This window comes from Piliocolobus tephrosceles, chromosome 7 (assembly GCF_002776525.5).
Source record: "Piliocolobus tephrosceles isolate RC106 chromosome 7, ASM277652v3, whole genome shotgun sequence".
Classification (NCBI taxonomy): domain Eukaryota; kingdom Metazoa; phylum Chordata; class Mammalia; order Primates; family Cercopithecidae; genus Piliocolobus; species Piliocolobus tephrosceles.
This window is the reverse complement of record NC_045440.1, coordinates 17,996,518-18,068,606: the sequence shown is the minus strand read 5'-3', so window position 1 is coordinate 18,068,606 and position 72,089 is coordinate 17,996,518. Positions and strand designations below refer to the sequence as shown.

The 72,089-nt window shown below is 42.2% G+C and overlaps 1 protein-coding gene across 8 annotated transcripts; it reads right to left on the bottom strand.

Annotated features, from left to right (window-relative positions):
- Positions 1 to 30,917: 30,917 nt before the first annotated feature.
- Positions 30,918 to 67,476, bottom strand: INTS10 (integrator complex subunit 10). Of its 8 annotated transcripts, none has more exons than XM_023216639.1 (18): positions 66,959 to 67,476; positions 66,284 to 66,351; positions 64,964 to 65,067; positions 64,121 to 64,260; positions 61,813 to 61,894; positions 60,896 to 61,036; positions 60,289 to 60,460; positions 59,370 to 59,539; positions 57,790 to 57,923; positions 53,636 to 53,792; positions 52,089 to 52,171; positions 50,893 to 51,045; positions 45,888 to 45,996; positions 39,963 to 40,042; positions 38,640 to 38,802; positions 37,162 to 37,255; positions 33,704 to 33,781; positions 30,918 to 31,335 (listed from the first exon to the last, which is right to left on the bottom strand). In XM_023216639.1, the coding sequence occupies exons 1-18, from the start codon at positions 67,085 to 67,087 to the stop codon at positions 31,179 to 31,181; spliced, it is 2,214 nt and encodes a 737-aa protein (XP_023072407.1). In that variant the 5' UTR covers positions 67,088 to 67,476; the 3' UTR covers positions 30,918 to 31,178. The 8 variants fall into 8 exon arrangements, 7 of the variants coding, with proteins under 7 accessions (XP_023072407.1, XP_023072411.1, XP_023072412.1 ...); XM_023216643.1 differs by having other exon boundaries at positions 66,153 to 66,351; positions 66,959 to 67,467; XM_023216644.1 differs by having other exon boundaries at positions 53,636 to 53,789; positions 66,153 to 66,351; positions 66,959 to 67,467.
- Between the last annotated feature and the right edge of the window lie 4,613 nt (positions 67,477 to 72,089).

The following is a 72,089-nucleotide window of genomic DNA, read 5'->3' as shown; positions in this document are numbered from 1 at the left end:
GAAACATCAGTTGTTCCTGGGTCTCAGGCCTGCCACCCTGGGACTAGAATTGCACCGTCAGCTCTCCTGGTTCCCAGGCCTTTGCCCTCAGATTAGAACCAAAGCATCAGTTCTCCTGGGTCTCCAGCCAACTCCCCCTGCCGATCTTGTGATTTATTGGCCTCCATAATTGCATGAACCAAATTCCTCATAATATATTTCTTTCTCTACATATATACATCGTATTGGTTCTGTTTATCTGGAAAACCCTAATGCACTCTAAAATATTTTATCCATAATTTCAAACAGAGTCATAGGAATCATCCTCACTTCTTTGAGGTGATTCCTTGTCTTGTACTTAGAAATCCATGTATCTTCCTTGAGTTGTTTTATCAAACTCATCTCAAGTTTTTGCTAACCCATTTGGATAACAGAAAATGCACATGAGAATCTCTGTAACATTTTTAAGGTGCTGTCAAACTTTATGTAGTCAGAATCCTTAAATTGAACCTCAAAACATTATTTTAACTATTTTCAATGGAAATTTGTCTACATTGTATATATGCTACGGTTATACATTTTTACAGTTTAACTATAATTTATGCTTACCTGTCTTTATCTATTACTGCTGAAGATTTCACATTTTGGGCAAGACTCAATATTATTGTTAAGAATACTGCCAGGCGCAGTGGTTCATGCCTGTAATCCTGGTACTTTGGGAGGCTGAGGCAGGCAGATAGCTTGAGGTCAGGAGTTCGAAACCAGCCTGGCCAACATGGTAAAACCTTGCATCTACTAAAAAAAAATAGCTGGGTGTGGTGGCTCATGCCTGTAATCCTAGCCACTCAGGTGGCTGAGGCACATGAATCACGTGAATCCAGGAGGCAGAGGTTGTAATGAGCCTAGATCGTGCCACCGCACTCCAACCTGGACAATAGACTAAGACTCTGTCTCAAAAATATATATATATTAATTGGAGGCTGGGTGTAGTGTCTCATACCTGTAATCCCAGCACTTTAGGAGACTGAGGTGGGAGGATCACTTGAGGCCAGGAATTTGAGACCAGCCTAGGCAACATAGCAAGACCACATCTCTATTTTTTTAAAAAGTAAAAGAGTATAAATTGAGATACTGAGTGATAACACAATAATGTTCTCAGGGGCAAGTATAGGAATGGATCTTTGTCCCTACATAAAATGCTCCCAAACAACCCTTTGTATGTGTGCACTTGCACATGTAGGATTTCTGCTTTTTTTCCTGTGTCCTCTATCTCAAATAGTGGTCACAGTGCCCTTACCTGTAGTAAGTCTTTCTTTTTTAAAATTTATTACAGCTTCAAAATCACATATCTAAGCTTATTAGAACCAAGTATCAAACAAGAATACGTAAGTTCTGAGTGAGGGACTAAGGTATAAAATTCATCAACCCTCATGCATGGCGCTTATATAATATTTATTTCTGCAGTTCAGAGTAGTTTAAAAATAACTTCTGGTTCTCTCTTGTATTGTGTGAAGAGGAAGTTTGAGGCTGTGAGTGACGAGATTATGTGAAATCTGGAATTATTTCTCCATTAATAACCAAAGTGAGTTTCTCACCTTCACATCCAGGATTAGCAGGGGCGCTGCTTCCACAGCAGCATCTGCCGTCGCTGCGAGGGGACCAGCAGATGCACTGAAAGCAGCATTCTTTTGGTATCAAGAGAGAAGCCGGAGCAGGGTTTGGTTTATACGCCAGATATCTTGGCCACTTTTACTTATTTTTGATAATTATCTCATTCAGTGAATATTATTTCAAAGAAAACTGTTAAAAATGCTAGATTCAAAGAAGTCAGAAAGGAAACTGATGGGAGAATTCACCCCAGCAGTACTCCCTTTTGGAAAGATGAAGTGGAGAAATGGGAGTCCAGAGAAAGAACTGAAGGCTGTTTGTAGGAAGACAAAATCTGCAAGAAGCAGGAAGGATAGGCTTATTTTTTCTTATGCTCATTTGTCACTGGCTTCTCCTTTATCCTGGGAGGTACATTTGGCTCTTTGTTCCTGGTAAAAGATGTTCTTGGATCTTGCATGGTGGCACCATTCCAGTTGTAGCATCAGGAGGAAGCTGTGGGGTCACTGAGGTCAAAAGTAAAAGCTGCAATCAGAAAAAATGGGCTTCCTGGAATCTGTTGGACACCCTCCATCAGTGGCCCCGCAGGTCTTGTTCCCTTGGACTGCCAGGAACTGTGCTCCTGAGCTCTGCGCTCGGTGCCCAAACACCTCTTGAGAAGAGAATTTCTAGATTTCAATGTGCATAGAGATCATTCGGGAGCCCCATTGAAATACAGGTTCTGACTCAGTAGGTCTGGGCTGGGACTGGGATTTCTAACAAGCTTCCCAGTGATGCTCATATGAATTGCAAATGGGCCTCTCTGAGGAGCAATGATTTTGATTATTTCAACTGACTGATTATTTGAATTAGCTAGGAATCTTGAGAGGAAAGGAAATAGTAGTTATAAAATAAACCAAGTGATGAACTCCACAATGTTAGTGCTAAAGGGACAGAGAGAACATCCGAAAAAGGGAGGCCCAGGGAACTGTGTTTCCCCAGCACTCATCCCTAGTGAAGGGTAACAGTGCTGAGAGCCAGAGGCCAGGCCTCTTGATTTCCCATGCAAGACTTTCCAGGTCACTGTGTTGTTCCTTGTAATAAATGGGTCTGGAAAATACGGAAAGAGAGAAGACCCTGGAAGTGAAGAGAGAGGTGGAATAAAAACATGAGGGAGCCTCAAAAGAGGAGAAAAGCATGTAATCCCAGAACTTTGGGAGGCCAAGGTGAGCAGATCACGAGGTCAGGAGATCAAGACTATCCTGGCTAACATGGTGAAACCCTGCCTCTAAAAAAAATACAAAAAATTAGCCAGGCATGCTGGCGGGTGCCTGTAATCCCAGCTACTCGGGAGGCTGAGGCAGGAGAATGGCGTGAACCCCGGAGACAGAGCTTGCAGTGAGCCTCGATTGCGCCACTGCACTCCAGGCTGGGTGATAGAGCAAGACTCCATCTCAAAAAGTGACACGTGGCAGGAGTAAAAAAGTCTGGCTGCATGGATGGGGTCAGTAGGAAGTCCTCCAGTGACTGGAATTAAGGATATTGAAAGATCCTGACCCCAAACTTTCTTGCAGTTGATATTACAAGTCTGTAACCATTAAAACATGGACTTCGTTGAATCTCCTGACACCTTCCCACAGCCTCCATTAATTCCTAACTTCCCATTGGCAATGTCTCTTCCTCGTTATGAATGGCTCTCTTATGGTGAGGTTCTCTTCAACTGAACATTCCTGTGTTAGTACTGCTGCTACAACCCAATAGCACAACTGGATGGCTTACACAGCAAGCATCTATTTCTCACAGTTCTGGAGGCTGGTAAGTCCAAGATCAAGATGCCAGCAGATTCGGTGTCGGGTGAGGGTCCGCTTCCTGGCTTGTAGGTGACCAGCCTCTCTCTGTATTCTCATGTGGCAGAAAGAGGATGAGCAAGCTCTCTGGGAGTTCCTTTTATAAGGGTGCTGATCCATTCATGAGGGCTCCACCCTTATGACCTAAGCACCTTTCAAAGGCCTCGCCTCCTAATATCATGACCTTGAGGGGGTTAGCATTTCAGCATGTAAGTTCTAGGGGAACACAAACATTCAGGCCATCACAACTACTGAGAAATTTAATACCTAAGTCTTTATTATTTTGGCAAATACACGTAAAAGATGCTTATTTGGGAAAGACAGAAGCATCTTTGGCATGTTAGCAAAGGTAGAGGTCGAGGAGGGAAGCTGCAGAGCTGAGATGAGAAACAGGGAAGAATCTTGAAGGCAGCAAGACATTTTCACCAAAGAGGAAAAGGCAATGCATTTGCCTTGGTGCCAGGAACCCCAGAAAAGTAAAGAAGATACTCAAGCAGTGTCGCTCAGCAGAAAAATTAGAGGCAAAGCCGTGTGTTCCCTGTGTTGGTTCCTGCTCTGCTCTTCATGTGAGCATTGCAGCTCCTGAGCCTTGGGGCCCTAGAATATTCACCACAAAACTTACAGTCCAAGCTCAAATGGTGCCAGCACTATAAACACAGCATTCACATTCCCTTCACTGTGAAGACACATGAGGGTAATGAATCAAGGTGTTCTCTTCTCTCAGAATATTTGGCATTTGAGAGCACTTCGCATTTCTATCATTTACTTGTGTGCATAGACACCTACCTCCAAAACAAAAACACAGTTGGCCCTTGAACAATGTGCAGGTTAGGGATACCACTTCCCCACCTAGTCAAAAATCCATGTATAACTTTTGACTCCCCCAAAACTTAAATACTAACAGCCTAGTGTTGACCAGAAGCCTTACCAATAGCACATTCTGTGTGTTATATGTATTATATACTGTATTCTTACAGTAAGTGAGCTAGAGAAAAGAAAATGTTATTAAGAAAATCTTAAGGAAGAGAAAAAGTATTTACTGTTTGTTAAGTGGAAGTGGATCATCATAAAGGCCTTCACCATCGCTGAAGTAGGCTGAGGAGCAGGAGGAAGAGGAGGAGATTGATCTTGCTGTCTCAGGTGTGGCAGAAGTGGAAGAAAATTCAGCTATAGGTGGAACCATACGGTTCAAATCAGTGTGGCTCTAGGGTTAACTGCAATGATGACATATTAAAGCCATCACAAATTTTAAAGTAACTCATCCGTTTTTGTGCTTTATTAGCAAACAAGAATCTCCTCTTTCATTGTCCTTCCCTCTTTCCATCTCTCCTTACTTCTTTTTCTTTCTCCCTTCCTTCTTTTCTTCTTCCTACCTTCTTTTCTTTCATCCCTCCTTCTCCCCTTCCTTCCTTTTGTTCTTTCTTTTTTTGATTTATTTGGAGTTTAGAGAAAATCATACTCCTGTCAAAATTAACCTTGATTCTTGATAGGATAATAAGTCTTCTCTAGAAATTAAACGTTTACTAAGCAGAAACAACTTTGAAAGCAACTACCCATTTTTCAATGGAATCTACTTTCTGTTTTAGAGAAGTTCTTTTTCAGAATTAAGTGTCCTGCTAACTAAGCTCTCAGGCTATTTGTTGAAGTGAATGAAATTTCAAAGATTTTGCTTTGGCTTTTGTGTGGTTTATGCTTTCTAAATTTCCTTCACAAAGAATAGCCTGTAAAATTGTCTAGAAAGAGATCCCTTTGGGGAAATATTTATTCATATGAGTATTTTTATTCTAAAAACAAGAGCTTGATGTTTAATGAACAGTTTTGCTTAAGTGAAACCATAGAAACTCTTACAGAGCTGTGTTTATATTCTCTGAGATTCGTTGAATTTTCTAGAAGAAGGAAGTCTGTTAGAGAAAATCAGGATTATGATATGGGATCAGTGCTATGCCCTATATTTTCTATAAAGCCAGTGTGCATTGAATGCCATTATTTTCTCTAACTTAACCACCTAATGTGTATTTCTGTGTAGGGCCATGCAAACCTGCTTTTTCTCAGGTTACATGCTTAATTTGCTCAATTTTGGAAGCCAGCAAAGTGGAAGGAATAGGCATCTGGCATCAGACAAAACTGGATTTTCATCTGGTGTCTGCCATGACTGGCTATGTGACCTTGAGAAATATTCCGAAACTGACTGAGCCCCAGTTTCTACCTATAAAATCGGGGTAATAAAACCCCTCAGGCTTCTTGGGAAGAGTAAGTGAGATAAATGCAGTAAATATTGAAGAAAAGGAAGAATATAAAATATGAAGTGAGATGTACTATAAAATTAGAAGATCAAAAGAGAAGGAGCTATCATTCTTAGATTCAAATAGCTCAGACATTCTTAAGGAAGCTTGAGAAATTGTTTAATTATTATACTTATTTCTCTTACAAGTTTTCGGAAATGAAAATGACAACAAAATTAGAAAATATCTCTAAAATCTTGAGTTTGAACAGTCAAAAGCTCAACCAGAATTTTAAAGAGCAGTCATTTGTTATTTATGGAATATCTGATTTTGTGTTCCCCTGAATGCAGAGCTTGAGGCAAGGGTTTGAGTACAGGTATGTTAATTTGGAGGTGCAGTGGCAGAATTCTAAAGATGATCCTTCAAAATTTCCCATTCTAATTTCTGGAACTGTGAATGTGGTGAGATATAATGATAGGGATTATATTTACATTATATGGCCAAAGGGACTTTGCAGATGTGATTGAGTTACTAATCAGCTGTCTTTGAGTTAAACAAAAAGGAGATTGTCCAGGTAGGCTTAATCTAAGAAAGGAGTCCTTTAACAGCAGAAAGTTTTCTCCAGTTGATTGCAGAAGGGGAAGATAGTTTCAACACCCAGGATGGAACTGATATGCCATGACAGGTGTTGGAAATGGAGGGAGATGGGCAGAAAGGAGCTGAGAATGACCCCTTGGCTGATAGTCAGGAGATAGGCACCTCAGTCCCACCACTGAAAGGAACTGGATTCTGCTAACAAACTGGACGATCTTGGAAGCAGATTCTTCCCCAAAACCTCCAGAGAAGTGCCCAGCCTGGTGGAAACTTGATTTCAGCCTTGCAATATTCTAAGCTGAGAACCCAGTCAATCCCAATCAGACCTCTGACCTACAGAACAGGTAATGCATCTGATACAGGTAATAAACGGGTGGTAATCTGTAACACAGCAATAAAACTCTGATACGGGAGGTGATCTCAGGAAGCAGGAGTAAGGGAGTGGAAAGTGAAGAGGGAAAGAGGAAAGCTGATACAATATGCCTGATGGGAGGTTGTGGTTAGGAGCAATGACAGCTTGAGGATCCTGTGATCTCCAGGAAGCATGCAGAATGCCATCCAGAATTATCAGTCGAAAGCCATGAGACTACAGCATTTACCTGCTGGCTCCATCCAGCTCAGACCCCCACCCCTACTTAGGTTAGGGGGCCTTAATTACCTGTACTCAAAGGCTATCCTTGCAGCACAGTGTGAAAGTGTCCAGAGTGGACCCAGCAATCCCATTACTGGCTGTATACCCAAAGGAATGTAGATTGTTCTACCATGAACACACATGCATACATGTTTTCATTGCAGCACTATTCACAATGGCAAAGACATGGAATCGACCTAGATGCCCATCAGTGGTAGACTGGATTAAGGCAATGCAGCAACATGCAGTTTTTTTAAACTGAAGGCTGGACATACAAAATCAGTCTGAGTTTGCACAGAATGTTCTAGAAAGCTGCAGTTGAAAATAGAACTAGGTCAAAGTCTTATGAAAAGAGTGGTTAAAATAAAATAGTGATAAAAATAAATAAGAAGTAAAAATTCGAAAGAGTCAGATCTGAGCCTCAGAGAGAAGATGGGTCTCACTGAAAGGAGGCAAGTATGTGGACAGCAGGGTCAGAGTGGGCACTCCAGCCCCGTGATGCCAGTGCAGCATCTCTCCGCTGCCCCTGGAGCTTCAGCCTTGTAGGAAACGTTGTGTTAAACCGATGAACTCAAGGTGGGAACACAAATTAGTTCAGCCACTGGGGAAAGCAATTTGGCAGTTTCTCAAAGAACTTGAAACAGAATTGCCATTTGACCAAGCAATCCCATTACTGGCTATATACCCAAAGGAATGTAGATCGTTCTACTGTAAACACACATGCATACATATGTTCATTGCAGCGCTATTCAGAATGGCAAAGATATGGAATCAACCTAGATGCCCATCAATGGTGGACTGGATTAAGGCAATGTAGTACTTATAAACCATGGAATAATACACAGCCATAAAAAAGAATGAGGTCATGTTCTTTTGCAGCAACATGGATGGAGCTGGAGGCAATTATCCTAAGCAAACTAACACAGGAACAAAAAACAAATACCACATGTTCTCACTTATAAGCAGGAGCTAAGCATTCAGTACATATGGACACGAATAAGGGAACAACAGACACCGGGGCCTACTTGAGGGTGAAAGGTGGGAGATGGTGAGGATTGAAAAGCTACCTATCAGACACTACTCTTTATTACGTGGGTGGCAAAATAACCTGTACACCCAAAATTTTCCACCCACCTTTGGGACCACATTATTCTATGTATTATACCAAAGTGGAATACAAGGCTGTTTCCACCCTCTAAGTTCATTTCACACTTAAACATGTAGTGCTTTCAACTAGAAATAGATTTCAGGGTTACAGTGTATTAGCAAACCAAAATCATACAAAGCTTAGCATTATTCGCAAAGAATTAAATACCAGGATAGCCGGGAAAAGGTGCTATTGAGCTGATTACCTGTATTCTCAAGTTTGCGAGCTCTCCACAATTCATGTTGAGTCATCTAGAAACTTCTCAGCTTCTCCTGCCTTGTGGCATATCTCTCTGACTTGAGGAGTTGGAGGGGAATTGGAAAAGAATGGACAGAACAATCTGATCCCCAAATTTCTTCCCGACAAAGTCTAGCTTCTTGTGCCACATCAGTCATCCTAATCTACACCTATTTTTAAAGCAATAAGTCTGTTACTTCTCTTAATACTAAGCATTTAAACATCTCATCTTGAGCAATTGAACTTACATAGCAACTAAGACTTAATCAAGTTGCTGATAAAGCTTTATCTTTGCACCCTAGGGTGAGGTTGGCAAGCTTTCCTGAGCATCTTATCTTAAATTTGATTTCAATTTCAGTTTCAACAATTTAGACTTGTTTTTTCAGGTGCACCAATTACTCTTAAAATAATCTATTCACCATGCTGGGCCAGCATTCTCATTATATTTGAGCTTCATTCTAAGTACCTGGATTTATAACAAAGGAAAACAAGAAAGCGATAGTTCGCTTCACAAAAGATTGAACAAAGACAGCTTAAAATAGAGTTCCATTAAAATGACTTCAAACATTCTGCAACAAAGAACTTTCTGCAACACACCTAAAGCACTATATTTTATTAATTCAAAGGCAATTCTTTTTAATGTTTTGGCAACTATGAAATTGGGTTGTATCTTACATTGATGTTGGCCAGGGAGCATTTGTAATGTACAGATCTTTGTCTGTATATACACAAACATAAAAAATTCCAGCATCAAAACTTGCAGAGTGATTAAGTCTGACACGGCCACCACTTTCTCCTACTGCCCTCCCCTTTTGAGAGCTCACTCCAGGTACAGGGGCCTGTATGAGGTTCTAGGTTTGGTTGTGCATCTTTGTACTGTCAATTCAGTATGCTTGGAATGCATCTTCCTCCAATATCATTATAATCATCATTCTTATTCCAGTTGTGAACCCTGAAAATTTGAGACAGGTCTCAGTTAATTTAGAAAGTTTATTTTGCCAAGGTTGAGGACACACACCCATTGCAGCCTCAGGAAGGCCTGATAACAGGTGCCCAAGGCGATTGGGGCACAGTTTGGTTTTATACATTTTAAGAAGACATGAGACATCAGTCAATATATGTAAGAAGTACATTGGTTCCATCCAGAAAGGTGGGGACGACTTGAAGCAGGAAGAGGACTTCCAGATCACTGATAGGTTGTGTTGAGTTTCTGATAAGCCTTTCCAGATCAGAATATGCATCTGTCTCAGTGAGCAGAGTGACTCTGAATAGAAATCAGGGATAGACTTGCCTTGAGGAGTTCCCAACTTGAATTTTCCCTTTAGCTTAGTGATTTTGGGGGCCCAGGATATTCTCCTTTCACACAATCTCAGCCTAAAATGTCTACTTAAACACATAACCTAAAGTAGCTGTCCAGTCTAGTCATTACATATCTGCACTCGCTCACCACTATCTGAAATTTTCCTTGCTAGTTACTGATTGATTGACTGACTGACTGATTGATTGACTGATTATCTGCGCTTCCCAGAATACAAGCTCCTGCTGAGTTATTCTGCCTGCCTTCATCACTGCTGTATTCCTAAGACCGAGAGCAATGCCTCGCACATGTTGGTGCTTCACAAACACATGTGGAAAGTAAGAATATATGTCAACTTTATTTTAATTCACATAATACATAATACGGGTGTTACCAAGACCAGTTTTGTTTTAATACTTAATTTTATTGAGCCAAAGGAAAAAAAAGGAGGAAACACAATTGAGCAGACCTGGCTGGTGTGGCAACGGTGTGTTGTGTTAGATGTCAGGGGAGAAACCCCTTGATATGGTTGGCTGTGTCCCCACCCAAATCTCATCTTGAATTGTAATCTAAATTGTAATCCCCACGTGTGGAGGGAGGGACCTGGTAGGAGGTGATTGGATCATGGGGCAGTTTCTTCCATGCTGTTCTCATGATAGTGAGTGAGTTCTCGTGAGATCTGGCTGTTTGATAAGTGTCTGGCACTTCCTCCTTCTCTGTTTCCTGCTGCCATGTAAGACTTGCCTTGCTTTCCTGTCACCTACCACCATGATTGTAAGTTTCCTGAGGCCTCTTCAGCTATGCAGAGTGTGGGTCAATTAAACCTCTTTTGTTTATAAATTACTCCGTCTCGGGTAGCATATAGCAGTGTGAAAATGGACTAATATATCCCTCACCATTTCCAGTTTTTAAGGCTCTTAATGCCAGTTTCTCTGCTCTCTCTGCTTCATGGAAAGCAAATCTGTGTCTCTTTGTTTCATGTCTCAAGAAATAATCAGAAGTGAGCAAAATTCCTGCACACACATTTATTTATGAGTACAAATGGTTTTGAATAAATAAACATACACACATTAAGGGAGCAATTTCCTAATCCCACCCAATGACTGTGGAAGAAATGGAATGATTCCGAACAGTTCTATGGACCAGACCCACTTTTGGAAACAGTTGAGTTCTATGTGCAGATCTGAGTCAATGCCTGGGTCATTGCCTTGGAAAGTACAGAGTTCTATTTCTTATCACCATATCATGGAGCCACATTCCCCCAATTTCCTCTTTTGGGACAAAGGATATCCTTATGTTTATATATAATGATCCATTAATCACTGAATAAATAAGTTTCCTTTTTTTCCAGAAGCTCTTTATTGTATGCCAATTTAAGGGAATTGTAAAAGCCACATGTTAAAATTACAAATCTTAAAAACAGACAGGAAATCAATATTTCCCCTGGTCCAGAGAATGTGGCTTCAGAAATGTACATTACCATGTCTCTTTTGAGTCCTGAGAAGCTGAGGTTAAAGAGCCTTAGGGTCACCCATCTGTGAGGAGTGGAGCTGGCAGCGAGGTCACCTGTCTCATACTTCTCTGTTCTTTCTAATTCTTTCCCAGCTGGTCCATATTTAGCCCAGATCTCATCATTTACACATCTCATTTTTAAAACTGAGGCAAAAGTACCTCTGCCATTAACCAATACCGAGTTATTCAGTATCAGGTTTTTTTTAATTTTGTTTTTTGTTTGTTTGTTTGTTTGTTTTGAGACAGGGTCTCACTCTGTCATGCAGAGTCATGATCATGGCTCACTGCAGCCTCAACCTCCCAAGCTCAGTTGATCCTCCCCACTCAGTCTCTTGAGTAGCTGGGACTTCATGCGCTCACCACCGTGCCCAGCTAACTTTTTTTTTTTTTTGTATTTTTTGTAGAGATGGGATCTTGTTATGTTGCCCAGGCTGGTCTCAAACTTCTGGGCTCAAGCAATCCTCCTGCCTCAGCTTCTCAAAGTGCTGGGATTACAGGCATCAGCCACCCTGCCTGGTCTTCTTTAGTTTCTATACTCACCAAATGCTTATTGTAAGCACCATGGTGATTTTCCTTTGTCTAGCTGGTTTACTGTTTTCACAGTATTGTCAGCTGAAATGTTGTCACTGAATCCTTAAGAATGCCACAGGCGATGAAAGAAAGAATGCAAAGTATGGCTCAGAGGGGTGGTCACCAGAAAGAAATATGGAAGACTCTGACCCTGACTCTGACCCACAGAAAGAGACCAAGACACACAATTACCAAATGCAGAGAAAAAAAAAATGAACTGGAAGAAAAAGCATCAGATAGTTCACAGCAGAAATACACAATGTTGGAAAAAATGCTGTTAGCTAAATGAAGCAAAGAGTAGGTGAGGCAGAGAGAGTGCTGTGAGTGGGTGCATTAGAGGAAAGGAGAGACGGCTGTCAGGGAGTGGGTGACAGGTGAGAGGAACATGAAGCCCAGGTGGCAGAGCAAGTTGGCAGAGGGAGCCAGGTGAGGAAGTGAGCAATTTGCAGGGGTCAGACAGGCCAGGCGTTGATGAGGCAAGTATAGGTGAGAGGCATTCAGAAACCACTGCTCAGTCGATCAGTCTTTTCTGTTGCTTCAGGATCTAGCTTCAGTATCATGTAGAGCTAGTGGGGATGAAATTAGGTAAAACCAATTCAGTCCTCATAATCGTACTCCTTATAATCAGCATCTACTTAGAGTCCAAATTGTATTGTCATAACGAATAGCATTTGTTTTCCAACATTAGTACTTTTTAATGAAGTCAGGTTAAGTCGGTAAGTAAACGGAGAGTTGTCTGTACAAATGTACTGGTTTTCCTTGAAGACAAGTATTTATGAAAGCGGGAAGAGCTTACTGACGTCATCTCTGCTTTACAAAAGCAAAATATCAGTAAAAATGGACTGTAGTGGATAATTTGATTATTTCAGTTTGGTGTAGTCAGTATGGAAATGTTTATAGTTGCCTAAAATCTATAGAAACAAATAATTTTCTCAGTAAAGACTGATCAGTTAAGAGCTTCTCTTTCTTGTGAGGAAATTACAATTCAATGTAATCAGTCAGATGAGTTTGGGAAAAGAAGAGGAAGCATTTTCCCTTTGAGAGTCAGAAAATAGTGCCACCTGCTGGTGTTCATGTAAAACTTCATTTCTTTCCTTAAAAAGAGGGCATAAGGAGTAATTTAAAAATATATCTATATTAAATGTAAACGTTTAAAAAGTAAAGCATAGAGCATATTTTAAAATCAAGTATAACTAAATAACACATGACCAAAAATCGTGGGCTATACCCACACTCTTCTTCCCCCCCTTCCCATATTCTGTTCTCCAGAGATAATCTCTTTTAACGTTTTTAACTGTGTTTTCTTATGTTTAGCTTTATACATCATTTTGGTAATAAACTTAGACTGCTGCTTTTGAACTATAAATTTTAGACATTATCTATGGATTTCTTGTTATTATAAATGACTATATTCCTTTTCCCCTACCCCCATCAAATTAAATATTCACTTTAATTTGTATTTAAAGCCAGCCAGGGTTTATATGACCACATTGTGACATTACAGAATTTATTTATTACCTTTCTTTTACTCCTTGCTTTTCCATAATTGCTTCTTTCTTTTCACTTGTGTAATTTCCTGTTAAGGTCATATTAATTTTTTCCCATTGACTCTATCATAGTCCTGTTAGTAGTTTTTCTCCAAATACATATATTTGGAGAAAAGATATTGTATCGTTGCTAGAAAAAGATATTCCATCAATGATAGAAGATGTTCTGTTATTTCCATTCTTTTCTGGAGACCACTCTTCTTCTGGAACCTTCCCTCTACCTGCTCAAGGCAGGTCCTGTTGCTCTTGTGCCAACTCACTTATCTGTCATCTTGAGATCGCTCTTCACCACCTTCCTGCAGTTCCCTCCTGAACCACGTTTTCCTCTTCTTTGAAGCATGTCCTCCCATAACTTATAAAAAAGTGAGGCATGAGATGTGAGTTTCTTTGAGTCCTTGTAAGAATGAATATGTAATTATTCCACCATTACAATTGATTGACATTTTGCTGGGCGTGCAATCACTAGTTGAAAAAAATCTCCCCAGGATTTTGAAGAAACCCTACCATTTTTTTTTTCTATTCGTGATACTATATTCAATGGCTTTCTGTTTCCTGTTGCTTCAAAAGGGATTTTTTTTTTTCTTCGTTGGATATACTTAGCACCTCTCTTCCCATGTTCTGAAATGTCGGTTTGATTTTCTTTGTGCTGGCTCTTTTCCTATTAATTCTCCTGAGCACTTGATGGGTTCTTTGATCGGAGGACTCATGCTATTCCATCCTAGAAAATGTTCTTGTATTCTTTTATTAATTTTCTCCCTACATTTCCCTTGCACTTTCTTTTCATAATTCCCATGGATGTTGTATTAGACCTCTTATATTGATCTTCTAATGTTCTCTTCTTCTAATTCCTGTTTTCCATGTTTTATCCTTTTGTTTTTTTCTCTGGGAATGTGCTATGTCTTTATCTTTTAATTCTTCTACCTTTTTTAAAACTTTGACTACCATACGTATTTTTAATTTCCAGGAGCTCTATTTATTCTCCTTGAGTTTCTATTTAGTTGCATGCTATTCATAATATGTAGATGCAATATCTTCATATGTTTATTTGAGGGTATCATAGTAGTTTTCTTAAATGTTTTCTTCTGAGTCTTGCATTCGTCAGGCTTATTAACTTTTGGATTTCACTTCAAGGTCGCTAGGCAGTGAGAGTCAGTTTCTTTGGAGAATTCCTAAATGTTTAATGTCTCAATCTTTTCTCTTGGTCATTCAGTTTCTCTAGAGACAAACCTATCAGTTTCTGACATGTCGTAGGCAGCTGTCATTTGTAGATAAGGACAGGAAAAGAGGTTTGTAAAATCTCCTCAGTGCAATATGAAAATTTTCATTTACTTCTATTATTTTGAGATTTTGCCCCACCTTTTTTCCTTACCATATCTGGTTTTTCCTTATTTGAGAGCCTTGCTAGTGACCTGTACAAAGTGTTCCTGCCCCCTGCAAGGTAGAGGTGGGTTTGGAAGGTATCTAGGATGTAACTATTCATAAACAAACTTTCAATCAGTCCTTCATTTTTGGTCAGAACCTCACCGTACCTTCTTGGTACCTGGGTGTCAAATCCTAAGGTTTTCACACGTCTATAAAACACATAAGCTAACTACTCTCTGCATGCTTATTTATAGATAAAGTAATAGCCCTTTTCGTTCATCTAAGAGAATTCCCACCACATTTCCGTCCATACCTATCTTCAATAGATCTATTTAAACCTCATGTCCATTGCTATGCACTCTTGCCCTTTTTCTTTGCTCTTGTGGGATTATATCTCTAAATCTATCTCTGTCTCCATCTCTATCTTTATCTGTAGCTCAGTCTAGTTCTATGTCCGTATCTACCTATTCTTTGCCACTTTACCGGCAGGCCAGCAATGAAGGATTTATACATATATCTACCCATCAAGTTTAACCAGAACCATTTCCTAAAACTAAATCAGATTAGTCATCACCCTGATTCAAACCTTGTAGTGGTTTTGCAGTCAATTAACCCACAGCCCTTTCCCTGCCTACCTCTCTGGCCTCATCTTTGCCACTCCCTTTAAAAAAAATCTACTACTAGCTTGAGCCCAGGAGTTTGAGACCAACTGAAGCAACATAGGGAGACCCCCATCTCTACAAAAAATAAAAAATTAGCCAGGCAGGCATGGTGATGTGCACCTATAGTCCCAGCTACTCAGAGAGCTGAGGCAGGAGGATTGATTGAGCCCAGGAGTTTGAGGCTGCTGCAGTGAACCATGATCACACCACTGCACTCCAGCATGGGCGACAGAGCAAGACCCTGTCTCAAAAAAAGAAGAAGAAAAAATAAAATCTGCTACTGGAATCTTAAAACTGGAAGTGGCCTTAAAGTTTAGCCAGTTGAGTTGTTTTTAAACTCTGCCTTGCTGGTACCCAGAGATTTCGTAGAGATGCCAGACTCACTGCTGAAAGTTGTGGGTTGTGGGGGGTTGTGGTGGGGTGGTTACGGAAGTGGACAAACAGGCATACTCTGGCGTTTTCCCTCAGTTTAGTCTGAACAGCTCCGATTTTATCAGTTTTATAAGCCAAATCTCTGCATAAAAAAGCTGCAGCTGCAGTAAAATTAAAAGCACAAAAACCATCCATCCGAAGCACTTACGTTAAACATGAGCAATCTGGAGCCCAGGGAGGTGGTAAGATGACCTCCGCATTCACGGTCAGGTGGGACAGCGCCAGGGCGCTCAGTATGTCATTTGCTCTGTGATGCTGCCCACAAAAGAATCCAGCGGATGATGTGGGCCGTCCAAGCCTGCGTTGGAACAGAAGAGGCACATTTATGTCTCGATATGTTCACATAAGAGAACTTTTATCCATCACCTGCCATGCCAGCCACTGTTCTAGAATACAGGGATGGAGCAGTGAACACCGCACACATGGTGATACACCCACCTCAGGCTCCCAAAGTGCTGGGGTGAGCACAAGGTGTGAGCCACTGCGCCAGGGCATTTTTTTTTTTTTTTTTATTTTAAGAAAAACAGGCTGGGTGTGGAGTCTCACACCTGTAATCTCAGCACTTTGGGAGGCCAAGGCAGGCAGATCACCTGACGTCAGGAGTTCAAGACCAGCCTGGCCAACGTGGCGAAACCCCATGTCTACTAAAACAACAAAAATTAGCCGGATGCGGTGGCACACGCCTATAGAATTAATAATGGTGTAGGGCTTATCAATGGACCAAACCTGGCCCACTACTGCTTTTTGTAAATAAAGTTCTAATGGAACACAGCCTTGCTCATTTATTTATGGATTGTCTATGACTGCTTTTGCAACTATAAGTCATTGCATCAAAAATTGAAATTTAGGCCAGTTGTGGTGGTCCATACCAGTAATCCCAGCACTTTGGGAGGCTGAGGCAGGCAGTGGATGGCTTAAACTCAGGAGCTTGAGAAACTGGGCCAAATTGTGAAACCCCATCTGTACCTAAAATAAAAAGTAAAATAATAAAAATAATTAACCAGGTGTGGTACCCTGCACCTGTGGTCCCAGCCACTCAGGAGGCTGAGGTGGGAGGATCTCTCGAGCCCAGGAAGCAGAGGTTGCAGTGAGCCAGGATTGTGCCCCTATACTCTAGCCTGGGTGGCAGAGGGAGACCCCGTCTCAAAAAGCAAACAAACAAAAAACCAAAACACCATACATGCTGAAATTTAGACCCTCAAAGCCTAAAATATCTGATTATTTACAGGAGAAGTTTGTTACATGCACAACCTGAATGTATTCCACGAAACAAATGGTGAATGGAAGAAGACGACTCTCGTAAAATTCAGAAATAGTTACGACTAATCTATGATGTTAGCAGTCAGAATAATGAATACTTTTGGAGTAAGATAGTGATACTGCAGGGTGTGCCGAGGGTTTCTGAGGAGCTGAGACTATTCCATTTTTTACGTGAATGCTGGTTACACAGTTGGGTTAAATTTGGGACTTTGTTGGGTCATACATTGCATAAGATTTGTCCAGTTTCAGTATTATGTTTTAAGTTTACTTTTAAAACTCATTTGTTAAGGTAAGGCATAAAATCTCTTCTGCAGTATGAAACATGGAAGGAGAGAAATTGCATTGAAGGATGAATTAAATATCAGGAATGTAGGTTTCCCAGAAGTATTTACTCTTGCTTATAGGATTTCTTTCTTTTATGTTTTCTTTCTTTCTTTCTTTCTTTCTTTCTTTCTTTCTTTCTTTCTTTCTTTCTTTCTTTCTTTCTTTCTTTCTTTCTTTCTCTCTCTCTCTTTCTTTCTTTCTCTCTCTCTCTCTTGCTTACTTTCTTCCTTGCTTTCTTTCCTTCCTACCTTTCTTTCCTCTTCCCTCCCTCCCTTTTTCTTTCTTTCCTTCTTTTCTTTTCTTCCTTCCTCTTTCCTTTCTTCACTTTTTTCCCTCCTTCTTTCCTCCCTCCCTCCCTCCCTTCCTTATCCCTTTCTTTCTTTATTGTCCTTTCTTTCTTTTCTTCCTTCTTTCTTTCTCTCTTTCTTCCTCCTTCCTTCTTCTCTTTCTTTCCTTCCTTCCCTCCCTCCTTCCTTCTCTCCCTCCCTTCCTTCCTTCTCTCTCTCTTTCCCTCCCTCCCCCCCTCTCTCTCTCTTTCTGTCTTTCTCTGTTTCTCTCTTTCCCTCTCTCCCTCCCTCCCTCCCTTCCTTCCTTCCTTCCTTCCTTCCTTCCTCCCTTCCTCCCTTCCTTCCTTCCCTCCTTCCTTCCCTTTCTTGTATTTGAGGTACTAGGCATATAAATCTATTATGAGAAAGAAAAAAGTAAACATTTCAGAAAGCTCAATAATTCTTTGAGGCTATTTAAATAACATATAATAAATTAACAACCCAAGGCACATGTATTGTAATATAAAGAGTATTGCAACTTCTAAAGCTCTCTGAAGTTACTTTTATGGAAAATCTCAGCACATCTATTAAAATGTAATCTTTCTTTCATGCAGAACAGTGAGTTCATGAGCTGCCAAGCAAGCTTTTATGTGTTTCTGCAAATGGATTTGGTATACTCTGGGAGGTTAAATTTATATCAAAGTAGGGATTAGATGTTTCCTGAGGTTATAGTATTAGGGAAGTGGTTTAACTCCTTAGGTAAGCTTGGTAAATGATTTCCCTAAATCATTAGCAAAAAGAAGAAAACATTCATGCTTTCAATTTTTTGCTCCCCTTGCTTCCATTCAGTCTTCTAATCTCTTTTCTTTAAAGTGCTTTTCTTCTTTTTATTAAATTTTCTTCTGAGACTACCACTTAACTGTTTCACAGTTTTCACAGTGTGATTTCATTTGTGCATATAAGACTTTCTTTTTTCTTTTTTAAGCAAAAGGGTCTTGCTCTGTTGCCCAGGCTGGAGTACAGTGGTTCAATCACAGCTCACTGCGGCCCCTACTTCCTGGGCTCAAGCAATCCTCCTGCTTCAGCCTCCTGAATAACTGGGGCTACAGGCATGCACCACCATGCCTGGCTAATTTTTTAATTTTTATTTTTGCAGAGATAGGGTCTCACTATGTTGTCCAGGCTGGTCTTAAACTACTGGGCTCAAGTGATCCTCCTGCCTTGGCCTCCCTCAGTGCTGGTTTTATAGGCATGAGCCACTGCACCTGGCCAGAAAATGAAAATATTTTTCATGTTACATTAGCATGTATTTCGGGAATTCTAATTTAATCACTCATTCAAGGAGGAAGAGACCAAAGCTTGGGAAATGCCAGTCAGAAGCATAAGGCTGCTACTTGGCCTTGGGAAGAAGTTAGGTAACTCACCATAATCACCCATCCAGCCTTCTATTGCTACTGTTTGGCTGAGCCAAGGACATAGCTCCTGTCTTCAGAGGTGTCCTAGCATAAGCTGGATGACCACTAGGGGCAATGTCATAGACCAATGGACAGTCCAATAGAACTATAATGTCAACCACAAACGAGCCACATATGTAACTTTGCATTTTCTAGAAGCCACATTAAAAACAGAGAAATAAATAGGTAAACTTAATTTTAATAATATGTTTTAACTCAACATATCTAAAATGTTATTTCAGTCTATAATGAACATAAAATAATTGAGATCATTTGTATCATTTTCTCCATAGTGAGACTATGAAAGCTGATGTATATTTTAGACTTGGCTCACATCTTATCTTTGACTAGACTCACTTCAAGTGCTCAGTAGTCACTTCTGGCTAGCAGATGCTGTGTTGGACAGCACAGCTGTAGATTTCAACACCGGGAGAAAAAGTGAGACCCACCACAGGACTTATAAAATCCCTTCCAGACAAGATTATCTAATCCTATCTACTTTGAATATGGGGCTATTGTTTTTGTGGTTCTAATTGTATTTTGTTAAGAGAACAAAGTCTTTATTTCCTTGGTCATACGGACTGTCATTGTTCATTTTGTGTTACTGTCACAGAATACTACAGAGCGTGTACTTTATAAAGAAAATAAATTTATTTTCTTTCTCATACTGGAAGCTGAAAGGCCAATATCAAGGTGCAGGCATCTGGCAAGGAACTTCTTGCTGTGTCTTCCCATGGCAGAAGGTGGAATGGCCAGAGAGCCTAAGAGAGTTAAAAAGCAAGAGAGGGTTGAACTCACTTTGATAACAAACCCACTTCTGTGGTAACGACATTAATCTATTCATAAAGGCTCTGCCCTCTGCCCTCATGGCCTAATCACCTCTTAAAATTCCCACCTCTCAACGCTGTTGCACTGGTGACAGTTAAGTTTTCAACACATAAACTTTGGGGAACACATTCAAAACATAGCGTTCCACCCCTAGCCCCACACATTTGTCCTTCTCACATGCAAAATGCATTCATTCTATCCCAGTAGCCCCCCAAAGTCTTAACTCATTCCAACATCGATTTAAAAGCCCAAAGTCCAAAGTTTCATCTAGCTCAGATATGGGTGAGACTTAAGGCACCATTCATCCCAAGGCAAATTCCCTCTAGCATTGAGCCTGGTACATCAAAATAATGAGTTATCTCTACTGTAAAATGCAGTGGTGAGATAGGTGTAGGATAGACATTCCCATTTCATAAGGGAAGAATAGGTGAGAAGAAAGGGGTAACTGGCCCCAAGTAAATATGAAAATACGAAAGAGAAAACAAGTCTTGAAGCTCCAGAAGAGTCTGCTTTGACTCCATGTGCCATGTTCTGGGCACACTGGAATAGAGGTTGGACCCGTAAGGCCCATACTACCCAGCAGCGCTGGCAGATTGGAGTCTCTTGCTGTGCCTGCAGTTCTCCAAGGCAGTTCTGGGGTTGTGGGAGTGGTCTCACTCCCATGGCTCTACAGGGATTGTCCTGTGGGACTGTCTGTGGGGGCTCTGACCCCACAGTTGCACTGGGCATTGCCCTCATAGGGGCTTTCTGTGGTGACTCTGACCCTATGACAAGTCTTACCCTGGGTCCCCAGGCTGTCTGTGGCATCCTTTGAAATGTAGGCACAGGAAACCATGCCCCCAAGGCTCTTGCATTCTGCACGCCTGCAGAATTAGCACCATGTGGACACTGCCAAGATTTATGACTCGTACCTTCCAGAGTGACAGGTTGAGCTACATTGGAATCTACTTGAGTCACAGCCAGGGTGGCTGAGGAGCACTGCACGGGAATGTGGAAGCAAAGCTCCAAGGTGGCTCTGGGCAGTGAACTCACAGAGGGTACCCTGGTCTGTCCCCCAAAATCATTCTACCCTCCTAGAGCTCTGGGCCTGTGATGGCAGGGGCAGCCCTGAAAGTCTTTGAAATGCCTTTGGAGTCATCCTCCCATTGTCTTGATGATCCCTTCTATCCATCTGAATCTCCTTCGCACCCCCTTGGTTTGCTCTCCTGAGCACACATTTTCATTCTTTACGTGGCCAGGCTGAAAACTCCGTTCTGCTGCCCTTTTAATTATAAAATCCATCTTTAAGTTATTTCTTTCCTCTTCTGTCTTACTGTATGAGGTTAAAAGTAGCAATGCATCCCATCCCCTTGGGAATGTTACCTCATACCTGATCAGGCCACTGACCTAAACTACTGGGCTTCCAATTACGTATACACTTATGAGTGAGACAGACACTTTGAGAGACGAGGTTGTGGCAGGTTTCACTCTGTCAGCCACTTCTCTGAATGGCAAGAGCTCAGGCTGTGATGGGCCTTGGAGCTTTGAAACATCCCTCCTTCCCCTTCCCACCATCACATTGCTACTACCCTCTAGCATCAAGGAACCTTATGGCCTTCACGGATTTCCCCCACTGTCTTGGTCAATCTACCTTCTCTGGAGAATCGCTCCTATGAAAGTACATCTCAAAATTTTATAATTAGGCTTTACTTTTCTCAGAGCCCTACTTCCATCCTAACTGAGCAATTGGGAACCCACTCACTATGTGGTTAGCATGCCTGGTCTATCAAGTGTATTCTCTGGGAAATCTGTTTGCTATTTTCCCCATCTTTAACCATTGTGAACCAAAAGAGAAAAAAAGTCATATGTCAGTAAACCATGTGATTCCTGAAATTGTGCTTTGATGTCTACTTATTTTAATCTTGTAGAATACAATTCTACTGCCTTTATAATCAGATTATAAAATAACAGATATTACCAAAAATGACAGATGTTACTGAGAAATAAAGGTTGAAATGACAAATTTTATGGGATGTATATTTGAATACATTTTTTAAAAAATTTATGATAAAAATTTTTAAATTTTATCCCCGTGAAATCTGCTCTCTTAACCATTTCTAAGTGTGCAGTTCAGTGGTGTTGAGTATATTCATATTGCTATGCAACCCATCTCCAGAACTCCTCATCTTGAAAAACTGAAAATTTATACACATTGAACTAACAGTTTCCCATTCCCCTCCTTACCTGCCCCACCCAGCCAGCCCCTGGCAACCACCATTCTACTTTCTGTTTCTAGTAATTTGGTGATTCTAGATGCCTCATGTGAGTGGAATTGTACAGTGTTTGTGTTTCTGTGACTTATTTTACCCAAAGTAATGTTTTAAAGGTTTATCCATGTCATAGCATATGTCAGAATTTCCTTCATTTTTAAGGGTATTTTACCACAAATTAAAGTTAGGGGGTGGGGCAGAAGGACTGGATAGCATGGGAAAACCAGTGAATCAGTCATTCCATCTTAATGGCTTATAATAGAAACTTATTAAGCCATATGAAGTGGAAGAAAAATAGTATCCCATCTTTTCTACTTAGCTCTTAGCTAATGGATCCCTGTAGAAAAAGATAGATTAACAAGAGAAAAATAAACAAGCTTATTAAAATGTATATATCATATTCACATGAGAGATACTCAGAAAATGAGTAATTATCAAACAGGTGGCTTAGAACTCCAGCTTATATAGCAACTTCAACAACGAACAACGAATGTTTTAGAATTGTGACAAGACAAAGGAAAGGGACTTTGAGCCTCTAGGGGCAACTAAATGGTAGATAAAGGTGAATTAGTAAAGCTCGCTATGTAAATTTCACTGGGTGGTCTCCAGGCTGATAAGGATCTAAAGGTGTCTCTGGTACTTAACCTTTGGGAAGGAGGGATACCCTTGTAAATTTATATCCTGCTTTTAGACAGATAGAAGGAGGGCAGAGAGTTTTTCCCGTGTCTGTTTCTTCTCAGTGCCTTCAACTCAAAATAATCTTTATGCTAAAAAGTTATATTTTGAAGCAGTATATTCTGGTCTTTTACACATAAAAAGGAATAGAACACTGATACATACAAAATATGGGTGAGCCGCAAAAACATTCTGTTAAGTGAAAGAAGCCAAACATAAAAGGCCACATGCTGTATGATTCCGTTTATATAAAATATTCAGAATAAGCAAGTCCTGAAGACAGCAGATTGGTGATTACCAAGGTATGGGGCAGGGGTGAAATGGGAAGTGCCTGCTTAATGGATATGGGGACTGTTTAATGGTATAAGGGTTTCTTTTTGAGGTGATGAAAGTGCCCTGGGATTAGATTGTGGTGATAGTTGCACAACTTTGTGAATAGACTTAAAAAATCACTGAAGTGTACACTTTTTAAAGGATGAATTTTTATGGTATGCAGATTATATGCTAATTTTAAAAATGGTGTGATGGAAAAAATAGGGACATAAAGGAGACAGAGAAAGAGTTGACATAGGGCATGGTTAGGATTCTGATTGCTTCGTTTGCTTTCCCTACTACTAACAGATACAGGCAGGAGGCAGACAAATTCCTAGGCAGATAAAGGTCCTCAGTGAAACCCAACCTTCAAGCTAAAAGACAGCATGATGCCTGAAAACCGGGCTGCCAGTTCCAGGTAGAGTCCACAACCCCGAGTGAGACTGTCCTTGGTGCCTTTTAGCCAATCAAATGGTGCTTTTTTCTTTTATTATTTTTTATTTTATTTTATTTTTTAAATTATACTTTAAGTTCTAGGGTACATGTGCACAACATGCAGGTTTGTTACGTATGTATACATATGCCATGTTGGTGTGCTGCACCCATTAACTCGTCATTTACATTAGTTGTGTCTCCTAATGCTATCCCTCCCCACTCCCCTAAGCCCCCGAAAGCCTTCGACAGGCCCCGGTGTGTGATGTTCTCCTTCCTTTGTCCAAGTGTTCTCATTGTTCAATTCCCACCTGTGAGTGAGAACATGTAGTGTTTGCTTTTCTGTCCTTGTGATAGTTTGCTCAGAATGATAGTTTCCAGCTTCATCCATGTCCCTACAAAGGACAGGAACTCATCCTTTTTTATGGCTGCATGGTATTCCATGGTGTATATGTGCCACATTTTCTTAATCCAGTCTATCATTGATGGACATTTCAGTTGGTTCCAGGTCTTTGCTATTGTGAATAATGCCACAATAAACATACGTGTGCATGTGTCTTTATAGTAGCATGATTTATAATCCTTTGGGTATATCCCCAGTAATGGGATAGCTGGGTCAAATGGTATTTCTAGTTTTAGATCCTTGAGGAATCGCTACATTGTGTTCCACAATGGTTGAACTAGTTTACAGTCCCACCAACAGCGTAAAAGCATTCCTATTTCTCCACATCCTCTCCAGCACCTGTTGTTTCCTGACTTTTTGATGATCGTCATTCTAACTGGTGTGAGATGGTATCTCATTGTGGTTTTGATTTGCATTTCTCTGATGGCGAGTGATGATGAGCATTTTTTCATGTGTCTGTTGGCTGCATAAATGTCTTCTTTTGAGAAGTGTCTGTTCATATCCTTCGCCCACTTTGTAATGGGGTTGTTTGATTTTTTCTTGTAAATTTCTTTAAGTTCTTTGTAGATTCTGGATATTAACCCTTTGTCAGATGGGTAGGTTACAAAAATTTTCTCCCCAAATGGTGCTTTTTTCAGGTCTGCCTATGGACCAATCAGTATGCACTCCCCGATTCTGAGCCCATAAAACCCTCAGAGTCAGCCACACACTGGGACTATCTGCCTTCAGGCTCCCTCTCACACAGAGGGCTACCCACTTTGGGTCCCCTCTTGTTTTGAGAGCTTTTATGTCACCCAAGATAATTCTTCCCCACCTTGCCCACTCTCTGGTGTCTGTATGGCTCATTTCTCCTGGATGCATGATAAGAACCCAGAGCCCACTGAATGGCAGGTGTGAAAAGAGCTGTAGCGCTGTAGCCCTCCCACCCTCCACTGGTGCCAGATGGCTTCCCCATGTGACAGGAAGTGGTGGCAGCAGAACTTGGCAAGCCAAGGAGCCATGGGCCTGAGCAGGGCGGCAGGACCAAACAAGCTGGGACATGACCTGATTCGCCGAAGCTTGCAGATGACAGGAATGAATGAGCCGTAACATAAATGAGCTGTAATGCCTCCTGAGAGCTCAGAGCCCAGGACTCCCCAAGCAAAAGGCTGTAACACCCCTTGGGGCTCTGTGGTTGCTGGCATCTTCAAGCTTTCAGGCACTGCTGCATCTCCCTCATCCAGACATTGGTGCCTAAGGCAGAAGATATTGAAGGCAGCATGCAGACCAGTTGCAGGCTGAGTGAAGAGCTGGTGGGCATGGGATCCAGGCCAGAAGCACGAGCCAAGTACAGCCTGCCAGGCAAAGTGGATGGAGGAAGCCAAGTGGTGAACCCAGAGCTGAGCAAGTTCCCTGCATTGCCAGTCACAGAGTTTTCTGGCTGGCACAGAGGCACCAAAAGACTCCTGTGTCATAACCTTTGTGGAGATGAAGATCACCAACATGAGAACAAGATTTATTAATTGAGAGCTCTCTCTGTATTGTAGGAGTCAGCCACCTCAACAACTTGTGCTTCGCAGAGACTCAAAGGCAGGCAAAGGAGTGGGAAAGCTTTATGGTAGGACAAGGGGAATGTGCATCCTGCTGAGAGCCGGCTGATCTGAGAATGGCTGGAGGCAGACTGACAAGAAGAGGTACATTCCGCATGATCCGTGAGGGTCAGCATATTTGGCCTTCCCCTGTTGGCCCTAACTTGGAAGTGGGTGTCAAAAATGAGGGAGGGTCTGGATTCAGTCCTGAGCATTTGGGGCAGATCACTGCGGAGGTGTGGGTAGGTTGTCCAGGCTGGTGGCTGCTCAGGGTCTTCCTGGACTCACCAGTGAATTGAGACAATTCATTGGCCTGGAAACCTTCTTTATCATCTCTGGTCAACTGAATACCTTTCCTAGACAGAGAAGATTTATTCAATGTTTCTATAACAACTCCTAGTAATAATTACAATAACGATAAATAGCAGTGACAATAATAATTACTTTCATATACTTAATATTTATAAAATGTTTATAATCTATAGTTTAATTTACATTTTGGAATTTATATGACATACAGGGCTGGGCGCAGTGGCTCACACCTGTAACCCTAGCACTTTAGGAGGCTGAGGTGGGCAGATCTCTTGAGGTCTGGAGTTTGATACCAGCCTGGCCAACATGGCAAAATCTTGCCTCTACTAAATATATAAAAATTAGCCAGGTGTGGTAGCATGTGCCTGTGGTCCCAGCTGCTTGGGAGGCTGAGACAGGAGAATCACTTGAACCCGGGAGGTGGAGGTTGTAGTGAGCCAAGACTGTGCCACTGAACTCCAGCCTGGGTGACAGAGCAAGACAGTCCCAAAGACAAAAACAAAAACAAAATTTATATAACATACACATGTATTATATAATTTATAGATAAATATTTTGTATTTTATATATAGTTTATGTATAATAAAGTTATGTATTTATAGTACTTACATAATTATATATGTATTAATAATTACAATTATATTTATAAATAACAAAAAATATTCTCATTACTATAAACCTCCTGAGTTGCTCCCACACCTGACACCCCAGCCTGTACCCTGCATCCGAGGACTGAATCTCAGTTTTAACGCTCTAGCTGCCCTTTTGCACCAACCCCAGCCCATTCCCACCCCCATTTTACCAGGGTCAGGTCTGGCCATCTAGTTGACATTCATGGATTAAATAAAAGCAGTCGCCAGCTTGTTCCTGGCAAGGGATGCAAAAGTCTTGGGTCCACAGAAGCCATTGCAGGTGGTGGGGGCACCCGGCCGCAGCTCTACTTACCTTGGGTTGCGTTTCTTGGCCCAGGGCTGGCCGAGACTGCCCGGCATGGCCCTGGCCTCCACCTTGGAGCTGGGTTGGAGGAGGCCAACCCCCACAGTCCAGGGAGGCCTCAACATTTTCTTTTCTAGAGGACCCTGGGCCAGGGTCAGCTGTGGGTGGGGGACAGTGGTGCCCTGCAAGGTTAGACATTCTGAGCCCTGAACCCCTCCTCCATTGCCTCCCATGGGTGGGACCCCTGTGTGGACAGAGAGCTGAACTCAGCATGTTTATTGCTGTAGCTTTGACTACAAATAATCATAATAACAGAGATAGTTACAATCATGATGAGTGACAGTGAAAAAAATAACTTCAGGCCTGGCGTAGTGGCTCATGCCTGTAATCCTAGCACTTTGAGAGGCGGAGGTGGCCAGTTCTCTTGAGTCCAGGAGTTCGAGACCAGCCTGGGCAACATGGTGAAACCCCATCTCTATAAAAAATTTTAAAATTAGTCGGCCATGATGGTATATGCCAGTGGTCCCAGCTACTCAGAAGCTGAGGCGGAAGGACTGCTTAAGCACAGGAGGCTGCGGTGAGCCATGGTCGCACCATTGCACTTCAGGGGGATTGTTACTCTGGGTGACGGAGCAAGACCCTGTCTCTAAAAAAATAAAAATAACTGTTCACATGTTTATTTGTTTTTCACATGAACTTATCATTTATAACCTCTACAATTTATATTTCATGTTATAGAAGACTGTATTACAATTTATGTGATTTCATATTTACAGGTAAATATTTCTAATAACATTTTTCCCATAAACCTTGGGCCCCACCCAACCTGAGGAATGATTCTCTGCTTTGTCCCCGCTGCCAGTCTGGGTCCCCGTGGGCCCCTTCCTAGGTTGGCCCTGGCCTCTCTTCTAAGGCGGGAGCTGGACAACTGGTCGACCCAGCAGCTCGAAGCGTTGAGCTAGTCCACTGTCTCAATGGGCTGTCCCTCGGCTAGAGTCTAATGGGGACCCCTGGCCTAAGGCAGGCAGGGGCCCATCGATGTGAGTCTTTGGGGGTTGATGGGCTACAGAAGAGAGACCGAGCCTGGCAGACTGCTGGTCAGCCCTGAGGATGCAGGGGCTAGCCATCCGTCTCTGCTGTCCCCATCACTCCCCAACTTTGTCCTAGCCCAGGGTGCATCCTGGCAGGGTGACGAGGAGGCAGCGCATTGAGTTGGGTTGCCAGGAGGCTACCTGATCACTGCCGCCCCACAGTGTGGCTCTGGGACCGAAGTCCTGGGGATTGAGAGGGATAGATGCATAGATGCTTGGAGCCTCCACGTGGGTGGACAAACCCCAGTGTCCAGGACTGACTTTCAATGGATTGCAGTGAGGGAGGCGTTCTGCTGCTTAGGAAACCCAGAGGCGTGTCCTTTACAAACTAGCATCAGTTTCCCCAGGAACCTGCGTTTGCTGACGAGCGAGGGGCGGGTGCCTCTTTCTGGCAGTGCCCCTTTTCCCAGTAGAGACTCTATAAGCAGATGGACCTAAGCGCAGGAGGATGCTGTGCACGCAGGGTGCACCGCGCTGCCCTGGGAGGGAATGTCTGGGACGAGATATCCAAGGTCAGTCAAGCCTCCTATGCACCACTCTATCTTCTGCCTTAAGGTCACCCCGATGGTAACTTTTGCCCCATTGGTTACTCAGACAAGCAGACACCAAAAGCCTGAGCCTGCAGTTCCTTTGTCAGGGAGCAGGATTGCCATGGCAACAGTACATCTCCTGTAGGAGTCTAAATGTTACAGTGGTCTAAACCCAGCTCAAATGTTCCCTCCCACAGGGACTGGGAGCAAGAGTTGTCTCCCTGAATGGATTTCAAAAAGCCGGCTCTGGGGTTCTTGAGAAAACAGCTCTGGGTGGTCGCTTTGCATCTCAAAGGGCAAAGAATGTATAATTGCAACCTTTCTAAAGTAACTATTCTAAGAGAGAGTCCAGGGGCCTGCCTGCCTATCACCTGTTTTGGTCTGGAATGAATTTTGGTGGCATGGAGCTTTCTCAGGCAGGCATTTTAAGCGGGACTGAGGTCATGACCTTAAGCTGCTGGTAGCCAAGCTAGAGTTTGGTCAGGTCTCTTAGTGCAGTGATTTGGATGGAGCCATTATGTGCCAAGAGGTCTGCAGTTTTCTGCCAGCTCCTTCCTTTTCTGCAGAGTCAGTCTGAGTTTCCATTTTATTCTGTGACCCTTTCTCTACAGCCTCTTCACAGAGAAGTGGCACCACTGCTTTTTTAAAAAGATGGTTAATCCTTTCATAGCTAGTGCCTACATTTTTGGGTATCAGCAAGTCTTGTTGTGATGTGCACTGCTCCCCAAACACCGAGCTGAGGAAGCTGTTCGTGATGGTTAATATTAGGTGTCAACTTGGTTGCGTTGAAGGATACCTGGATAGCTGGTGTTGTTTCTGGGCGTGTCTGTGAGGCTGTTGCCAGAGGAGATTAACATTTGAGTCAGTGGCTCCGGAGAGAAAGACCCACCCTCAAGCTGGGTAGACACCAGCGAGGCTAGAACAAAGTAGGCGGAAGGTGGGATAAGCTGGCTTGCTGAGTCTTCTGGATTTCATCTTTCTCCTGTGCTGGATGCTTCCTGCCTTTGGACATCAGACTCCAGGTTGTTTGGCCTTTGGACTCTTGGACTTACACCAGTGGTTGGTCATGGGCTCTCAGGTCTTTGGTCACAGACTGAAGGCTGCACTGTTGGCCTCCCCGCTTTTGAGGCTTTTGGACTTGGACTGAGCCACTGCGGGCTTCCTTCTTCCTCGGCTTGCAGACGGCCTGCTGTGGAGCTTCACCTTCTGATCATGTGAGCTAATTCTCTTTAACAAACTCCCTTTCATGTATACATCTATCCAATAGTTCTGTCCCTCTGGAGAACCCTAATACAGTGTTAGAAAGCCAAAAGGTAAGAGTGTTTAATTTGGGAGGTTTTAGGTGACAGCACATCCCATGATTAAAAAAAAGAATTGCTTATGTATCTTTAATAAACTCATATTACACTAACAAATACCGCAAAACAAGCTATTTTTGAGATCAGATGTCTCTTATTTAAACCATCTTATTGATTTTAATATAGCTATAAAAAGGATCTTTATTTAGAAAAGATTTCTAAGACCTTTTACGCAGAGTAACTGCAAAACTTCTTAGCTCTTTCATTCTTAAATACTCCCTTGAAACAAATTTTACTGACGTTTGCTATATTATTTCATGAAGAGCAAAAGGAAAATAAAATTAGTCTAACTAAAAAAAAAATCTAGCCTAATAGCTAATACTGGCCAGCACTAACTACACTCAAGGGCCCCTCCCAAGCATTTCACAGGGAGCAACATTTCATCCTCCCAACAACCAGCGAGGGGAGGACAATTCAGCTCCGTTTTCAGAAAAACAGCTTGACGCACACAGAAGTTACCTTGTCCACGGTCACATAGCAAGTAAAGGGCAGGGCAAAGCCAGGATGCAAAGCCACACAAGGCCACCTGGCTCCAAAACCCCTGGGTAGAAACCAGTGGGCCACCCTGGCACAGCAGCAGGGCCTTCCTGGAGCCCAACAGCAGTGGGGAGGCTGCTCGGCTCACCTCGCCTCTCACCTCCACTTCCTGTCCTGGGCTTTTTCAGCAGCCCTGAGCACCTCTCCTTCAGGGGACCATCAGTGGGGAGAGGTCAGGCTCAAGTTCATTTTTTACATAAATGTTTTTGGTGTTAAAACTTCCCGAATGAGGCAAGGTATGGTGGCTCATGCCTGTTGTCCCAACACTTTGGGAGGCTGAGGTGGGAGGATTGCTGGAGGCCAGATGTTTGAGACCAGCCTGGGTAACATGGTGAGACCCTGTCTCTACATAAAATTAAAAACAAATGGCTGGGCATGGTGGTGTATGCTTGTAGTCCCAGCTACTTGGGAGGCTGAGGCAGGAGGATTGCTTGAGGCCAGGAGTTTGAGGCTGCAGTGAGTTAGGATCGTGCCATTGCACTCAAACCTGGGTGTAGAGCGAGACCTTGTTTCTGAAAAATAGACCACCTGAATGAAAACGTCTAATACGATGTTGACATGTAATACTGACCAAAGCCTAACTATGAAAAATAAAATCTTAAGATCATGGAAGACATATGTCTTTTAAGTACCTGTATTAGTAAAATTCATTACTCACTTCAGTTATGCTGGATTTTCCCCCTTGCTATATGCTTAGACAACAAGAAAAATACACCCCTGTTCAAAAACTCCTAAGAATCAAAAGAAATTTTTAAAAACTTCAAAGTTTAGGATGATTTTTATTTACAAAACAGATTGGGTCTTTGTTTTACAAAAATTACAAAAAATGACTCTTAAAAATAGAGATAGCTTCTCAGACTCTTGCGAACTACTTTTAAGCAACCAAGGAGTTAGAACTCAGCTGGTTTTCTTCTTTGTAACAGCAACAATGACCACGGCTGCGTGCCACGTCAATCACTGCTGGGTGTCGTCTCCCAAAATGACACAGTCCCGAGCTGTGTCTGGTGGAAAGGTCTCCACTCAGGTCAGAGTCTGAAGGAGCAAGATCTTCTCGTTAATGCAGAATCTGTGCAGAACCACCATCAGATTCTCTCCACAGCGGGAGACCTGGCGCTCCATGGCCAGGCGAAAGTCCTCCTTCACGCCTTTGGTGATGCCTCGCGTTACCGTGTGGTGCCTGAGGTCAGCAATAGGGAAACAGACAAAGACCAGGGGTTAGCACCAGCATCACTGATTGCTGCTACTTGGGTAGGAATAAAGCCTGCCCCATATCTACGTATAAGTTAAGATATTTTAAAAAGAACACAAGAATAGCTGCAACCAACCAAACATTCCAGCCCATTCCTTTTCAGAAAGACTTAAAACTAGACAGACATCTTTCCCACTCTATAAAAGGTTATTTCAAACATTTAAGTGTTCAGTGAAATGCCACCTGCTTTGCCTTTGAATCAATGAAACTCTGGTGTTAGGCATCCCTACTGCTGACTAGTACACAATTCAGTTACTTAGGGCCAAATGGGTCCAGTCCATACTGGCTACAAAGAGCTCGTGTCCAGCCAGGCCAGCAGACCCTCCAGAGGCAGCAGCAACGAGGAGGGAGACCTGAATGGGCCAATCACCCAAGTGAGCTCCCACCATGGCCCCCGCAGCTGGTGCTCCCAGAAAGGTTCAGGGCTCCTGCATAGCTGGGTCACGAGCACATCTCTCTCCCCAGGACACCAGAACAGGGCAGCTCCTCTAAATGCCGTGCCCATCTAGACTCTCATATGTTGGAGAAAACGCAGGGGGAACTGGGGTCCTGACACGAGAATGTGGCACAGGTCGGGAGAGAGAGACAGAATCTCTGAGGGGCAGAGGCAGTGGACTGCGTGGTCCTATGCTGTCCAGGTGCTCAGGGGAGACCTGCACGTGTGTGGAAGGGGTGGTGGGGACACAGGCAAAAAAGGTCTCTAACTACGCCCCAAAAGTTGTGCTTTAGAAAAGGAAATCACACATGAAATCCCAGGAAACAGAAGAAACAAAATGAAGAAAGGAAAAGAAAAATCTAGCAAAAATCAGTCAGCTCAGCTAAGAGGAAGGGAGTTGTACCTTACTAGTTCAGCAATTTGGTAGACTCAGACAAATAAAAGTCACCTCTCTTTCCCACCCTGCTGCTAATTTCCCTCACACGAAGTTATACGGATTGAAACTGAAGACTTTTTATGTTCTGGGCAAGATAAAAGCGTTGAAATTACTCTAAAATGTTTCTGTTTTTAAAAACTTGTATTAATTATCATATCAAATATGGACAACAGGAGTCACCAAGTTGTAAAACGACAGATGAAAAAAACAAAATCCAGCTTTGTTAGATAAGTAAAGCTATTACAGAACCTTCTAATGCCCGTGGATGTTTTAAAGAACTACAGAGGAAAACAGCAGGGCCGTGGGGTTAATGCACAGTTCTTTGTGACTGTCTCTCATCAGGTCTGGGTGGGTAGCTCAGTAGTTAGGACATAGCGTCAGTGAGGTCCCACTGGGATAGATGGAAATCATTTTATGCTGCCCTGAGATACTGCTCATCTGGGTCCCAGGCTGCAGCCTCAAATTGGGGCTGACCCTCTGACCATGTGGAGGTTACTGGCATTTGCAGGCGGTTAGCTAAAGGGTAAACCCTCCCTTTTTTTTTTTTTTAGATGGCGTCTTGCTCTGTCACCCAGGCTGAAGTGTAGTGGCATGATCTCAGCTCACTGCAACCTCTGCCTCCTGGGTTCGAGCAATTCTTGTGCCTCAGCCTCCCAAGTAGCTGGGATTACAGGCACATGCCACCAGGCCTGGCTAATAAACCCTGCTTTTAATACCACTAAAAATATAACTAAATGCTACATTCTCCTGATCAGGGTCCAGTTGTATTATCTCCGTATATAAAGAGTGGCACAATTCAATTATATTTCTATTAGAGCCACTATCACTCTGGTAAGTTTGGATGAAAAAGAGAATGAGTAAGCTTTTGTGGTTTAAGAATAGGATAAACCAGCTAATAAATGTGGCATTTTAGCCTATCAAATATTTTCAATTCAGAAAGGTAAGGTCTCAAAAAACATCAGTAGCAGGAAAAAAACCACATTAGTGCCTATTTAGATACCAGGCAACTAATTGTTAATATGACCATAACGACTGGTCACTCGTATGAATATCCACAAGTAAAAATGTACTTAAAATAAACGTCAGCATCCTTAAATGTATATGATCAAAAGCCTTAACGTTTTATCAAAGGAGAATCATAGTGCACCTAAGCTAATGTGCACGTAATTGAATACAGTTTTAAATAGCTTTCATTTTTTTTCTAGATCCATAATGATTTTTAAATCGAACACAAACACACTGGCAACTTATGGAAAAAAATAAGAAATGTTACAATATTACAACCAGATGGTTTGCCAAAATGCAGAACAAATTAAAAAATAAAGCATGAAAAAGAGCACTGAGGAACAAAGAGCTGAGAACCATGGGCAGTGAACATGTTGACAAACAGCACACTATGAGCGGGCGTTTATTCCACTTGGTACCTGTCAGCAGTCTGTATGCTGGGCTGAAGCACAGGTAAGAATTCCTGCTGCAGCAACCCCATGGGAGGGCTAGAAGGCCTTTAAAAAACAGCAAACAGCAGCATTCAAACACCCACACCGACTCACCCTGCACTGCAAAAACAACACTCCAGAGAAAATACACAAGACTGGAAGCAGACTAAACAGAAACTCGTTAACCTCAACAAGCCCCTGGCCGTGGCTGGGTGTTTAAGGAGACTGGGAAGAAGCTAGCCAGCCCTCACTGCACCCGCTGCTGCTGGTGCATGTCCAGAGGCGTCTCAGTTCCTGGTCCCAGAGCTCAGCCCCCTTTGGATGTGGTATAAAAAGCGACCAGTGAGGAAGAGGACGATGGAATGCAGCTGAATGGCAACAGGGAGTAGGGGCAGCCTTTGAGAAGACACATTTTCAAAGCCAGCCTCTTTACTTTCCACTCTTCTCACGGTACACCAGTCCCAGCATTCAACCTGGTGATGTCTGGTAACCATCTTTAACAGGATTGAAGCCCCACCGGAGAGGCCCTTCCAAGAGGACTAAATGGTCTGGCAATGTTTTTGATTAAAAAAAAAAAAAAAAAGGGTGAGTTTGAATTTCAAAAACATATCGAGAACAGATGGGGGAAAATAAGAGTCCGGGACCCATGGCTGTGCAGAATTCTGTAACAACAAAGATTTAGTATATTAGCTGGTGATCACCTCATAGAACATTATTATCCACCCTATTCAGAGTATAAGTAGGACATTGTTTTCCATTTTAATGCACTCTAATACAACTAAGATACTGCATTTATCAGCACAGAAACATTTCTCTATTTTAAAATACTTAAGAGCAAAAGGTCTGTATAACAGATTAAGAGCTTCTCCCTCCTTCGAGGGAAGCACCGGGTGCCTTCAGTGTTGGTACTGTACCTGCTTGCATCCCAGATGCCACAGCTAGGGCAGACTCACAGCCTTACCCCCGGGGAGAAGTGTACACTGCTCACAACATCTCTGCCACTCATCTGGAGGGACCACCCAAAAGGTCTGTAATGGCTTCAGAGAACTTGTTTGGAACCCAAAGGGAAAAGGAATTTAGATTGTTTAATGAAGAGTCCAACCATTCCTCAGTTAGGAAGAGCTGTCTGCCTTAAGCAATGTGCTTTCTACCATGTTAATTTAGGCATCAGTAATTAACCTTGAGATTCACACAGTGAAGACTGGGCAAAGCCCTAAATGGTCAGATCACTACGGAATAATCCCTATTCCTGCTTCCAAACTGATGAAACTGCAGCCTTCCTAAGAGGCTTGTCTTCTATAGAAAGTTAGAAGAAATTAACGGTCATATTGATCAAGGTGGCAGAGCCTGGAGTTATCCCTCACTAGTTAGAGTGCATGATGGGTATCCTTTACACAAACAGCTCCAAACACTCTTCCCTGTGACACTAGCTGGTACCCAACACTCCCTTGCTCTCATTCCTCATCCTAGGGTTTGTCCACCTGGACTTCTGTCACTCTTCAGCTCAGTACAAACTGGTAAAAGAAGAAAGGTTCAGTACAATGAAGTCTGAGGTTCAACTGTTGATTTTTTGACAATCCGTCTCTCACACCTGCACGAGTAGTTACGCATTATCTAGGTAAAGTGATAATCATCCGTAGGTTTAATCCTACGTACACAGACTTCAGTTCCACTCTGGCTGTCTCTGTATTAACTCGTATGGTGACTGCTGATGGGAATTAACTAAAAAGCTTGATTCAGGCTGTATTTGTACATCCAGTTTCAAAGTCTAGAAAACAAATCACAATACAAAAGGGGTTACCTGGGCTTCCGTATCCAAAGGTAATCTTTATCCCCAAACACTGTTGAGAATATTTTGAACAACAGGGTTATTCTTCCCATAGTTTCGATTCACCATCTTAGCAAAGTAAATGGGGATGGGAAGATGCCAGTCCTTGTCCATCCTGCTTAAGCAACCCAATGCAGAAAGGTCTTGCAGATTTTTTAAAAGAGCATTGTTCTTTTGCTTTAAAAGTTTATAATTTAATAACACTTATAACAGGAAGGGGAAAAAAACCACTTAATCTTTCCATTCTTGAGAATGGATTCCACAAGACCCTATTCTTGCTAGACATAAAAAAAATGTTTGCTATACAGCAAATTACTGAGGTTACAGCAATCTAAAATGAACATTTCTTACTTCTTTCCCTCGGCATTTCTAAGACTATCAAGATAGAACAAGATGTGGAGTTTTGCTTTCAACAACTGAAAACTAGTTTATTCCATAATTGAGGGAAAAAGAAAAATGTTTTTAGTTTTAGCAGCACTTTCTTCTCATTCAGGATTCAGTCTCTTGCAGAAACTCTAACACTGACTTACAGACACATTGAATGTGCAGGAAGCAAAGGAGGAAGTATGAAAATAAAACTACACGTGGCATTTACAGCAGAGAGGATATATTACCGAAACTACAATGAGGATTGAAGGAGAGAAGCAAGATTTATGAGCTATTTAAAAATCATAAATGGTCACTAATTTGGCATTTTCATCTGGGCCAACCTGGAATTTTCGTAACATCTTGTGGGTTCAGGGGACTATGGTGGAGACCAACCACTCCCACCATCATTTCTTGGGACAGGTGTGTTCTTAGAGGGACTACACCTGGCTATGAATACTTTGTGTTGTGTAAGTAATGAGGATTGCATAGGAGGGCTTCATAGGTAGTTTATAAATGAAAAGTCTGTAGTTTTTCCTAAAGAATTTTTCTAACACAGCACAATTTTAATTAAGCACAGCTGTTTTTTTTTTTTTTTTTTTTTTGAGATGGAGTTTCACTCTTGTCGCCCAGGCTGGAGTGCAATGGCGTGACCTTGGCTCACGGTAGCCTCCGGCCCCTGAGTTCAAGCAGTTCTCCTGCCTCAGCCTCCCAAGTAGCTGGGATTATAGGCGCCCACCGCCACACCTGGATAATTTTTTTTTTTTTTTTTTTTTTTGTATTTTTAGTAGAGACGGGGTTTCACCATGTTGGCCAGGCTGGTCCTGAACTCCTGGCCTTAGGTGATCTGCCCGCCTTGGCCTCCAAAAGTGCTGAGATTACAGGTGTGACCCACCACGCCTGGCCACACAGCTGTTCTTAATTAAAGGCACTCTGTGACTAATCAGAAACTTACAGAATCACCCTATAAATTTTTGAAAGGAAAAGATCTCATGAATGAGACTTTTGTCCAGTGAAAAAGTTGCAAATGTGACAAAAATACCCAATTTAAGCAAAGTGTTTTAAGAAATGTAGTTAAGGAAATGCGAGTTTTTCAAAAGATAACCCAGAATCAAACTGACTGTCAGAACAGAGACCAGGTTCAAAGTCCTTTGTATTAAAGTTCTGATAGGTATAGACATTTACAAATACTTCATACAGAGACACAAAAGGTGAGCACTCAGCATGGAAGAGCAAAAGAGAGCATGCTTACTTGATCAGCATTCCTTGATTGGGTAGTAATTCCAGATGAATTTTCCCACCTTCCTGGGTTCTCAAGTAGGCAAATTCCTCCAGCATATCAATATCTGCAGGCCAGATTCAGGTTAACCACAGGTAAAAACAGGTGCCAGTTCTCTCTGATGAGGAAATGCGGTCTCGGCAGTTGAGTAACGTGCCCATTGCCACCCCACTAACTGCAGATTCTGTATTTGAACCCAGATCTGTCTGATTCCAAAACCTCATTCTTATACCCACCAAGCTCCCTTGCACAGATAACTCTTGGCAGGAGATGTGCCAGGCTAAAGAGCATGAGGGCAACATGTTTTCCGTATCGATGATAATTAATACTACATGGTCACAAGAGCAAAATCCTTTTGTTTTCTTAATAAGAAATGAAAGAGGTGGTGAGAATAGGGAGGATTGTTTGGTGTTACAGAACATAAAATTCATAAAAATAAAGTAATTACTTCTTCATAGCTGGGGTGCAAGGATCTTTAGATGCATCAGAGGAGGAAGCTTCTGTGAGTCACCCAAATTTTATGCAATACGTCGATGACATTCATGTATGCATTTTTCTAGTGAAAAATTATGTAACTTTCATCAGATTCTCAAAAGATATCTGTCCCAAAAAAGGTTAAAAACTATTACTTTGGCCTGGCATCGCAGTGCACACCTGCAGTCCTAGCTACTCAGAAGGCTGAGGCAGGAGGGTCTCTTGAGCCCAAGAGTTTGAGACTGCAGTGAGCTATGATCACACCACTACACTCCAGCCTGGGTGACACAGCAAGACCCTGACTCTAAAAAAACAAAACAAAAATAAAAACTATTGCCCTGAGCACCTGAACAAGCATATCATTTATATTCCTTGTGATTCAGAAATAATGTAATAAAATAAGCAATGAAGTAAAAACACCCAAATTGATAACCTTTAATTCAAAGGTCTTTCCCTAATAAACAGTGTGAAATAAAAGCATGACCTAATGTCAGAAGCAGCTCCTGTGCTGTGCAGCATCTCTGGTGGGTACTCATTGGTAGGTAAGACAGTTATGGCAGGGTGCCCTAACAAGTGATTGGAGGGCACAGCCACTGTCCCCAGAGGCCACAGGAGGCATTCTTTTGATAGATGGAAGAAGAGGAACTATTAGTATTATATTCCATGGCTGAACCAGGCAGGCTGGACCTATCAGCAACCTGTAGGCTATTACTGGAGGCATTTTGGGAACCTTCTGAGAAGTCAGCTAGCAGTGGAAAACGGAAGAGGGTGGTAAGATTCCCAATTCCTTGAATCATGTCTTTTACGACTTTCACAAGATCAACTGCCACAGCCCCGGTTTTAATCCCCATTCCTTCTCTTCGCTGCAAAATAGTAAAAATCATTATTTCCATCCAGAATGGTTCATTCTTTTCGTATCATGTATTCATTCTAAAGAAAATCAGAATGTGTTATGCTTCAACAAGAAAAAAGGATACTTGTAACGTAATTGAAAAAATTCTCATATTGGAAATTTCCTTGTTGGCAAATTTTATTGACAGCTTTCAGGAACAGATTCTCGCCCCGTGGCCACTCTTGCTGAAGCAACACAATCACATGCCCCAATGCCATGTCGTCTCTGTTGTCTGTGAAAGCTCTAAGCTGCAAGACAAAGATTTATACAAGATAGAAGGAAAGGGAAGTCACAGGGTAATCTGAAATATACCAAACATCACTTTCCAAAAACATGCTGTATGTGCAAATGTGTGATAAAGGTCATTAGAGTAAGAAGGAAACAAAGGCAAAACGAAATAGCTGGTAAACATCACAGCTGCCTTCTAAGGAAGGTGGATTCTAACCAAAGAAGCCTCAGGCTCCCTCTGGGCTGTGCACAGCTGCTGGCAGTGTGTGTAGATGGGAGTCGGACATGGGTGGGCCTGAAGCTTTTGCATACGGGAATCAGGGGTAGAGAACTTTGATTGATCCTGTGTAATGGAGAAATAAATCTGGAGATTTCTTTGAAGGGGAGCAGATGGGAGCAGAAGGTGGGCAAGAGGCCATCTAGAAGAGAACTCTTTGCAGAGAACATGGGATTGGGGAGAAGGAAAGGCAATGAGCCACAAGGAAATAAGCAGAAGTATGAACTAGAGAAATGGTCATAAGAGTTTTTGTTTCAAATGAGCGGTTATGCATAAAATCACACTTTAAATTATTTTTGTTGCCCTAAGTGATATGGATGATGAGTTAAGTTTGGGAGTTACTGCACTGAAGTGGAGTCCCAGTGTTTTACTCTCTGGCTGACAAACGTTCTAGAAACAATGAAGCCTCCCTGCTCTAAGGCTGTGCTCTATCTACCTGCAGCCAAGGGCCTTGGTGTTCTTTCAAGTCCTGGAACTTTCTCAGCTGTTGGGCTGTTACTGGTGTTTACCTCTACGCCTAACATGCTTCATCTAGCACATCTTTACAATGACAAACTCATCATCCCTCCGTGGACCCAACCACAATTTGTATTCCCTTTCTTTGTAGCTAATGTATTTATATTGATAAAATATTTACCAAACACTACAACAGTCAAGGTTATTTGCATATCTGTCCTACTATTACACTTTTCGAGGACGGGGAGAACTTCTGACCTCTCTTTGCCTAGCACAGTCATTATTTAATAAAGATTTGTTAATTACTAGCCCATGTGCTTTTCTAACTGTTTGGGCTGCTCTTGAAAGTACTAAAATAACAATCGTTAACAAGGTTCTCAAGTTCTCAAGTCATGAGAATAATATTTGAAATGAAATTTTTTTCAAGCTAATCAACTTTGAGCTTACCTTAAAACAGGCTAACATTAAATGCAGGCAGTATGGCATGATAGCTTTGCTGGTACATGGCAGGAGCTTCAGATCCGAACCTAACAGAAGTCCACAATGTTAGGTTAATGCATGTTATGATCAAAGAAAACAGTTTTGAAAAGCAACTGTTTAAGATGCTTTCTTTAAATAATAAAATACAAAAACAAAAACAAAGAATATGCAACAGTCACACGATTTCAAATATAGTTGAAACACAATTATACTTTGTGATGGTGAAACTGGCTTTTGATGGTCTCTAGATTTCATTTATCAATATTCTTTCCTAAACTTGGTTAAATACCTTTTATGAGAAAACATTTCAAATATACAGCAAATTATATACAGAGAATATGATAAACACTGGTGTGCTCACCACTCAGCTTCAAGAAATGTTAATATTTTAATTTTAAACATTTCTAATATCAGTAATCACAAAATCAGTTAAAGCCTATTGTGTATCCTTCTCTGATCCCATTCTCTTCCATCCCAGAGGTAGCCATAATTCTGAAGGCAGTGGTTGTCAATCCTGTGACTTTACACACATAGGCAACAATGGATTGTTCTGCGTGCTTTCGGTCTACTGTATAAATGGTGTCATTTTGTATGTATCCTTCTGCAAACTGCTTTTTTTACTCAACTTCATGTGGTTCAGATTTATTAACTGATTAATATCAACACATGTAGCTCCAGTTCATTCATTTTCAGTGTTATAATAGTATTCTGTTGTCTACATATACTGTAATTGATGTATCAATACATGTAGCTCCAGTTCATTCATTTTCAGTGTTATAATAGTTCTGTTGTCTACATATACTGTAATTGATGCATCCATTCTTTTTACAGGGGATATTGACATTTCCAATTTTTCACTATTACAGTGATAAATACACATTCTTACATATTCTCATACATTTGTGGAAATAACTTTAAGCAACAGCTTTCAAAGCAAGATCCCGATCTTTCCTTTTTGGTCTGTGTTCTTTATGTCTGTTATCTTTCTCTGCTCAGAGGCAAGATAGCAATAAATAAATATATTTTTTCACATGGGATCCTTTACACACATACTTACATAATGTGATATATCCAAAACAAAAGGTGCATGAAATAATAGTCTCTCTTCTTATCTGAGATGTCTTTTAAAAATATTATTAAATTCTATCTCATTAAAAAAGAAAATTTCTGGTTGAAACTCTTGACCCAGTAAATGAAGACTCATAGCTTGAAAAACACTAATCTAAGGTATACAACTAGGAGGTGAGGTACGTGTAATAATTAGGTAATGACATGTTCAACTTGGTTATGTGAAGTTGGTTTCCAGAATGGTTACATGACTTTACACCTCTCCCAGAAGCACATGGCACCGTGTTCCTTCACATCCTAACAGTCATTGCCTCTTCAATTTTTGCATTCTGCTGTGTGAAATGGTAGCTTATTGTTCTATTCAGAATTGCCCATATGACAAAAGGTTGCGAATCTTTCCAAATAGTTTTTGGCCATGTGGATTTCTGCTCCTCTGAATCTGTTGTTCCTGTCCTTTGCCTATTTCTCTATGGGGATTGGGTAATTGCTTCCTATTGGTCTGGAGGAGCTCTTTCAAAACTCTGGATACTAAATTTTTGTTGATTTTGTGTGATAGACAATTTTCTGGCAATCTATGGCTTATCTTTTCACTTTGATTGTAATAGCCTTTGTTGGTATTTTAATTTTAATGTGATCAAATTTACTAACCTATTTTAAAATTTTCTTCTAAAAGTTTAGAAGTTTTGGAGTTTCTGCTGTCACATTTCAACCTTAAAATTTACAGGATGTCTATGTAGTGTGAAGGAGGGGATCTCATTTTTTTTATTGTCGTTTTTTACATTTGAATAAAAAATTGTTCTAGTACTACTTACTGAATAAATTCATTCTTCCCCCACTGAATTTTAATGTCATCTATTTCTCAGTTTTCTATGCTGTTCCACTGGTCAACCCCTGTGCCATTACTACCCTATCTTAATTACTAAAGCTTTAAAATAAGTCTTGAAGTCAGCTAGGTCAGTCTTATCCACCTAATCAGTTTCTGGAAGGTATATAAAATCATGCAACCACTCTGGAAACTAACTTAGCATTACCAAGTTGAACATGTCGTTACCTAATTATATACCTTGCCTCCTAGTTGTACACCTTAGTGTTTCTCAAGCTGTGAGTCTTCATCTACAGGATCATGAGTTTCAACCAGAAACTTTCTGTTCTGCAGAAATACTTAATTTTTGAAGAAGTCTGGGCTAGATTTTTTTTTTTTTTAAACAATTTGTTGTAGAAAACTTCAAACATACACAAAGTAATCTGCTCCAGCACCACTGGTTGAAAAGTCTTTCCTTTCCCTATTGAATTACTTTGATGCCTTCATTGAAAATCATTTGATCAAATCTATGCAGGTCTATTTCTGGATTCTCCATTCTTATGTCAATATTTTGTCAACTCTGCCTTGATTATTATGCTTGTATATTAAGTTTTTTTATTATGTGGTATAAGTCACTTAGTTGTGTCTTTTTTAAAACTTTTGACTATTCTAGATTATATAATATTTCCACTTATATTTTAGAATCACTTTGTGAACTTCTAGCAAAAAACCTCCAAAAACCATAAAGTCTACCGTAATTTTGGTTGAAATTGCATTGAATCTACAGATACATTTGGGGAGAAATGGCACCATAATAATATTGAATCTTCTGATCTGGAAACATGATCTGTCCATTTTCAAAAATCTTTCATTTTTCTCAGAAATATTTTGTGATATTCAAAGTGGAGGTTTTGCATATCTTCCATTAAATTTACCTCTAAGTATTTTATGTTTTTATGATGCTATTAGAAAGAGTATCTTAAAAAATTCATTTTGTAATTGCTTATTAATAGCAAACAAATTGAATTGATATTTTATACACTAAAATGTCTTGGAACTTTTTTTTTTTGAGACAGGCTGTCACTCTGCCGCCTAGACTGGAGTGCAGTGGCGTAATCTTGGCTTACTGAAACCTCCGCCTCCCAGATTCAAGTGATTCTCCCACCTCAACCTCCTGAGTAATTGGGATTAAAGGCGTGTGCCACTACACCTGGCTTATTTTTGTGTTTTTAGTAGAAATGGGGTTTCATCATGTTGGCCAGGCTTGTCTCAAACTCCTAGCCTCAAGTGGTTCACCTGCCTCGGCCTCCCAAAGTGTTGGGATTAGAGGCGTGAGCCACTGTGCCCAGCCTTGGGAATTTGTGGAGATTCCCTCAAGTTTACACAACCAAATATGTAACTGTGTTGGTTTTTTTGTTTTTGTTTTTGGAGACAGGGAAATCTTTCTCTGTCGCCCAGGCTGGAGTGCAGTGACGCAATCATAGCTCACCACAGCCTTGACCTCCTGAGCTCAAGCGATCCTCCTGCCTCAGCCTCTAGAGTAGCTGGAACTACAGGTTCACACCACTAAGTCTGGCTGATTTTTAAATTTTTTGTAGAGATGGGATCTCACTTTGTTGCCCACGCTGGTTTGGGCTCCTGGGCTCAAGCAATCCTCCTGCCTCAGCCTCTTAAAGTGCTGGGATTACAGGCATCAGCCACCATGCCTGGCCAAAATACGTAACGGTGAATAAAGGTAGTCGTATTTGTCGAATCTTTAAGCCTTTATTCACTCTTCCTGCCTGCTGTACTGCCTAGAATCTCCAGATTATTGAACAGAAGTGGTGGGGGCAGACATCCTTGTATTGTTTCTAATCTTAGTGGGGGAAAGCATTCAATATTTCATAGTTAAGTTTGATGTTAAAAAATAGTTTCTTTCTATTCCTAGTTTGCTAAGATTTTTATTATCCTGAACTGATACTGAATTCTGTATGCATCTATTAAGACAGTCATGATTTTTCTCCTTCTATCTGCCAATGGAGTGAATTACACTGATTGTTTTGTTTTGTTTTTGTTTTTGTTTTTGTTTTAAAGACAGAGTCTCGCTCTGTAGCCCAGGCTGGAGTGTAGTGACGCAATTTCAGCTCACTGCAACCTCTGCCTCCTGGATTCAAGCGATTCCTGTGCCTCAGCCCCCAGAGTAGCTGGGATTACAGGCGCCTGCCACCATGCTCGTCTACTTTTTTGTATTTCTTAGTAGAGATGGGGTTCCACCACATTAGCCAGGATGGTCTCGATCTCCTGACCTCGTGATCCTCCCACCTCAGCCTCTCAGCGTGCTGTGATTACAGGCATGCGCCACCGCGCCTGGCCGCTGATTTCTGCATGTTCAAATGCCTATGCATTCCTAGTACACTTGGTCATAATAGATTGTCCTTCTATATTGCTGTATTCAGTTTGCTAATATTTTGTTAAGGATTTGACACCTATTATAGTTCATGGTGGACACTGGCCTTTCAAGTTCTTCTCCTGTGATACTCTTGTTTGGTTTTACTATCAGGGTTATTGTGTCAGCCTTTAAAAATGAATTGGGACTCTTCCTCCATTTTCTGATAAGAGTTTATGTAGAATTGGCACTGTTTCTTCCTAAATTCTTGATAGAATTCACCAGTGAAGCCATTTGAACCTGAATTCTTTGTGGAAGGTTTTTGGTAACAAATTTAATTTCTTTAATAGCTAAGGGAACATTGTGATTTATTTATTTTCTTTCTTTCTTTCTTTTTTTCCAGAGTCTGGTTGTGTTGCCCAGGCTAGAGTGCAGTGGTGTGATTTTGGCTCATTGCAACCTCTGCCTCTCAGGTTCAAATGCTTCTCCTACCTCAGCCTCCTGAGTAGCTGAGACTACAGGTGTGTACCACCACCTCCGGCTAATTTTTATATTTTTAGTAGAGATGGGGTTTCACCATGTTGCCCACACTGGTCTCAAACTTCTAGGCTCAAATGATCTGCCCTCCTTGGCTTCCCAGAATGCTGGGATGACAGGCATGAGCCACCATTTCCTGGCAGAACATTCTGATTTTCTATTTCATTTTTGTGTCAATTTTGGTAAATTGTGTTTAAGAAACTTTTTCATTTCATCTAAGTCATTGAATTTATTGGCATAAAGTTTTTCATAATGTATTCTTTTACTGTCCTTTTGATTGCAGTAGGATTTGTAGTGACATTCCCTTTTTCATTTCTGATATTGGTAATTTATGTTCACCTCCTCCTGATCCATCTTGTTAGGGGGTTATCAATTTTATAATATTTTTCAAAGAAAACTTCTAGTTTTATTAATGTTCTCTATTTCATTGATTTCTGCTCTTAGCATTATTCTTTCCTGTCATCTATTTTCTTCAGGTTTAATTTATGTATCTCTTTCCAACTTTTTCTTCAGGTTTAATTTATGAATCTTTTTCTAACCAACTTAGATCAGTTGTACGTTTCATTTTTCAAGCAACATGAAGCTTGAGCTGAAGCTCAGAGTGGTTTCAGAGGGATGTGCTGACAGAAAGCTTGAGGTGAAGCTCAGAATGGTTTCAGAGGGATATGCTGACAGATACCTCCTCATTAATCATCTACATATTTTTCTAGAATTGTAAAGATAGGAAAAAGTTCACTGAAATTTGTCAAAGAGATAACAAACTCAGGAAGTGAAGAGAGATTTGGAAGAAAGACATTTACAGCTGCTCATGAAATCAGAGCCAAGGAAAAACTTGGAATGGGATTAACTTTTTATACAATTTGGCAAGCCCTGCAGCAGTATTATCTCATTAGGAACTGTAAGACATTGTTCAGCCTTGGGTTCTAAAACTACTTTTCTTTTCTTTTTAAATTTTTTAAGAGATGGGGTCTCACTACATTGCCCAGGCTGGTCTCAAATTCCTGGGCTCAAGCTATCCTCCCGCCTCGACTTCTCAATAGCTGAGATTACAAGTGTGAGCCACCGTGCCTGGCTTTCTAAAGCTATTTTTACAAAATAATAATCAAACATGTCACTGTACCTTTTCTGAATTTGGGCTTTACTTTTGAGGGTTCCTCCTGGGATTTGCCTCCATCTTGAATGGGTAGTACCATGTAGCACATCAGATCAAGGACTTTTTCACATGTCAACTAAAGCGGAAGAGACCAAAAAGGAACTAACTTGAAGCTTTCCGAACTGAAATCAAATAAACAAAGGACCAAAATATTTGCAGCATACAATCAGGCAATGTGTCCATGGAGGTCTGTATTTCTGCCTCTTTATGTGATCATTACCACTGCTCAACAGTCAATACAGAAAGAGTAAACAATAAGACTCAAATCTATGTACTAGACCTTGGAGGGAACAATAACCCATTCTTTGCCATTAAAAAACAAAACTTCTAGGGTTTTTATACCATTCAGGACATAGGCATGGGCAAGGACTTCATGTCTAAAACACCAAAAGCAATGGCAGCAAAAGCCAAAATTGACAAATGGGATCTAATTAAACTAAAGAGCTTCTGCACAGCAAAAGAAACTCCCATCAGAGTGAGCAGGCAACCTACAGAATGGGAGAAAATTTTTGCAGTCTACTCATCTGACAAAGGGCTAATATCCAGAACTTACAAAGAACTCAAACAAATTTACAAGAAAAAAACAAACAACCCCATCAAAAAGTGGGCAAGGATATGAACAGACACTTCTCAAAAGAAGACATTCATACAGCCAACAGACACATGAAAAAATGCTCATCATCACTGGCCATCAGAGAAACGCAAATCAAAACCACAGTGAGATACCATCTCACACCAGTTAGAATGGCGATCATTAAAAAGTCAGGAAACAACAGGTGCTGGAGAGGATGTGGAGAAATAGGAACACTTTTACACTGTTGATGGGACTGTAAACTAGTTCAACCATTATGGAAAACAGTGTGGCGATTCCTCAAGGATCTAGAACTAGATGTACCATATGACCCAGCCATCCCATTACTGGGTATATACCCAAAGGATCATAAATCATGCAGCTATAAAGACACATGCACACGTATGTTTATTGTGGCACTATTCACAATAGCAAAGACTTGGAATCAACCCAAATGTCCATCAGTGACAGACTGGATTAAGAAAATGTGGCACATATACACCATGGAATACTATGCAGCCATAAAAAAGGATGAGTTTGTGTCCTTTGTAGGGACATGGATGCAGCTGGAAACCATCATTCTTAGCAAACTATCACAAGAACAGAAAACCAAACACCGCATGTTCTCACTCATAGGTGGGAACTGAACAATGAGATCACTTGGACTCGGGAAGGGGAACATCACACACCGGGGCCTATCATGGGGAGGGGGGAGGGGGGAGGGATTGCATTGGGAGTTATACCTGATGTAAATGACGAGTTGATGGGTGCTGATGAGTTGATGGGTGCAGCACACCAACATGGCACAAGTATACATATGTAACAAACCTGCATGTTATGCACATGTACCCTAGAACTTAAAGTATAATAATAACAATAATAATTAAATAAATAAATAAATACTATGGGAATCCCAGAAAAAAAAACAACAAAACTTAAAGATTAACCAAGCATTAAGTACTGAGGTGTTCAACAGCACAGCAGCAGCCAAAAGAAAGATGTCCCTGCCTGAAAGATACTAACTCACTGCATTGAAAAACTAACAAAGAAAACATGTAGCAGAGGTCTAAGGGGTATGAGACAGCATAAGTTAAAATGCAGGAGAAAATACACACAGGAGAAACTAGCAGGAAAAGCTTCAGGCAGGAAGGTTATCTTGACATAAGCCTTAAATAGAGGATTTGGAATGCAGAAAAGAGGCCTTTCAAGCAGGAGAGAAAGACACGGGGAAGGGCTATGTATGGGTTCAGGTGATTTACTTGAGGGCCAGAGGTTTGGTCTAGGACAGAGATGAGACACTGGACGGATGCAGTGCTGGTGCAGAGGAGCCTCGAGTGCCTCTGTGCAGGCTGGCCTTGATCCAGACAGTCCGCATCACCGTTCCCCGTCTATCTACTCAAATTCTCCTAACAACAATCAGATTCCATGCAATGAGCCTTTATCTGTGTCAAGCAAACCCTTTTGTTCTCTATTTTCCAGAGGAGGAAGTGGAGCTTTTTTTGTTTTGTTTTGTTTTATGCAAAAGGCCAGAGACATCTCTGGGTCTCTGGGTAATTTTTTTTTTAAACTTTAAGTTCTGGGATACATGTGCCGAACGTGCAGATTTGTTACATATATATGTGTCTTGGTGGTTTGCTGCACCTATCAACCCGTCATCTAGGTTTTAAGTCCTGCATGCATTAGGTATTTGTCCTAATGCTCTCCCTCTCCTTGCCCCCGACCCCCTGACAGGCCCCAGTGTGTGATGTTCCCCTTCCTGTGTCCATGTGTTCTCAACGTTGAACTCTCAGAAGCGGGGATTTAAACCCATGCTTCCCAACCCTTTTCATGTTGTGGCACACCCTGAAAGTAATTTGTGTGTGGCTGCTCAGGGTTAGCAGCAGTTGACCTTGGGTGGCCCCAGCAGCCCTAGGTCATGGCTGACTGCCCCAAAGGCTGCAGGATCCATATATTGACACCTCTAGAACCCACCTATGCCCACAGGGTTGTGAAGCTCTAGTTTAGAGAGATGGGCAGCCTGGTAGTTGAAAACTTGAACTCTAGAGTTGGATAGGCCCGGGTAAGGTAACCTGTCAATGTCACAGAGCTGGCCAGGACTCGTACTCCAGAGCTATGAGCTGCCATCCTTCGATGCCCATCTCCAGCCAATCTTTTCTATAAATCTTTCCTTGACTCTTTGGATCCAACAAAGAAAATGCCCTTCCCCGAATGTCTATTGTGCCTATGACTGAGGACTACCAACTAATATTTGATTTTTTCATTGTCTCATACAAACACACTTTTTTCCCTAACTCAAACCATACGCCCCTGAATGCAGGGATCCCATATTCCCCACACCCTGCTTCTACTCCCCAGCCAACAGCAGGGTTCAACACTGAGCACCAAGAAAGCCAATACTTCAATTAAGTGGAATGATGAAAGCAGTATTTTAGAGAGCAATGACCATAATTTTATAGGGTTGGAAAAAGGGTTATAGGCCAGAAACTTAGTTAAAAGGCATGGATTTGGGTGGTGACAATAGAAATACAAGGTAATATAGCAAAGAGATTAGTATCACACTGGAAGAATCAAAAGGATTTGCTAAAGTAGGAGTCCACCAAGACTTGAAAGTTTTGTGTCTAAGGGCCAGTACTATGGTCTGAATATCTATGTTCCCACCAAAATTTGTAAGTTGAGACCTAACTCCCAATGTGAGGGCAGCAGGAGGGAGAGCCTTTGGGAGGTGAGTAGATGATGAGAACAAAACTCTCATGAATGGGATTTGTGCCCTTATCAGAGAGCCTCTAGAGTGCGCTCTTGTCCCTTCTATGAACGAGGAAACGGGACCTCACCAGACACTGAATCTGTTGACGCCTTGACCTTGCACTTCCCAGCCTCCAGAACTATGAGAAATAAACTCCTGTTGTCTACAAGCCTCCCACTTTTTGGTATTTGGTTATAGCAACCCAAGCAGACTAAGACAGCCAGAGAAGTAAGGACACTTACATCTGGACATATTGAGTCTGGGCTAAAGACGGGAAGGCAGGAATCAGGTAAGTCTGACATTGTCCATAGGTCTAATAGTGATATACTCAGAGGATGGAACTAAGCCCTCAAAGGGAATGAGTCTGTCTTGTTTAATCTAGATGAGTCTGTCTTGTTTAGTAGTTTATATTGCCTACTACAATGAAGTAGTACACGGTATAGCTAATTCTACATGAGATACGTATGTCGGTGTAAATACGTGCTGCCTTTTAAGTTCTTAAAAGGAATTAATTAAAACTTAGAGTTAAGTAACTGATGGATAATTATATAAATAATGGTGGGAAAGCATTTTCAATTTTGAATGCTCTACACATTCTCCAACTGTTCCTTTCTAAAGATCATCAGGACAAATTAATAATCATATTTCAGAGTTCAAGTTACAAAAAATTTAGGGTTTATAATCACAAAGTGATTAACAACATACAGAGAGGTGAGAAGAAATCAGTTTGTTGTGTTATGCTGTGGCCTTGAGTTTATACAGTCCTTGAATACACAACAACATGGTTATCATTTTAATTGAATTCAAACACTTACTGTACTGTGGTAGGTGTCATGAGAGTCCAAAGATAAAACCACAGTCACCATCCTGTAGTAGGAAGGGCTCAAAACCTCCTGGAGGAAACACACTCATTTATAAAGCTGCTCCTGCAATACCCCTATCAGGTGTTATCACCATTTATTTTATTTATTTATTTTTTTTGAGACAGAGTCTCGCTCTGTCGCCCAGGCTGGAGTGCAGTGGTGCAATCTTGGCTCACTGCACCCTCTGCCTCCCAGGTTCAAGTGATTCTCCTGCCTCAGCCTCCCAAGTAGGTGGGATTACAGGTGCCCACCACTACACTCAACTCATTTTTGTATTTTAATAGAGATGGCGTTTCACCATGTTGGCCAGGCTGGTCTCGAACTCCTGACCTCAGGTGATCTGCCAGCCTCAGCCTCCCAAAGTCCTGGGATTATAGGTGTGAGCCACCGCACCTGGCATGTTATTACCATTTAAAGAGAGAATCTGAGATTTGAGTAAGCTAAATATAAATCCTCCATTTCCCACTTAATAATGGCCTTGTTTTTCCAAGTATAATGGAACAGGCAAGAGTGTAATAATAATAAAAAGAAAAATAATAAAAAGAAAAATCCTCCAACAAATGGAACAATGAACAAGAAACTTAAAAAGTACTGATGCCTTATTTCAGGGAAGCTGCAGTAAAGAGAAAATTAAGTAAAACAAAATCATTGTGATGTTCACTAGCAGATTAAGTAATAAGTCTAGGCAGAAAGATCAAACTGAAACAAACGTGCACTGAATGAAAAGCCACGCTAGGAAAGGAGAAAGCCCAGGTGGACCTGTGCACCTGTGGCCGGCATGTGTGCAGTACTCACTCTGTACTCCCCTAGCGCAAAGTGGCACGTCGCCAGCTGGATGAGTGCCCTCTGATGCTCCAGGGTCCCCTGCCCTGTGATCTGTGGCTGAGAAATGGATCCCTGGAGAGCTGCTAAGTGATGCAGGCTGGCTATTGCCTTTTTATATTGACCCTAAGAAAGATAGAATAGAAAGGAGGGGAAAAACATCGCCATTAAAAAAATGAATTTAAAAAATGCCCTTACAAAGTTCATGAAGCAACAAGCAAGCAACTATACAAAGATGGTAGCTTGGTTCCATCATCTGAGGAAGAAATGGAGACTTGGCAATAGAATCAAATCAACTAAATTCAGGTGAGAGTTCTTTATGGCAGTACTTTATAAGGATGGAGATTTTTCTTTCTGGTCTTAGGTCTTAAGACTAAAGAAAATAACCAAGCCCTTTGACCCAGCACATTTTGGATATAACACTTCTTTAGAAATATTTTACTACAAGCACCACTTCTCCTTTATGAAGGATGGAAGCAGCAACCTGCCCATTCCAACAACGCCTCATTGGTGAATTATCAACTCTCTCGGTTCTAGGTCTAAGAGGCTGGAGAACAGTACAGCCACGCAGACTCCACCAGCACAGAGAGAAGGAGGGTGAGAAGTAATCCTCTTTTACCAAAAAGTAACAGAGAGGTGTGATTGGATATACCAGAAGTAACACAGAAGGTACAGGCTTGTCATTTTGGAGGTTTTGTTTCGTTTTGTTTTGAGACAAGGTCTCACCGTCACCCAGGCTGGAGTGCAGTGGTGCTATCATGGCTCAATGCAGTCTTGACTTCCTGGGCTCAAGTGATCCTCCTGCCTCAGCCTCCTGAGTAGCTGGTACTATAGGCACATGCCACCACACTTGGCTAAGTGTTTTATTTTATAGAGACACGGTCTCACTATGCTGCCAGGGCTGGTCTCGAACTCCTGGGCTCAAGCAGTCCTCCCACCTCGACCTCCCAAAGTGCTTGGGATTACAGGCGTGAGCCACGGCACCTGGCCCAGAGTTATTTTGAAAGGAAAATGGACCATATCCCCTCAGCCACTGAAGACAGAACAGGTGTCAGCAGGCAGTAGACTAGCCCAAGAGGGAACATGACACATTCTGCAAGGGAAAGCTGGTTTGCCACCATAGCCATCCTGTACAGACACAGGTACCTAAAATATGTGTAATACTCTACCTGATAGATGATCATATCAGTGAGGAAGATTCTTAACCAAAGCCAAGTATCCGTCTTCCAGGCCAAGCAAATCCTTGTAAATTCTGAGTGAGAAGTCAAGAACAAATTTACCAAATATATGTAGCGCAGAAGCAGAAAACAAACAAATCCAGTAAGAGAGAACAGAGACAAACTACCAAAAATGCATATCAAGTTTGACTTTGATTTCTAGAACACTGCTCTAGAATTTCAAGTAGAGAAGAAACACACAACACTTATCAGTAATACACAAGCAATATTTTGCAGACGCTAACACTTACTGAGCACATACCAGGTGCCAAGAACTATTTAACCTGCCTTTCATGTATTTCCTCATTTATCTTTTAAACTACTTTGCTTTCCCCAAAACAAGGTCTCATTTTATTTTTATTTTATCTTATTTTTAGAGATGTTCTCCCTGTCGCCCAGGCTGGCAGTACAGTGGCCCTAACATGGGTCACTGCAGCCTCGACCTTCCAGGCTCAAGCAGTCCTCCTACCTCAGCCTCCTGAATAGCTGGGACTACAGGCACATGCCACCCTACTTGGCCAATTTTTGTGTTTGTTTTTTTATAGAGACGGGTTTTTGCCATATTGCCCAGGTTGGCCTCTGACTCCTGAGCTCAATGATCCACCTGCCTCAGCTTCCCAAAGCGCTGGGATTACAGGCATGAGCCATCTTGCCTGGCCCATTTTATTTTGGCCTAATTAAAATAACACACATAAATGACACTAAAAGGTTTTATTCATTTTTTAAAAAATCAATTTCTAACTAAAGGAAAGATCCCCTCTAGAACTGTCACATATGTGTTCACAATCCCAAATGTAACAAAGGGAAACTGAACAGTGCTAAATTTACTTAGAAAAGATGACACAGCACATCTGGCCAAGGGCTCTGTATGACACATGACTGCAGCCAGGGGATGAATGTCCATGGGCTAAAAGTAAAATAAGGGGCCCCGATTCCAAAGTGTAGTAAGAATACCTTAGTTAGCAAACAGTTAGTGATTTCTAAGCAATGTCAAAATACCCAGTATACTCAAAGGAAAATAGGCTTCCTATAGTTTTTGGATTTTGAGTTTTTCAGACAATGGAGTTAATGCAGATAAAAACCGCAATATGGCCGGGCACGGTGGCTCATGCCTCTAATCTCAGCAGTCTGGGAGGCTAAGGCAGGCAGAGCACGTGGTCAGGAGTTTAAGAACAGTCTGATCAACACAGTGAAACCCCGTCTCTACTAAAAAGACAAAAAATTAGCCAGGCATGGTGGCACATGCCTGTAATCCCAGCTACTAGGGAGGCTGAGGCAGGAGAATTGTTTGAACCCAGGAGGTGCAGGTTGAGGTGAGCCAAGATCATGCCATTGTACTCCGGCCTGGGTGAAAAAGAGTGAGACTCTATCTCAAAGAAAAAAAAAAATGCATGAAAAACTGGAATCAACTTAATTTGCCATGAGTGACCTGACATTTCAAGTAGCATAATGATTTTATATAAAACATTAAACAGCACCAATGACATGTGCTTTCTTACCTTTGTCAAGGAATTCTAGGGAATAGAGCAACTCCCAGCTCTCCCTGGCCAGTTTAAAGCTTTCTAACACTTCAATGGAGTTAGCAAGTTCGGCTTTATTGACTACAATGTGACGATTTCTTCCTTTCGCCGAACAGTCTTCATCGTCTGAACTCTGCTTAAAGAATGTGGAGAACATGGTTAATTCAGTTATAAATATAGTCATATATGGAAACATATTATTGCTGCCAGTTTTGCCCATGATATGAATTTTATACCAAAGGATACCACATACATACAATTTTTTTGAATTTAACAATTTAGCTTTGAAAATTAATTGTTTTTTTGTCTTTATACTCTCACACATTCCATTTTTACTTTTAAAATTGAATGAATTTTTTTCTGATGCTAAATTCTTATGTTTGCTTGTGGTGGTTTTGGTGCAAAGTTTAAAAATATCAATTTTATGAAAGTCAAAATTTAGATTTTTACCTTGAGAGACACAGCTTAAACAGGACCTGTTTATAGTTTACTCTTTTTTTCTAATATGTGACATGATTTAATTGACTTCCAAATAATGGTTTGGCATGTACTGGGATAAAATTAAACTCGGGGCCAGGCGTGGAGGCTCACGCATATAATCCCAGCACCGTGGGAGGCCAAGGAGGATGGATCACTTGAGGCCAGGAGTTCGAGACCAGCCTGGCCAACATGGCGAAACCCAGTCTCTGCTAAAAATACAAAGTCAGCCAGGCATGGTGGCACATACCTGTAATCCCAGCTACTTAGGAGGCTGAGGCACAAGAATCGCTTGAGCCCAGGAGGCAGAGGCTGCAGTGAACAGAGATTGCACCACTGTACTCCAGCCTGGGCGACGGAGCAAAACTCCGTCTCAACAACAACAAAATTAAAGCCTGCGTCTTCTAAGAAATAATGTCAGAGAATAACTGTTAGTTATCTTTGGTTCACTGCGCATGACTCCCCTGCACTGGTCACCCCTCTCTCGCTCTCCTCACCCAGTGCGAGGTCCTGGTCAGAAAGTACATTTGTCTGCACTTACCTAATAATGCCCTCTGTATTTTACAATACAGATTTCTACTTTTCTTGCTTTTCATCTCAAGTAATATAAAGCCCTCAGAAAAAAGAGGGCTACAGAGAAAGGCAATTATCGGAAATTCCACTGGGTAGAATCAGATGTTTTGCCAAAAAAAAAAAAAAAAAAGTAAAGGTAAAACAGCTCCACTGAATTTTATTTTGCTAAGAATTTTCTGAATCTTTTAGTCCACCTAGGTCATTTTACTGATGTAATGACCCAAATTAAATTTTTCCTGCAGATCTTTACTCCACTAAGATCATTTAAAAATACGCTCAACTATTGTCACTAAAAGCTTCAATCCTCAAGCTCATCTCAGGTAAGACGGGCAGGAAGCTGTCAGCCCCTCCCTCCACTGCCCACCTTTCTCTCCACTTTCTGAGCCTGGTATCTTCCTGCTAGTCCCTGTGCTTGGCAACCTTAGCCTACCCCACCGTTCTGCTCCATGTTCTCATCCTCCCCAAGTAATGTTTTTGCATTAGGAAAAAAAACCCCTTTCCAATCAAACCCTATCTACCAGGCCAGGTGTGTGGTTCACCCCTGTAATCCCATCTATTTTGGAGGCCAAGGTGGGAGGATTGAATAAGCCCAGGAATTCAAGACCAATGTGGACAACATAGAGAGACCTTGTCTCTACCAAAAAAAAAAAAAAAAAAAAAACCCCACAACGCTATCTGCCAGGTACTATTTCATCAGGGGCCTGTTCTTTGCCAAGTAATGGTAACCTAATATACACGAACATGCATGGCGCTAGTGCTGCAGCTTACGGAAAACATTCCTGCCTCAACATAAGATCAGGAAGTTATGAAAGGACCCCAGATGTGGTGGGACTAGTGTGAGTTTCAAATGTTTTTAAATTTAGAGAAACTGATTTCTCTAAATCACTCTGAAGCACTCAGGGTGTGCTCTGAAGCAAGAATGCACCAAGTTGGGGACAGATGCCCACAGGAGAGGCCCGTCCCAGCAGCAGCCACTTGTGACGTCACACGTGCCTGTGATGTAAGCTGGCTGGAGAACTGATGTGGGCCACCCCCCAACTCCAGTTGTGGGTTACCACAAGGGGCCAGTGTGATCAGATATCCTAATTACAAAAAGGAAGTCAGAAATCTGGATTGTTATGAGAAATGCTAGGTTTCTACTTTTTATTTTATTTTTATAGACAGGGTCTCCCTCTGTTGCTCGGGCTGGAGGGCCGTAGTGTGGTCATCACTCACTGGAACCTTGAACTCCTGAGCTCAAGGGGTCTTCTCATCTCAGCCTCTGAAGCAGTTGGGATGACAGGGGCATGCCACCAGCCAGCTAGTTTTTTTTTTCATTTTTTATAGAAATGGGGTCTCACTATATTGCCCAGGTGGGTCTTAAACTCCTGGGCTGGTGATCCTCCTACCTTGGCCCCCCAAAGTGCTGGGATTACAGGCTTGAGCCACTGCCCCCAGCCTGGTTTCTAATTTTTAAATGCTAGGTTATTTAAACAAACAAAACACTGTGAACAAAGCAAGATATCTCTGAGCTGAGCTCATGGGCCTTTAAGGTCTGGACCTGCATCAGGTTGGGGCAGACTCAGGGATAGAATGAAAATCAGGATGAAATCAGTTAAGACCATGAAAACAAAAATGGATGGAAATCCCACATTGGGTAGAAGGCCGGGTTATGAGAACAGGGCTCGCTAGATGAATGCTTGACAGGCCAAAAACAAAAAAACCGGAAGGAAGAACAGCTGGGCCAGGTTTAAACAGCCATCCCATAGCCTGCACGCCAAACCCAGGAGGGATCAATGGGAATTCCCCCCTTCACCAGATGGTCGCCACACACCTGCTCCAGCCCAGGCACTACTCAGATGCCTGGGGTATGGTACAGGACGAGGCAGAGAAAATGCTAGGCCCCACGGAGCTTGTGCTCTAGTGAAGAAGTAAACCAGTCAGTGAATAAACAAGAAAACACAGATAGCAAGGAGGATGCCGCAGAGAATTTAAACAGAGGAATAAAAAGAGAGACCCGGACAGCTACTTCAGATGGGTGTTCAGAAGCCTCAGAGGGAGACTTGTTTGGGCTGGGACCAAGTGACCAGGACCTAGCTGCGCAGAGATCCGAGGGAAAAGCACTGTAACCACGGAGCACAGCCTCGACGGGCTTGGGGCACTGCTTCGTCAGGTTAGAGGACGGACGACTCTTCACGTTCTCGGGCTTCTTGCATCTTTGTGCACTTTTCCCTCTCAACAAAATCTACCTCCCAATTCCAACGGACAAAACCCTTCATCTTTCAGCACTGATTTCAGTGTTGACCTCCTTCATGAAATCTTTTTTTTTTTTTTTTTGAGACGGAGTTTTGCGCTGTCGCCCAGGCTGGAGTGCAGTGGCCGGATCTCAGCTCACTGCAAGCTCCGCCTCCCGGGTTTACGCCATTCTCCTGCCTCAGCCTCCCGAGTAGCTGGGACTACAGGCGCCCGCCACCTCGCCCGGCTAGTTTTTTTGTATTTTTTAGTGGAGATGGGGTTTCGCCGGGTTAGCCAGGATGGTCTCGATCTCCTGACCTCGTGATCCACCCGTCTCGGCCTCCCAAAGTGCTGGGATTACAGGCTTGAGCCACCGCCCTCGGCCTCCTTCATGAAATATTTTCTGCATCTGCCCACAGGCTGTTCCTGCTGCCCTGCACACCTCAGAGCTTTCCATTCTGAGGCCAGTACCCCACACTGCACCCTGCTCTAGAGGTCCGATGCCATGTTGGTTTTGTTTTTTAAACTGAATCAGTGCAATTCAGTCAAAACATGTGTAAGGAACGTATACCATGGGTTCTCCACCTCATCACTGAACTTTTGGGCAGTACACTGTAAAGTGCTCAGCAGCATCCCTGGCCCCTCCCCACCAAGCTGTGACAATCAAAAATGTCTCCAGACATTGCCAAATGTCCCCTAAAGGGCAAATCACCTCCAGTAGAGAACCACTAACTTAGTAATTATTAATATATCATACAATTTTAAAACCCAAGCTTTATCGATTTAGCTCCAAAGCCACATTTTACAAAGATTCATCTCTAGCAAACCGTCCCATCCAATCTGTTAATAAGTATATTTGAAAGCCTTACCATGGTTTTTTCTCTTCCTTCAGCTAGTTTCCTCTTTTTATGGATGTGTTTATTACGATCAATTTCTACATCACCATACACGTTCGATACATCTTCGAGAAGAACCAGTGGAACTTGGCTCGGGGCATTAGGACCTAAGGATGGGGAAAAACACCAACACTTCCAAAGCAGCAAGGAGGCCGGGCGCGGTGGCTCACGCCTATAATCCCAGCACTTTGGGAGCCTGAGGTGGCTGGATTGCCTGAGCTTGGGAGCTTGAAACCAGCCTGGGCAACATGGCGAAACCATGTCTCTACTAAAAATACAAAACATTAGCCAGGCATGGTGGCAGCGCCTGTAGTCCCAGCTACGCGGGAGGCTGAGGCAGGATAATTGCTTGAACCCAGGAGGCGGAGGTTGCAGTGAGCCCAGATCACACTGCTGCACTCCAACCTGGGCAACAGAGCAAGACTAAATAAATAAATAAATAAATAAATAAATAAATAAATAAATAAACCAGCTAGGAAAAGAATACTTAAAACAAAGGAGAAGCTTACTCAACTGTCATGACAGAAGTCATTAAAAATATGTTCAGTGTGATCTCAATTAGGTAAACAAACAAGTAGATGCACATAGAAGAAAAAGACTGTAAAGATATATACCAAATTGTTAAAGACTTCCTGTCAGTAGTGGAATACAAGTGACAGTTCCTTCCTTGTATTTGTTATGTATCTGCAAATTATTTATAATGATCATGAGTCATTAAAGTACCATAAAAGGACTACCAAATTATACTTACATTATAGTTACAAATTCCAAACAAAATCTAAATATATGTGATATTATAAGGCAATACATAAAAACAAATGCTGTATTATACTGGAAGGACTGTGGGTGATTTCACTCTTATTTCCATTTTTCAAATTTTCTACAGTATATTTATGCATACACTCTCTATATAAAATGGATATTTCACTGAATAAATCTTTGTCTACTGTGATGCCTTCATGAAATCTACTTAAATATGTTGTTACATCTACTGGTTTTTTCTTAGATGGAGTCTTGCTCTGTCACCCAGGCTGGAGTGCAAGGTGCGACCTCAGCTCACTGTAGCCTCTGCCTACTGGGTTCAGGAGATTCTCCTGCCTCAGCCTCCCAAGTAGCTGGGATTACAGGTGCTCTCAATCATGCCCGGCTAATATTTGTATTTTTAGTAGAGATGGGGTTTCACCATATTGGCCAGGCTGGTCTCAAACTCCTGACCTCAAGTGATCCGCTGGCCTCACCTCCCAAAGTGCTGGGATTATAGGCGTGAGCCATCGTGCCCAGCCTGCTGTTATTTTCAAAATAGTGGCATTTGATATCTGTATTTAGTTGTGCAGTACCATTGTGCCCTTTAATATAGAAACTTTTAATGAAACTTACTTATATAAAAACTACCAATTAAGCCAAACTAAACAAAACCAAATCACCAACTATAAAAAGGACTGGTACTGCCCCACAGTTATTCGGATCCAACAATAGTGGATAAACACTTTCATCTTCCTTACCATTCCCACAGTATGAACCGGCTTTTTGGACACTAAAATTTGCAAACCAACCTTGGAAGAGAGACGGCTGTATGCTGTTGACATACTGGAACGCATTCTTAAAGAAGACCAGCATGGTGGAATACACCACTTGGTTTTTATATTTCGCATGTGCTTCACTATCAAAGTTGTTCATGTATCTGCAGAGATCCTTCATTCTATGCAAAATATCTCCATAGCTTCTAAAAAAGAAGGAATGATGAAACTTACTCGATTACTCTGGGCTGCTCAGCAAAAAGTCTAAAGGAAAGCTCTGGTGGTACCATTACATGTACCAAATGTTGCTCTAGGCATGTAAAACTATTCTTTATTGTTCAATATAAATGATAACTTTTCCCTTCTGAATTAGGGTGGTGATCAAGATTTCATGACACAAACATGCTAAGTAGCTTTTCTCTGAAGTAGCAAGGAGAGGTTCAAACATAACATCATCTTAACAGTTCATATTTCAGTAAGAATTTTTTTTTTTTTTCTTTTTTGGAGACAGTGTCTCACTCTGTCGCCCAGGCTGGAGTGTAGTGGTGTGATCTTGGCCTATCGTAGCCTTCGCCTCCCGACGAAGTGATTCTCTCACCTCAGCCTCCCAAGTAGCTGGGACTACAGGCACGCACCACCATGCCTGGCTAATTTTTGTATTTGTAGTAGACATGGGGTTTCATCATGTTGGCCAGGCTGGTCTCAAACTCCTGACCTCAAGTGATCTGCCCACCTCAGCCTCCCAAAGCACTGGGATTACAGGTGTGAGCCACTGTGCCCTGCCAGAAATCTTTTGATAAAATGAAAAACCATCCTCTTTTGCCTAAATATTGAGTGTCACAAAATTTGCCCAAAAACTGTACCTATGCATTACATAGTTTTAAAAAGCATATTTTTGTTTTTATAAGGATCCAAAAGAATCAATAGGCAATTCTGGAAATAAGCTATTTATTACCGTCTTCCTTTATCCATCTGCCATTCACATCTCATTCCAACAACATTTAAAATCTTAAACAACCTCTCCCAAGGGTCCACGATCTGGGATGATTTTTCGGTCAGCCCTTCTATTACATACTTCTGAGAGCTACGTTTGCTAGGTGACATTAAATCAGATGTATCCTGGGCACCTGAGATGGAAGAAAAAAGGAACTTACAATTAACATTATGACTTATTGTTGACGTGGTACCTGATAAAGAAAGTCTGACTCCCCATGAAAACGCACAGAGCACAGAATTCCAACACATTTATGTTTTGCTCAAGGACCGACAACAGGCCACTGGTATAAGCAAGAAGGAATTTCCACTACTTCATCATGGTACATGTATAATGTTCCATGCAATAACGTTACAGCTCAGCCAGGAGACTGTTTTGATCAAGGGGTGGCATTGCTTCCAGAAAAGCCTCATCTTTTAACTCTAGTATTTTTTTCTAGATACCATCTTTTGAAACACTCCCAAACTGGTAAGTATCCAGAGGAGAATAATCAGAATATTGAGGGGTTTCTGAATTGGCAATTTTACTAAAGCCTATTTAAATAAAAGTACAGGATATTCTTCCTTACCTTGATGCTGATTTTCTGTTTGAGTGGTCCTAGTGACATAATTGATATAAAATTCAGCTGCTTTGTTCAAGTACTTATATAATAAATTGGCAGGCAGTCGAACATCATGGTTGTTAATTATTAGAGGAAGGACATCACAAACTGTTGGAGGAGAAAAAGAAGAAATAAATTAATTAGAGTTCCAACAGATACAAAAGTTTTTATAGTTCATGTGATGTAGTATCTAAAATATACAGGGGGAAAATCCCTTATGACTCATGTGTTCAAAATGTGCTGTGCAGAGAGACACCAGTAGCTGGTGTCAGGGAGGAAACACAGGCAGTTCTACGCTGTGGGTGAGGGTGCAGTTCTTCCACTGAATTCAGATGTTTCTTTACTATTATGCTTCATACTTACATATACAGTTATCATATTCTTTCAGAGGTATCAGATCTTACATAACAGAAGTTTAGAAGTTGTTTAAAATGCTTTTTTTTTTGAGACAGAGTCTTGCTCAGTCACCAGGATGGAGTGCAGTGGCGTGATCTCGGCTTACTGCAACATCTGCCTCCCGGGTTCAGGCAATTCTCCTGCCTCAGCCTGCCTAGTAGCTGGGACTACAGGCGTGCAACACCATGCCCAGCTAATTTTTGTATTTTTAGTAGAGACAGGGTTTCACCATGTTGGCCAGGATGGTCTCGATCTCTTGACTTCGTGATCCACTCACCTCAGCCTCCCTAAGTGCTAGGATCACAGGCATGAGCCACTGAGCCTAGCTAAAGTGCTTTCTAAATAAAAAAAAAAGAACTGAAATGCCATAACACACAGAGCTCCTTTGCCTTCCATCTGCCTTCCATCTATGAGCTTATCCCTGAACCAACACTTACCCCAGCATATTCACTTACCATAGAAGTCATAGAGAATACAATTTTCCTTACCAAATAATTTTCTAAAGCAGTTCACAGGAGATTCTTGTTCTTCAATAGTTTCAGCCTCTAACAGTGCCTCCCCAAGGCCAACCTATTTCAAAACAAAATTAATCATTTAAATGTGTTACAGCGTAAGTTGTCAGAACTATATGAAGTAATGGGTTTTTTTTTTTTTTAACTTATCATAGTTGGTGTAATCAAACTTACCTGAGAAACAAATATTCACATTTTAAAAACTAGAAAGTAAAAGAATGCACCAGCCACACACCCTAGAAGGCCAAATTCACCTGAACATCTGACCACTCTGTCTTGGTTATTCTCTTCAGAATTAGCAAAATTCTAATTAATGATGAACAAGAATTAACAAAATGTCTATAGAAATGTAAAGGAAGCATTGGAACTGGAGGCAGAGATTTTCTAAGAAATAAACTTAAATTTATTCTCTACATGAAGATGTATCAATATAGACAAAACGTATCATGTTCAAGATCAGTTCTCAGGAGTAGCCAGTCATACAGTCTGGCGTAGACTGGGCAGAAAAGTCAGAGTTTTAAGGCTACCTTTCCATTGCTGATGCCCTAGCATAGTAGACAGTCTCTTACCCAAATCCACCAAGACACTGGTGTCAGCTTCCTTGTGACCACACAGGGATGCCTCATAGGAGTGGAAAAGTGCGAAAGATAACACCACACAGAAGGTTAAAGGTCACAGTTATGACCAGAAAGTGTGCTGGGCTGCACAGTGTCTCCCAAATTCATATCCCCCCAGAACCTCAGAATGTGACCTCATATGTATCTTAACTTTTTTTTAAAAAAGTGCCCTTTGCCGGGCACGGTGGCTCAAGCCTGCAATCCCAGCACTTTGGGAGGCCGAGACGGGTGGATCACGAGGTCAGGAGATCGAGACCATCCTGACTCACACGGTGAAACCCCATCTCTACTAAAAAAATACAAAAAACAACTAGCCGGGCGAGGTGGCGGGCGCCTATAGTCCCAGCTACTCGGGAGGCTGAGGCAGGAGAATGGCCTAAACCCGGGAGGCAGAGCTTGCAGTGAGCTGAGATCTGACCACTGCACTCCAGCCTGGGCGACAGAGCGAGACTCCATCTCAAAAAAAAAAAAAAAACAACAGGTGCCCTTGTAGATATAATTAATTAAGATGAGGTCATAGTGGATTAGAAAGGCCCTCAATCCAATGACTAGCGTCCTTATAACATGGCCATGTACACACACCTGTAATCCCAGCTACTCAGGAGGCTGAGGCATGAGAATTGCTTGAACCCAGGAGGCAGAGGCTGCAGTGAACCAAGATCATGCCACTGCACTGCTGCCTGGGCAACAGAGCAAGACTCTGCCTCAAAAACAAACAAACAAAAAACAAAAAAAGGCCATGTAAAGACACAGGCACAAAAGAAAGATCATGTGATGATGGAGGAGAAATTGGAGGAGTGATGCAGCTGCCAGCCAGGGAATGCCAAAGAGTACTGACAACCATGAGAAGCCAGGGAGAGGTAAAGAAAGATTCTTCCCCAGAGCCTTCAGAGGGAACATGGCTTTGCCAACACCTGGCTTTCAGACTTCTAGCTTCCAGAATTGTGAGAGTCATTCTGTTGTTTTAAGCTACCCAGTTTGTGGTACTTTGTTATGGCAACCCTAGGAGACTAACACAAGCAGGTATGGAAATGATTAGCCAGGGCCAGATGCCAGAAAAATGGCATGGGAAAGAATAAGCCACAGAGTATGAACGAATCGAATGAATGGTTTGACTCCTGACACCTCACTGGCTATGGGAAGTTACTAAAACATGAAATGCTCAGTTTTGTCATCTGTAAAGTGGGATACTGTTTACTTAAGGGGTTTTAGGAAGATAGGAGATACCTAGCACTTACCCATGCCTGCCAATAGCACTCAATATTAGTACAGATGAAGGGAAGGGGCAGGAATAGAATGAAAACAGTCTCCATAGGGCAGAAGCACAGGAAAAACACATCTGTTAAAAGAGTATAAACTGTACCCTAAATTCAAAAGCACATTGTAGAATACAATGGAAAAAGATTACTTTTTAACATACGGATTGCAAATAAATAGTACTGTCAGAGCTTGGTAATTTTTCTGATAAAACAGCTTCTCCTGGAAACTTCTAAAATTTGGTAAAAAGAATGTCCGTTTAGCTTTACTAACAAAGAACCTTTTATTTCAGTTCAGTCTTAACCAGTACTCTTCAGAAACTTCTGCTTTGTAGCTCCTCACCATACCGATGAATCTGTTGATGACCCATTGTATTTTATATTAAGAGAAGGGAAAGAATAAAATCTCACCCCATGTTGCACCACCGTTTCAGGGAAGCGCCTCAAAAGTAGAAGCAACATTTCTGATCGTTCTAAAGTGTTGAAGCATTGTTCCGTGACCTTTAGTAACATTTCACACTGGACCCGACCAGGCAGAGTTTCAAATAAACCTGTACGAAACATATTTCACTTTTAAAAGTTTCTTGTGGACAGAAAAGACTGCAGCAAAAAGTGCTGAGTAAGGCATTTTCATGTACAGAACAGTAAACACTACATGTGACACCAATGTGGTTAAGTTTCACCTACAACCTGGCAGCCTTTTGGGGTCAATAGTATCTGGCATAGGATGTTTGCTGAATCATGGTAAAATATTTGGTAGACTGATCAAATTCAAAAGACAATGACGTATGTAAATGGTCACAAGAATGCCTGTTGCAGGCTGAGATAGAGAGCATGTGCTTTTTGAAGCTGAAATGACCTAAACATCTACTTGCTATTTTATGTAGAATTTGAAATCTTTGATTGACTATAGCAACATGGAGAAGTTTAAAGAGAAAGCTTCTGAATTACTAAAAGCTTCTCTCCTATTTTGTGGAGAGCTGGTTAATCTATAGCTGCTATCTGGTTACTGTAAAACCTGTTAAAAATATATACAATTAATTTCTTGTCTCACTGACAAATCCATATCCTTTAAAGAAGCTTAAAGAGTTCTAAGCAAATCAAGGAACTGAGTGACATTATTATAGACTTTGGTTGCCAAGAATAAAACATACATAGGGTTATCAATACCCTAGGTGTGACTTTTTTGTGTGTGAAATTACTATCTATGATTTGGTATTCCAGAAATGGTAACTTATACACCATTATTCTTACTTCTTAAGAATTGGGTTTGTTTGTCCTGTGAATCATTCCTTAATGCTGATGTAATAATGCTGATTTCTCTCCACACCACCGGCTGGTCTGGGAAATTCACAAACCTATTTTTAAAATAAATACATTAAATTAAAATGTCAAAGTCTATACAGTATCCAAAAGAAAAAAACATTAGCGTTTGGTGAAAAAGTTTCCTTTATTCCAAGTGAATGCTTAGACGTGCCAAAACAAACCAAAATAAAAACGTAAAAACAAGAATTATTGATTTACAAAAATGAGAGTACTCACATAAGTCTTTAGTGGGCTTTATAGGTGAAAAGACAACCATAATATAGAAAGAAATCCTAAAAGTCAACAAGAATAAAAAACTATTCGAAAGAAAAAATAGGCAAAGGCAAATCACAGAATACACATAGCCAAAGAGAACAGTTGAAACAATACTGAATCTTAGTACGAGTAGTACAGAATTTTAAAAAAAAATAGCAAGATACCATTTTCTCCTATCACAGTGGTAGGAACTAAAAGGAGACTAATAATATCCAATGTTGGGAAGGGTATGGGAAAACACATTCTTTATACACCGTTGGTGGTAATGTAGATTGGGATCACCCGTTTTGGAGAGTAATTTCATAGTGTATCAAACTTTCAAATGCACATAACCTTTAACTATGAAAATGTCTTAGAAACTGTTCCACAGAAAAACACCAAAATATGACTACAAAATTGTTGACACACTGAACACAATTTCAAATAATTTAAAACTATCTGTTTAAATGTCTACCAAGAAAAGAGTGGCTACGAAATACTACACAGGCATGAAAAGGAATGCAGTGGATCTCCACGTACTGATATGGGAAGGGATCCATTACAGTGAGTAAAGGAAACATGCTGCAGGGCAAGGGTAGTATGGTCTCACTTTTGTCACCTCTTCCCCCCAAAAACCTATTTATGTATTATGTATATATATATAGATATACTGCCTACCAAACTTAATTCTGGTTGAGTTTAGGAGGCACTTTCACTTTTTATTCTGTATAAGAAGTAGTGTTTGAATTTTTGCAATGAGCACATATTCTTTCTAGAATAAATTATGGAATAGAAGTTCTAACAAGGATAAAACATAGGAATAACAATTAAACTCTTCTGCAAAACCCACATCAGCAATTTATGGCAGACCTGGACTCCTTACTAGGTTTGCTTTAGGTATCGAAGATGTAGATGAACTTGAAGATCTTCCCCCAACTCCCACTTCTGCAGACAGAAACAAAACCTCATGGAGAGATGCAGTGCAGTAAAAGTGATGGCAAGCGTCCCACTCACATGTCGTACAGCAGCCTCCCGGCGGTGGCGGTCCGCTCTGCATTCCGCTCGATGGTGTACATCTCATACTGCAACATACATCAGGTACCCTGGTCATTCACCCTGCCTGGAAGGCTCCCAGCTCATCCAGCATCTCTCCTTGGCCCTCCCGCGGGAAGGGGGGACCTGAGAGTGAAGCTCCGCCTGGTGACACACCGCCACATATATGGCAGCCTTGCCATTCGGCTTAGAGTGTCACCCTGGGGTTCACTTGCAATCTCAGGCTCCCAGGATTAAGTGGAATAATGTTTCCAAAGTCGCTGGCACTGAACAAACGGCTGCCATTATGATGAATGAATGAGCGAATGGCCTTTCGCTAGCGGCGATCATGTGCTGTCTAGGCCAGATGGCACGCAGGGCCCCAGGGACCCAAGCACACCCGACCTCAAGCGGAGTCGGCCGCCTCTCAAGTGGTGGGGAGAGGGCTCCTAGAATGTGTAGGAGTGAGGCGGGTGAAAGGTGTAGGAGTAAGGTGTAGGATGGGAGGGGAGAGAAGAGGGAGTGGGAGGGGAGAAAAGAGGGGGCCGGGCAGGAGGCGGCTGCCTCCAGGCAGGCGCAGCTCTGAGCCTGGGCAACCCGAGCGACCGGAACGCGCACCTTCCCGCAGGGCGGCCGCATGAACGGCCGGGACCTCACCTGGATGTTAAAGTCTGCGGGGTAGAGGCTGCGGGCCGTGATCAGCCACGCCTTGGCTGCCCACAGGTCCTGCGGCACCAACTCCCGGGCTCGCTGCACCAAGAACTCGCAGTCCCCCTGGGCCGACATGACGCGGGCGCTCTCCAGCCGCCGGCCCGCAGCGGCCGGAACGTCCGGCTCTGGACACTCAGCAGCCACGGCAGGCACTGCCGCCACCGCGGGAGAGGCTACTGCGCATGTCTGGAGGCGCTCGGAGGCCCGCAGAGTGGATCGGGAAAGCTTTTCCGGGTTTTACGAGCCGTCGCCTCGCCTTGGCTCCTCGTTACCGCCCGGTCCCCTCCTCTTCTGAGAAGTCAGAGTATTTGAACCGCTTTCAGGTCACCTCCAAAATGCGGAGAAGTGGATTTTCCTTCCTGCGGGCTGCAGCGTGACCCTGGTGAAGTCAGGGAGCATGCGCGGCAGCGGTCAGGCGCTAGGCCACTTCGCCATTTCCATCCTCTCTGGGTATTGCTCAGTTTGGCGGGGGCGGGGGCGGGGGCGCGGGCGGGGGCGGGGTCGGGGCGGGGAGACGGGTGGTCCCGGGGGATGGGCGGTCCCTGGGCGTCCCCGCGGCGTGGAAGGCTGGGAAGAAGTTTGAGAGGAACAGCAGGGAGTGTGGGGGAGGCGGCGGAAAGTACTCACCACCCGGGCCGGCCTGAAACGCCTTCCCCCGCGGGGGCCGCTGCCTACTCACTCCCCGGGCTTCGATTTACGCGAAAACTGCTGGGGCTGGTGAGGGTGATCGTGCAAAGCATGAGCTCGGGGGTTCCTTCTCTTTCTAAAATCCGTCCACGTTTTATTATTTCATCTTTATTCGCCGGTTTCTCCAGCAAACGTTTATTGAGCAATGAAGTACTTGGAAAGTGCTTTGGTGGATGCCGTCCGTGAGAGCTGCAAAGATGACTAAATCCCTGACCCAGCAAGGGTTTCTAAATGTTTTAAGTGTTCTGGACGTGAAACCCACAGAAAGATAACTACGCTATTATTATAATTATCTCCTCCAGCCAGAATCAGTCTTTTTCACCAACACTCCAGATTTGTTTTCCATCTAAGAGGTGAAAAACAACTAAGAGATTCTCCCATTGAAGAGATTCTCCTGCCTCAGCCTCTTGAGTAGCAGGGATTACAAGCGTCCGCCACCACGCGCAAGCCCGGCTAATGTTTGTATTTTTAGTAGAGATGGGGTTTCACCCTGTTGGCCTGGCAGATCTGGAACTCCTGACCCCAGGTGATCCGCCCGCCTCCGCCTCCCACAGTGGTGAAATTACAGGCATGAGCCACTGCGTTGGGCTTCAAAGCACTGTTTAATATCCCCTAATTATGCACAGAACAGCATAACTGTATGATTATAGGCCAGGATTACTCAGTGATACCATTATTTGGGCCTTGTAGAATAGAAGAAGGTAGAAAATTGGATTTAAACAGAGAGCAGGATAATTTTGATCTTATAAAGTGTACAGCATCAAAGCAGATTGCTAGCTTGAATTTTTAAAATTATTTCATTGATGTTAATATATGAAGTGTAGGAATTTTCAAATGGTAAAAACGACTGATTTGGTCATTAAACTTTCTGATTTTGGTCTTTACCAAAAATAAAAAAACTCCACACTTGTTCCTGAGCCTAGTGTTCTGTGGAATAACAATTGTAAATTAAGACTTTAAATTTAGCGGCTGAATAAGGAAATTCTGTGTTTGTTTGTTTTTGAGACAGAGTCTTGCTCTGAAATCCAGGCTGCCACTGAGTGTGGCGGCTCGATCATGGATCACTGCAACCTTGACCTCCAAGGCTCAAGCCATCCTCCTGCCTCAACCTCTGGAGTAGCTGGGACTGCAGGTGTGTGCCATCACATCTGGCTAATTTAAGAATTTTTTTTAGAGACGGGGTCTCCCTATGTTGCCCAGGCTGGTGTTGAACTCCAGAGCTCAAGTGATCCTCCTGCTTCAGCCTCCCAATGTGCTGGGATTACAGGCGTGAGCCACTGCGCCCAGCCTCTGTATGTATTTTAGATGCCAACCTTGAGAGGGCCTCTAGACTTTTTGCCAGAATACAACGTCAGGTTTGTGGTTGTTTTCTAGTCAGCTTCTTGATTTTGAATGGTTGCCAGCAAAACATTACTCCTACAGTGTTATGCTGGCATCTCAAAGTATGGAAGGGAGGTACCACACCAAGTGAGTTTACATCTTTTGGCCTCCTTGCTGTGATCTTGACTCACTGGAGACTCGAGGCACCTAGCTCATGTTCTTCTCCATGACAAGTCTTTTTTTTTTTTTTTTTTTTTTCCTTTTTTTTTGAGATGGAGTTTTGCTCTTATTGCCCAGGCTAGGGTGCAGTGGTACAATCTCGGCTCACTGCAACTTCCGCCTTCCCGTTTCAAGTGATTCTTCTGCCTCAGCCTGCCAAGTCACTGGGATTATAGGTGCCCGCCATCACGCCCAGCTAATTTTTTTTTTTTTGTATTTTTAGTAGAGTCAGGGTTTCACCATGTTGGTCAGGCTGGTCTTGAACTGCTGACCTTGTGATCCACCTGCCTTGGCCTTCCAAAGTGCTGGGATTACAGGTGTGAACCACCGTGCCGGCTCTTGACAACTTGTAAGTCACATAAAATGCCCTCCATCCAGCACCCGGCTTCACTTTCCATGAGCTCAGTTCAGTGATTTGAATTAAACTCTACATTGCTTTTCGCCTTCCACTTCAAAGTCTTCAAACTCCAAGTTTCCTCACATAACCTCTTAACTTACCTGCCCTCGACTCTCTCCTTGGTTCTTTTTAATAATTTCCTCCTTTCCCTTCCCCCTGATTTTGCCTTCATGGGCCTCTATCCCCTTGACACCTACATTTTCCTCTGAGTGTGTCTGCCATCCTTTGGGCTTATTCCTCTCCCACTCATGCTAAACTCTGTGCTCAGACATTCAATATGTTCATGTCTTTGCCTTCTTATCCTGCCACTGTATCCACTATTTTTTTTTTTTTTTTTGAGACAGAGTCTTGCTGTCTCGGCCAGGCTGGAGTGCAGTGGCACAATCTCAGCTCACTGCAACCGCCTCATCACCGGTTCAAGTCATTATTGGGCCTCAGCCTACCGAGTAGCTGAGATTACAGGCGCACACCACCATGCCCAGCTAATTATTGTGTTTTTAGTACAGACAAATTTTTGTTGTGTTGGCTAGGCTGTTCTCAAACTCCTGGCCTCAAGCCATTCACCCTCCTCAGCATCCCAAACTGCTGGAATCACAGGTATGACCCACTGCGCCTGGCCCTTAAACTCCCAAGTTTGAGCACCACAGTGCTATTTATCTTTCAAGACTGTACATCTGATCATATATGTGTTTTTGTTTTGTTTTGTTTTTAAACAGTGTCTTTCTCTGTCACTCAGGCTGGAGTGTAGTGGCATGATCATGGCTAACTGCAGTCTCAACCTCCAGGCCCAAGCAATCCTCCCACCTTAGCCTCCCAAGTAGCTGGGACTACAGGCATGTGTCACCACACTTGGCTAATTTTTTTAATTTTTTGTAGCAATAGGGTCTTACAATGTTGCCTAGGCTGGTGGTCTTGAACTCCTAAGCTCAAGCAATCCTCCTGCCTAGGCCTCCCAAAGTGCTGGGATTACAGGTATGAGCCAGCACAATGGGCCCAGATCAGTATTCTTTTTTTTTTTTTTTTTTTTTTTTTTGAGAGGGAGTCTCACTCTGTCACCCAGGCTGAATTGCAGTGGCGTGACCTCAGCTCACTGCAACCTCTGCCTCCCAGGCTCAAGCGATTTTCCTGCCTCAACCTCCCAAGTATCTGGGACTACAGGCTTGTACCACCACACCAGGCTAATTTTTATGTTTTTAGTAGAGACGGAGTTTCGCCATGTTGGATAGGCTGCTCTGGAACTGCTGACCTCAAGTGATCCACTCACCTCAGCCTCCCAAAGTGCTGGGATTACATGCATGAGCCAACACACCTGGCCCGTATATGTATTCTTAAAATCCCTTTGATAGTTTCCAGTTGTGCTTCCGTGGGGTTTGCAGCTAGCTCTCTGCCTCATCATTTGCTAGGAGCCTCTACTCAGAAATTTTCAGTTCTTCAATGTAGTATATTCTTTGTCATTAACACACTTTCATGTGTACTATTTGCTAATATCACCTCTGTCCTGCCTAGAACACTGCCCCCTGCCGGCCTCTTTGGGCTAACTGAGTTTCAGATAATGCTTCTCCGGGAAACCTATTCTGCCCCCACCCCTCCTCTGTTCCCCAGTCCTTATGCTGTTTCATAACTGACGGTTTACCAGACAGTAAACTCCATCAGGACATGGACCTGACCTGTCTTTTATGCTGTGACTTTCTCAGCCCCTAAAACATGCCTGACACTTATTTTTTTTATTTTTATTTTTATTTTTTGTGACGGAGTCTGGCTCTGTCGCCCAGGCTTGAGTGCAGTGGCCGGATCAAAGCTCACTGCAAGCTCCGCCTCCTGGGTTCACGCCATTCTCCTGCCTCAGCCTCCCGAGTAGCTGAGACTACAGGCGCCCGCCACCTCACCCGGCTAGTTTTTTGTATTTTTTTTTTTTTAGTAGAGACGGGGTTTCACCATGTTCGCCAGGATGGTCTCGATCTCCTGACCTCGTGATCCGCCCGTCTCGGCCTCCCAAAGTGCTGGGATTACAGTCTTGAGCCACCGTGCCCGGCCGACACTTATTGATAGTAGGCTGGGAATTTAGCCTAAAAATGTAGGTGAATTTTAAATGTCTTGACCGTTTGCCTACAAATTTACATAAAACCTCTAATTTCATATCAATTTCATTCTGTCTAGTTTCAAGGGATAAAGAGTCCCTTTTGTTCAAGGCCAAAATCCTCACCTGTGCTTCTAATCCCATACCGTTGGCTTCCTTAGAGAATCTGTTATCAGTTATCACTACTCTATAGTTTCTGTCTGTATCTCCTGGTACCTTCCAGTAGAGTATGTGTTTGTGTTGGATTACTGCTGTTTCCCATTGATTACAGTAGATGTCGTGTGCCCTGCTCAGATCGCCTTTGCCTGGCAGTACAACCACTCTCTACTGCTGTCAGTATTGACTGCTAACTGCTCACAACTGCTCCCTTCCGTAGA

Bases quoted from the DNA above. Each gene is read 5' to 3' on its own strand.
- INTS10 (XM_023216639.1), bottom strand. From the start codon at position 67,087: ATGTCGGCCCAGGGGGACTGCGAGTTCTTGGTGCAGCGAGCCCGGGAG. The intron at 60,461-60,895 runs GTAAGGAAGAAT...CTTCCATCTCAG, and splicing joins AACAGAAAATCAGCATCAAG to GTGCCCAGGATACATCTGAT. The intron at 59,540-60,288 runs GTAATAAATAGC...CTTCTTTTTTAG, and splicing joins CAGATGGATAAAGGAAGACG to AAGCTATGGAGATATTTTGC.